The following is a 72,089-nucleotide window of genomic DNA, read 5'->3' on the forward strand; positions in this document are numbered from 1 at the left end:
TAAAACACCCAATCTCATAAAATTCATTGTCTTTCTAGCGATGAAGCACAGTCCTTCAAATCCTAGTTCAGTGGAAATTTGGCTAGATCAGCTTTGTAAGGGAGGTAAAGACCTCACTAATGCAAATGCTTTTGCCATTTAAATTCAGAGCCTTTTCAAAATATTGTGAATCAGATGATCAAATATAAAATATATTCTGTATTCAGTTACAACTTTATTCCAAAGGTTATATTTTAAATATTTTAATTCATAAAAAGCTGATAACATCTTCAGCCCAGTTCCTAAATATTCTGGCATTGATCCTCAGTGCAACAGCAGACCAGCTGTACACCATGAATTCACTTCCCTGGACATTTCATGCCTGTGGTCATATAAAAGGCCTAGGTGATAGTTAGGAAATGCAAAGAATACGCTGAGGTCCAAAGTCCCACCTGCAGTTGCCCAAGGTGGAGGATTGATTTAGCATTCACACAGCCTCCTTCAGATCTTCAGGTGGGGCATGGTCTGCAAAAATTTCCCGTGTTGTTCTGCAGCTGTGTTCTTTGTGTAACATCACTAATGGTGTTGACACTGAAAAGGTCAACAATATACCACAATATACTACTGATCTAAGAGTTTGGTAAATAAACCATAAACTGTGAAGGAGAGAATGTTTTTGTCTCCTTATCTCTCTAACCTTATCTTGCTTTTGTTCAAAGAGATTTATTCCTGCTGGAAGGCCAGGATCCTATACAAGAGCTTTTTTTTTGTTTCTTGTTTCTCTCTTTCTTGAAGACTCAGACTGGCCTTGCCCCTATATCAAGGATGTGTTGCTGCCCTTGCCACCTTTAGCCTGAGTAGGTAGAGAGAGGAGGGGTGGGGACAAGTCCTGTCACTGGTTCTTCCCACTCTCCACTGCCAGTGAAAAGCAACGGAGAGCTTCCTCCTCCTCCATTTCTGTGAGATGGTGGCAGAACCTGAGGGAGCAAGTCACACTACAGTGAAAGCTGTCCATCATCCATAATAAATGCCTTTCACACTGCTCTGCTGTCCCACACGGCAGGCAGAGTTCATGTCATCAAGATTTTGGAGCATGTGTTAGCCTTTAAATATTAGAGTGGTTGGCTGGCGTTAAGTTTTTTCAGTGAAAATAGAGATCAACTCTCTCCAGCACTGTCAGTGGGAATTGGAAAGATTTCTTCTGCTAGATGTGATTTAAAATTTACCAATATGTATACCAAATAGAAAAAACTTATTTTTTCTCAAAGTGAACCCTGTCATTTATTTTAAGAAACCTGTGCAGTATAACTCATGTGCTGGAGGGTTACCTGCTACTATTTCTATGGCATAAACTCATCCTGCACAACAGGGGCTGCTTCTTGCATTCTTCTCCTTTTCCCCTCCCAGCCTCCTTGTGTGCCATTTGCTTCTTATCCTGAATTCCACCAACAAATCTCACATTTCTTCCAAAATTTTAATCCACATTTTCCCCTTGTTCAATGGCAAGTCTTTATGTCTTTCCTTTTTACCGCTCCAAGATTTTAATTTATTTCTCTGGTTTTGCTGTTTTCCCTTTTACCCTAATGCATTCACTCCTTACCACTCTCATTTCTTTCTTTCTTCTTTCCCTCTCTCAGAAGGGAATGCTTTCAGAAACGTGTTAGAAAGTTGGCAGAGTTGAAATGGAATAATTTCATTGGAATGGCTGCTAAATGTCAAAGGCTGCTAAAGTTTGAAGTTTTAATGATCACATTATAGTAAACCCTCCACCCTTCTGTGTTTCCGTTCTCCCCAATGGTAGCAGTAGAGCTTTGCCCTTCTATTTTCCTTGAAACTCCAAAACTGATTGAGTACATATGCTGATTGAGTGACGTTCGTATGCTGTTGTGTAACAGCCAAAAGGAGCAATAGCTTAAGGCTGAGAACAAGACCTTGCAAGCTCAGTCACCAACACCAAGAAGCTGACCTGGAGAAGAAAATTTTCTCAGTTGGGGGAAGATCCTGAAGACCTGAAAGCATCTTCATCCTTAGGGGTCAGGGGGCTGAGTGGAATAGGACAGAGGGTCCATGGAGAAAACAAACTGACTACAGACACAAAGATTTGGACAAGCAAAAACTCCAAAAATACAGAACTCTCAAACTCTGAAAAACTGGAGATCAGATGCTTTCTGACCAGTTGTTCTTGGTCTTGTTTTCTTTGGTTTCCATTCATGACTGTGTCTAAGTGAGAGCAAACTGAGAAAGTGAAAGATAACTAAAAATTAATTTGCTGGCTGCTGTGAATTTTCATGTAACATTTTGCTAAAGTGCAGTTATTTCACCTGGAAAATTATAATGGCTGCAATTATTTTGGAAATGTGTTTGTCAGAGAAGCTTGGAATGGAAACACAATAAAGTTAATATTCTTTTTGATATAAAGTGAATGAATTTGTATGATGAAGTTGTAGTTTATTGTACCTGGTATGTGCAACTCTGTGTTGTCATCAAGAACAAATTTAGGAAAACATTTAGGATCTTCTGTGGAAACAGAGAGATGAAACAATGTGCATCACTGCTGAATATACACACTCAGCAAGATAAAAGTTGAACCTTGCAGCCCCATGAGATTTCCTTGATATCACATAATAAGTGCAAAGGCTGGAGTAATTGACAGGATTTTGGGAGGGAGAAAAATTAAAAAATCCTACTGATAAAGGAGTGGCAAGTCAGAAAAAACAGGAGAAACACTGATCAAACATAAAGAAAAAAACCTCAAAATTCATTGTAATTGAAGTGCTGGGCTAGCAGCACTTCTCAAGGACCAAGCAGAAATGAGTGACATATAGTATCTTAAAACTAATATAGAGATGATTTCTATATAATCCATGAGTAAGAATTTGTAATAGTGTTGGAAGTGTAACAGGAAAACTTTGCTGGTAAATTCTATTTCAGGGAACCCAGTCCTTTAACATTAGGCTTTCCACATCTGTTTCATATCCAATTTATGTCAACAGTAATTGAAATCTGTTACCGTATGGGTTTTGGGTGGGCTGCATTGAATGTGTTACCAAGAAAAAGATAAATTATAGCATGAATTAAACATCATTCAAAGTCCTCTGGCGCCTTCTGTGAGCTGAGTGGAGAAGCCATAGAGACTTGACTTGTACAGAATTGGAAATATATAAAATCTGGAAATAACCAGATTTTACAGAAGTAAGGAAAAATCTTACTTTCAGTCTGGAGAATGATGGGTTAAGATATAGGCCTTCTATATTTGCTTATTATACAGAAACTTTGAATAAGCATCCACACGTCCACAAGTATTTTACTTTGCAAAATCTATTTCTTTTGGTCTGTATCTAATGCAAACTGTACCTCGACCATAACATTTCTAAATTTGTAAGAAAGAAATTACTAGACAAATAAAAGAGTGAGAACAGATGTTAATGTCCTCACTCTAGGGAGGTCAAATGTAAATTCACTGTAGGAGACCAAACTCAGTAATTGAACTGCCTAACAAATTAGATTCCCAGTGTGTGCTTTGATATGTACAAGTTCTTTGTTTTCACACAATAGCTTCTTTATCACTGAAATCTCCATATTATGAAACAAGAACATTTCTTGCAATATTCATGGTTTCTATTGAGGAAATAAAACACTATAATATGAATCTTTAAGTAAAAATTCAATGTTACAGTCTTTGGCTCGGATGTTACATCTAAATCAGGTACAGACATATCAAGCCTTGGTTTTTTAACCCAGGCTTGTTTTTGGAGAAGTCAATGGGATGTTTGTTACTGGCAATACCAAGGGGTGGCAACAGACCAAAGGAGCAGTTATCAAAGGCTGTATAAATGGGGAAAGGTACCCATGTAGTCCTACATTGTGACTGAGGGAGACAGAATTTGACTTGGGACCTGCAGAGGCCCTTTCCAAGCTATATTATTCATGTTTCTATGACTACTTATATTTCATTACCAGAGACCTTCTCTTTTAAAGTATCTATTGTATTAGCGATCCCCTTTAAACTGAGTAATCTTAATCTTGTAATTTAAAAATTTTTTTTGAAAGGATCATAGCTTTAAGACCAGGGAATAATGAATGCAGAAGAAAAAAATGCCTCCCCAACAGAATTCTCTTTGGTTTCTTGATTGAACTCATTGCTACATAAATAAGTTATCTTAGGCTGAAAAATTTCCTAATGTCTTTATACCACTGTGGGGAAAAAAGTAATTTTTTTGAGAGTCTGAACAGCCCATAGAGACCAATAAAGACAGCAGATCTTAGATGAAATAGCTGGCAAAATACCTAAAGTTTAGGAGGAGCATCATTAAAACAGAACATTCAATGACTGTTCAAGTGTTAATTAATCAGCATAAATATTTGTATATTCTTATACAAATATTTCAGAAGTGAGTGGAAGAACCACTCTCTTCTGGAAAGTACAGCTGTAATAATGTTTTACATCACAGCTTCATGACATCATCACAAAATTTTGATGTGTGGATATCGATTGTTTTATTTTGTGAGAGCTCAGGATTTCTTGTTTGAGTGTTCATAACTGTGGTAATTCCACTTAGGAACCAGTAAAGAAGCTGTGGGTACGTATTGTAACCATGATGTATGTCATGTTCTTGGAATGCCGCCACCCTCTTTCAGGGACAGGGAGGGAAATTTCCTTCAATTCTATAGCAATTACTACCCAGTCTCAGATTCACTGTGTACTCCAGGTATTTGGGTTCAAAATGAATTAGAGAAGGATGACAAACAGGAGAAATCTACTGACGGAATAGGATGAAGACATGATTAAATTGGTGCTATGCAGTGTTTAATGCCTAGCTTTAGATGGGTTAACATTCCATCTATATTTGTGCATATGCACAGACTGAGAGATGGAGAAAAATGATAGTTTCTTTCTTGTTTGCAAGTGCCACCTTGTCTTATGGTGTCTATATGATGCTTATATCCCCAGAAGTCTGTTTTGTTTACGCTGGATATTAAGTTTTGCACCCTTGAGACTGGTTGTGAGAGTGAAGGCGGGGGGCGGTGGAGAAGAAGCATGGAATTTGTTTACAGACACTGCACTCACTCATCGACATTCCTGCTCCTGGACTGTGCTCTCTGCAGCACAAACAGCAGGGCAGAACTCTCCTTTGCCTTTAGTTAGCTTTTAGCTAGCTGAGGCAGAGAAGTTCCCTGGACTGTGTTGTTTCTTTTTCTTGGAACTGATCAGCCCTGCTCTGGACTGAAATCCCAGAACACCAGGAGCTCACACCTGTGGCCCACCAGGGCCCAGGATGTGCCATTTTCCAGCACAGGAGGGACAGAGTGAGCTGAGGTGCAGCCCACAGAAAGGACTTTCTGAGTTTTCCATCTTCAGAACAGCAAGAGATTTTATTGTTTAATGTTACTCATTTTTTATGCTTGTAAATACTCGTTAAATAAACAGGTTTTTGCCACTTTTCACCAAGGAAAAATGAACCTGGAGAGGGAAGGTCTTGAATCTGCTTTCCGGAGAGACCTTTTTGGAATTTCCTCCCAAATTTGCCTTAAACCAGGACACACCACCTGCACTCTTTCCCTCGTGTCTGTTGGGTTTATTGCCCTCACCAGGACAGCAGAGGAGTGAGTTTAGAATCAGAGGGCTGTTACTCTTCTGTGGGCTAGAAATTGCAGTACTGGTTGTTTGGGTGTTTGAGTTAATATCTCTACCAGTGATAAACACAGGATGAAAGAAAATGGAGAGCAGCTGGCAGAGGCCCAAAATTCTCCACCTTTCAGAGAATATTTCCTTAGGCTTTGTAACTAAGTTCTTGGTAGTCCTAAGTTCCACTTAATATGGATGCAGAAATATGTGGTATATACTTTTGAAGTCAAAGCAAACACTGAAGAACAAATTGCAAAATCTCATTTGGCAGAGGGAGGTTTCATCATTGGCTTTTCTCTCAGCCTCAGGAGGTTTCATAACATCTGAAGATGTTATCATGAGTGTGAGAAAGCTGACATTTTAGAAAAAGTCAAAGAATGGAAAAAATTATTAACTATTAAATATCAGGGATGTGAATGGAGTGCACAAGTGATCATAAATGATCACAGGATGCTTAAGAAATTAATGATCATTAATGGCTTGAAATATGTATTTTTTTTAAAGTCTCTTAGTCTTATAAAAAGGCGTTTTCTTTATGGTCCCCATATCCTTCCCATGTTGGAAAGCACCCAAATGCTCCCACATTTCAAGACATCTGGAGATTCCACTGGCTGGGGTCTTACCTGCTGTCTTAGAAAAGCTACCCACAAGCATAAAAAGGAAGATATATGCAGATAGTTTAGTGTGTGAAATAGGGATAACTTTCTGAGTATCAGAGGTGCATTCATCATATTGAATTTCATGTGGCATTTTGCCATTCAGTGTAGGCAATTTAAAGACACCCTACCACAGGACTTCATAATTGGCTTTATTCTGACTCTTCCAAGTAGTATTGTGTCATCAGAGGTTACTGTTATACCACAATCAATTCCTTTACCTAAATTTTTATGGGTATGTTGAACAGACATCTTGCTGACAACTCTTTCTTATCATGAGAAAGTTCTTAATTCTCTAGGTGCACATAACATTTGCCACTGTTTCTGATATAAAACAGAATATTACATAAACCGCATTTTTCTAGGGTTTTTTTAAAATGCAGAGACATATATATGCATATGTTGTATGCATTTCTCATTATATTTTAATGTGTATATTATTTGTGTATAAATGTCTGTATAGATATGTGCATCCAAAACTCTTTTAAAGAAAAGTATTTGCATTTTCTTGATTAACGGCTTTGTACTGTGCTGCATTATAAAAGAAGGAGTTGACATAACTTTATTATGAAGTCTATACATCTAGAAGATCATCTGCTCATGCTGATACCATATAAAAATAAAGACACTGCTGTTTAATTTGGCTGTGAAAAGGTATACTTCTAGACTACCAGAATATTTTTGCCAGTATTTTATCTTTTGGTGTCTTTAGAAAATGAACACAGCTTGTCAATTAGCTTTGAAGGAGATCTGACTGAACCCTGGAACTAACAGATCTTCTGAGACTGTGATATGTTTTGAAAAGGATGACCAACTGAGGTTACATTCTGCAAAGGTTACATGCTTAATTTTATCTGTAACATGAATTCAAGGGCAAGAAAAAAAAATCCATTAAGTTTTAAGGTGACTGATTTAGAACCTACCACACTTTTATGTGAACATGCAGCTTTTCATGTGGGTTTTTTTTTTCCTGTTTTTTCTTTTACCACTTGAAATTTTATTTGAAACGAGGAAAGCAAAAGCTTTCCTCTTTTCTGGGACTTTCAGTCTTAAATCTGTAACAGAAAACAAGGCAAGCCCACACACCTTAGACCTTCAGCAAATGTGTTGTCATTTGAAAGTCCTGGACATTTCATTTTTTTTTCTGGCTTTGAAAAATGATTTTCCATCAATGAGGTTAAAGGATCTGATCATGATAGCCCTTTCAAAATGCTGTGTTTAGGCTGATAGTGCAATTGAAATTATTAGGAGTGGACTAAGGTTGTGTTGTTTTTTTATATGTCATACAAATTCATTCAGCTATGTTTTAATTCTCTACATTGAGACAAAAGTGAATTGAATAACTGAAATAAAACAGGAACCTTCTACATGAAGGTAGAAGGCATTTTTCTGTTTCTAAAGATGCCTTTTGCCAAGGATTCTGTTTTCCATTAAACAAAAGTCACTTTATCACCATTAATAACCTCATTGACTGCTGTGTGACGACTTAGGTTGTGTGAAGATGTCTTATTACAGATAGAAAGGCTGGGAAACGTCAATGACATCATGTATGGCTTTGTTCTTTTCATCCCTTTACTCATTTTCTTCTGGCAGTGTGTCCCAATGGATCCCTCTGACTTGCAGAGGTTGAGACTTGCCATTCTTCCTTGGAATACCACTAGAGAAAACAAAATTGCTACAAGATACAGCCTGATGATTCATTCACTAGATGCTCTCTCCCTTCTGAGTAACAGCTGAATCATAGCACATGCCAAGGGTGGAAAAGACTGCTTGTCACAAAACTGCTTGGCCATGTTTAGTGCTGTCCTTGTATCCTAACTTTGTATTCTCCCATTCTAAGGTGTACCATGCCCTCAAACAGTATTAGTAGGTCTGCAGGTAGAATTGTTCTGTTTTGTCATTCATGTGAGCTATTATAGAAAGCTACTGGTTTGCAATAAAGTTTATTTTAAGGGAAATTAAATGACCTCTCAAGGTTTGCAGATAGATTCCAAATTCCTAAAATCCAAAGCTATTTTCTGAGGGAGGATTAGGCCACTCCATGAGCCTAACTCAGCGATAATAATTTTCCTATCCATCCCGATATACTACCCAAGAGAGAGCTGTACCTTTTTACAGCATTTCTTATTCCTTATTTAAGACATTGGCTATGTAGAGGAGTTTTTTGAAAGTTTTGGGAAGTCTTTGAGTTACAGGGAGTTTCCCTTGTTTATATTTTGTACATTCCTTAATCTGTGAGGGTCTAGGTGAAAGTGAGAGATAATGAAATATTAACTATTTTATACTAAAATTGGAGTTATTCTTTGGCTGGGAAAGTTTCTGATTGAAGATTTGTGATGGTGGTAGTAGTTAGACCTTTGTAACCTGAGGATGTGCTAGCTAAGATGAAATGAAATGCTGTTCCAGGCTTTTTATTAGCTGTAGCATATGCATCAGCAAATAATAGGATTCAGGCTTCCTTATTTTAGGATTTCTCAATTTCTGTTTGTGTGAGTCTTTTGGGAATGAATAATACAGTCACTGTTTTTTAAAGTCCTTTAAGTATTCTTCACCATCTCAGCATCTTTGGGAACTAACTACAGTGCATTCCACAGCATGTATGAATCCATGCAATGTAAAATTGCTATTAGACCACACATTTTGAAACCTTTTACTCTTGTGTGTGAATTTTCTGTAAGAAAAGTTGTTAGTCATTGAGTGGCTAACAAACTGATGATTTACAAAGTGGCTGCTTCTAAACATAAACTGAAGACCTTTTTTTTTGTTTGATTTTTTTCCTCCTGAGCTGCTCTCTGTTTATAGACTGTACAACTCATGTTTTTAAAACTTACTATCCAAAGTGTTTTACACAGTAAACAGCGGCAGATAACTATGCTGCCTACTTTCCTCCAAGTTAAAGAAAATTTTCTTCTCCCCTTTCTTTGTACTGTTTCTTCAATTTCCAATTCTTTCCTATTTGCTGAATAATACAGAAGTTAACTGCCTTACGGTTATTTTACTTCCTCATTTGCGTATTGAGATAATTAATTGTGTAGTTTGTAATACCAATACCGGGATGCTACTGACAAATTCCTTGGGTAGTAAGGAGGTATTCTTTTCAATTGCTGTCTTAAGATCTAGAGCCAAATCCTGATGCAGTTGTTCAGATTTTATTCTGAACAACTTTTATTCTCATAATTACTGACTACATTCATGAGGGCTTTCATGAGCAGAGGGACACGAAAACTTAAGACAGGTTGTCTGCTCACAAGGTAATACATAAGAAGGTGAAGGAAAGGAGTTGGATGCTCATTTCTGTCCCTGTCCCATAATTTCTGCCTTCTGCTTTGCATCTCCTCACCTGCAGTGTTTCATGCTCAGCTCTCTGAACTCTTCATTGAGTCTTCCCTTACCATGAGAATGGATCCAAAATGAGTTAATGGTGATGTTTTCCCCACACCTTTTCTTTATTCATAGGCTGCATATTGATCTTATGTTGCAGATATATTTTCCTTCTCCGTATGGTTCAGAATATAATGGGGAGAAAGGAATTCCAACATGCACAACATCAGAAGCCATGTTGGAGGTGCTGACAATGAGCCTCCTTACTTTTTTTTGTTTGCTTCACAAAGAAGAGGAGGAAAAGAGAGGGTATGAAATTATGAATCCATGGATACTTTTACACAGGTGAATGTCTGGTTTTACCTTTAAAATAAAAATCCTCCTGTGAAGGTTATAAAATCGGCTAAGATTTAGTTACCCTAGAGATAAGGAATTTTATTGCTTGCAAGGTTATTTATGATATAAGCAAAGACAAACAGAAGGATGAAAGATAACATTTGTTGTGAATACCCAAGAGAAAATGTTGATAAACTGTGAGTTTTGGAAGTGCCAAGTGTATTATTTTCCCCATTTTCATTTCTAGAAGTGGAGTTAGAGATTTATTAATGTGTGAAGGTAAGACCAGCATATGCTACATTATTTTTGTCCATCATCTGAGAAAATTAATGATAATAGTATTAATTTAATATTCTAGGCAAGTTGCACAGCCTTAATGATGAACTCATGATGGGGTAAATCACTGAAATTTTTTCTCCCAGCTGCATCTCCTGAATTTGTACAAGAACACTTTCTTGCTGGACTGGAACAGGGCAGAGCCAGGAACATGTAGGTCAAAAAGAAAGATCAGAATGTACTTGCTGACACTGCATAGGACATGAGTTTCTTGGAAAGCAATGAGCTAAGCACAATTTTGGTAAGATTCCAAACACAGTTCAGGGTGTAGCTGATGATATTTTTTTGTCCTTTCTTTGGAAATTGAGGTTTTTAACTTCTATGTTTCAAGATTTTCTCACAAAACAAGGTGGTTAGAAAGTTTCTGTAGACGATACCCCAAAACTACTATGGGAGTCACGTTGCCTCACTCCAGGGACTGGAGATTTCTGGAAGTACTAGAAAGCACATGATGAAATCACACCCTTGGGCACCACTTGATAGAGAAAGAGGAATAAACTCCGAGTAGGACACCCTGGGGCATGGTTAACACACAGGTGCCTCCACCATCACAGAGTTGAAAACCTGTCTGGTGCATTGTATTGGTCCTCTTTATCCCTTTTGTCTCCTTCCCACCTTTCTTCATTAAACACTGAGCTATGTGATTTGTTGGGGTTTTTTTTCACCATGCAGGGTTATAGCAGCGCTGGAAGGCAAGGGGAGCTGTCAGATGAAAACTGTCTGACACTGTCAGATAAAAATTGGTAGGAGCACTAGGCAGGACAAAATCTTACTAATATTTGAGTTTTTCACAGGTAGGAAGACTTAGGAATAAACTGGGCCTCATCAGAAAGAAATAGCTGATGGATGACCCAGCTCTGGGCAGCTGTATTGGCATTGTCCCCAGATGTTTGTTAAGTCATCAGTGATCTTTGTAAATCAGCGAAGAATGCTGATGATCCATCAAAGCAATTTGGAATGAAGACTGACAATTTTTATTTATACTAATTAAAACTCAGTTGATATTACTAAGGACTCAGGCTGAAGACCACCTCTGCTATTTTCTGCATAAAAATGAGCAAGTCCAGGTTTAGGGGCAGTTGAAAGGGAAAAATGGCTTAGATATAGATAGGAAAGGCAAGCAAACAAATATGAATTATTTGCCACTTGCTACTATTTTCTGAGAAAATCAACACTGGTGAAAAATATAATTACTTTTTTACTTTATTTGGAAATGAAGATGACAATAAAAGGTGACAAAACATAATCTAAGAAAACAAAAGACCAGCTTTTTTTATTTTCTCATTCAAAATATCAACCCTAGCCATTAAAAAAGAAAACTACTAGAAGAGGATTTTCTCAAAAGGAATAAGTTTGAAGGTGAAGTGTACACACGTGTCTATGAGTGTGAATATCAGGCTTGTGATAGCACAGTTCATTCCAGTTATGTTTTCAAATGTTCCTCAGCAATGTATTAGCCGTTTATTTATTTTTCTTTCAATGGAGATTTTCTTGTTATCAATTGACTTGAGGAAAGAGGTCTTTAGTGTTCAAATATGAATGTGATCAAAAATCGAATCTCAGAATACTGTTCTGATCTCTGATATAAAGATAGTAATTTAAATTAGAACCTATATATTTTGTTTTTCAGGTTTGGGTTCTTTTATCTGGTTGGTTGGTTTCGGATTTTTTTTATTTAATTTTAGTGGTTTTTTCCTTTTTTTGTTTCCATTAACTTTCAACTTTTTTTGGCTAAAGTATGGATTACATACATGATTATACCTAAGAGAGAAAATCCCCACAGCTGTCTTCCAGATGAGAAGCTGTCTCTTCTGCTGTGCTTGTTTGAGCAGCAAAGTCCAGCCTGGCACTCATGCCTCCCTGCTCCCATCAGCAGCCCAATCACATCTGGAGCACTGACCTATTTGCCTGGCAGACTGCTAAGAGTTACAGCAACTAAATGTTTCTGATTTCTCTTCCAGGCAGCAGAATGAGTTTGTAGTGCATCACTTCCTCACCAACTGCAAGGTAAGAATAAGACCAGTCTCATCATCTTTGAAGGCTGAAGAGGCCATGATAATTAATTATTTGCCCTATTTGCTTGTTCAGTGCCCTGTTGCAGTCACATTTAGTTTGTCCTGCTGTTTCTCCTTAAAAAAATCGTACAGCCAACGAAAGCAGGACTCTTGCTTAATGGCAATGACATTGTCAGGCTTTTAAAATGTTGTTGCTCTGTGCTAGTGTTTCTGAGAAGCTGTGGGAAGTTCAGTCTTGTGTGATGTCAAGACGATTGCTATAAACAGCTGCTCTCAAGCACCCGGTCAGTGAAGGGATATGTCAGAGCTGATGTAAAAAGAATCAGAAAAACAAAAAAAGTAGTAGTAGTGATAATGATAATGACAATGATGATAATAATAATGTTGTGGGGGAGGGGACTGTGGAAGGGAAAACCAGCATTGGTTACAGAAACTCAACTCAATTTCTGTTCGGTAAGCCCTCTGTTCAAGCCCATTACACAACACGTTTAGAAGGGGCTTTCGTACTTCTTGCACAGCTTCCCCACTCTGATTTCCTGTTTACAGCAGGCTAGGAAAAAATCTTGTGAGAATAGCTGGAGAGCTGGGCCCGGGCTGCAGGGGAGCTCCTGCCAGAGCAAGTTTTGCAGGATTTAGATCCAGATATGTCCTGGCATTGTCCCAGTCTTTAACAATAAACACAATCGTTTCACTCCAGCAGTAGTTGTATGGTCTGGTATGCACACACCAGCTGTGTTCCTGCTCCTACAGTCCAAGTGTTTTCCCAGACGGAATACTTCATAAAACAAAAATAGGCTTGTGCCGTTTACAAGGCCTATTATTTTTAATGCATCTTTTTTATTTTCTAGTATATTTCCTTGTTTCTAAATCAAACTCATCAAAACTATTAATTAATAATGTAACTTCTGGAAAATTTTCAAACATATGATTTGCAAAAGAAAAAGTGAGAAAATATATGTGCATGTTTGTTTTGTAATTTATTAAGCAAAAATTACCAATACTGGCCATACCATTAGAAAGTACATAATAAAATAAAGGAAAATGTGAATCTGTCAAGTTTACCTCCAAAATTTCTTTTACACATGCCAAAGAAGTTGAAATGTTTTTTAGGTATAAGAACCTCTGCAATAATAGATTAATCCATTGATTCTGTTTTCAGTGTTTATCCAAGCGACGTGTACATATTTAAACCCAGGAAACAAGGAAATTTTACATGCAGTCTTTAATCTGACTTCTAAAAACCTGTGTTCTACCAGGTTAACTTCAACGGACTTTAACTTCCATTTTATTTTATATTTTTTAAATATAAAATATTTTTAAAATATTTTATATTTAAAAAATATAAAATAAAATAAAATTTAAAAATCTACTTTTGAAGAGATGAAATATAGATAAAAATCTACATAAAATAAAGTGTAGAACAAATTTATTTTGTAAAGAAATATTCATAAATGGAAGAAGAAGCAAAGCATTTTAAATATGGAAAATAAATTGCTGGTGTCTTTTTTTATTTGCCTGAAAGTACTCGTTTTGTAATCTTAAAATTAAATCTTAATTTTTTCCTGTCAAGTTACTTGATGTAGTGCTTTAGGCTAGAATAGCTGGAATGTGTTCCTGATTATAGCAACTGCCTGGTCTTTATTTAAAAGGAAGCACAAGGACTTGACAAACGGTATTGAAGGAAATAATTCGGGTAGCTCTTGCTAGCAAAGAATCCCTTCCCAAGTGCTCCTTGTGTTTATCATTCACATGTAACCTCATTCAAATCCAGAACTCTTTGAGGCTTTACTTAATAACACTTTATGGTCATACTGTAAGATGTGGGAGATGGAAAGTATGTTGAATATATTACTATTTAAGGCTTGCACAGCTTTGGATGCCTGAAAACTACTGAGATCATAGTGAAAAAGTGGAGAAGGTAAGGTGAGAAAGTGTTCTTCAAAATTCTTAATATATTATGAAGAGAAAAAATGAGATCACTAAGATAGTTTTCAAATACTAAGTCTCCTGCATGCTACAGCTGTTGTGGCAGACAAATTACTCTGGATTCACAAGCAAAAATGTATGCTTAGTAGAAATGATCAAAGTGAAACTTTTGGTAGCTGTTTGATGTAGCTCATGGCTGCAGTAGTTAGATTGGATAATGACAATTAAACTGCATCTGGCTACAAGTGTTGCTAATAAATGTACTCTTCAAAGACACTGGTCACCTGGAGCAAACTCAGAGAGCAAATTATAGATTTTGAGTTCTAGCTTGTTTCTATTTGTGTCCAATGCACACAGAAAACTCTCACTAAGAACTTCTCACTCTCAGTAAGAGAGAAGTTCTTAGGCATATTTTTTTTGTTGAAAAGTGGGTTTCCCATGAATACCATGAATATTGCTTAGTTCTTAGAGTTCTTCTCTAAAAAGAGAGAAGAAGGAAAGAATCAAAGAAAAAAATACAAGAAGAAATCAAAGGACAAGATGGGCACCACTGTGTCCCTACTAAAGGAAGACTACAACTATAGTTTTTGTTAGATTAAAAAGGTGAAGTCATATTTGTTGTAAGAGTTAACTGTAGCTAAACTTTCCTCCGGCAGGCATTAAGGGGATGGAGCTTTGGAACATCTGTCTCTCTCTTTCATACATGGGCAGTACACACTCCACTCATGGCTCCAAAGAGAAAGGCATCAAAACATCCTATTAGAAACATAACAATGTCCTTGCACACAGTAAGATTTAGTTGTCGTCTGTTCTATGACCACTGTTTTAGGTAATTCAACAGGAAATTGCAGCACTTTGAGAAAACAGGCTACATGAACACAGGGCATTCTGGAGACATGCCTTCCTTGCTTCAGCAACCTCCTCTTAAGTAAACATAGGAGTGTTTCTGTGCACAGCAGTGTCTGAGGCTTGCAGGAAAAACACATCTTCAAAGCGGCAATCCTCAGTGTTACCTATGCCTTAGCTGCATTAAATGACCTACTTTTCTCTCTCCAAGTGCTAAGCTGGGGGTGGTGGACACCAGTGGTGCCCTTCCAGAGTGACAGGACACATAGCTCATTGGTGAGAGCATCAGTTGCTTTAGAGAGCAGTAGAAATTAGAGCAGTGTCTATTAGGAGACAATGTGGGTGTCAGAAAACTGAGCACTGGCTGTCTGGTAAGACATTCAGCTTTCTGGAACACACAGGGTCTTACTGGACAAAACTGCATATAATATATTTTCTGGTAATTGCACAGTATGTTTTGCTGTAAAAAGAATTCGCCTAATGTTACCTAATATGTTACCAATGAATCAGAGAAACTCCTCAGAACCTGTCCAAGTCTCCACAAAATTAATCTGTGGGCTCAATGACATAACCAGTGTGCTGTCACCCTGCCATCTATTAGACATGCAGAGCAGTTGTGAGTGCACAAGTTGTACCATGCTGGATCTATGAAGATGCAAGCCCAATGGAGCATTCTGCAGTTTTGGTTGCAGAATTCTAAGGCTTGGGATAAAGAAATTGTGAAGCTAAACACAAGAATGCACCCATATAATTTATCCTTAGAAAGTTGCATGCGATAAGCTGTGTCCCTTTATTTTTACAGTGTACCAACCATATAGAATGTTTTGTTCCTTTCACTTCAGAAGTAAGAGTTTAAATTTCACACCCTGCATTCAGATAAAACTTTTAGCAATTTCCTCCTCATTGTTCTATGGAAGTAATATTGGGAAGGCTGATGCCACAATTGAATGACTGTTCTCCATGATTTAAGAGAGAAGATTCCCCTTAGAACATTTCCTCTAAAAAGAATTAAAAGAAAATAAGTTTTTGAAATACTGTTTTGATGAACTGAGGAAAATATATGTCAATTTTCTGGTAAGTAAAACAGTGCCTGAAAAAACATACCTGATTAAAACCCATTATATTTATGCTTCTCTGTATCCTAATCATGAGCTGACCAGTTGAAAGACACCTTTAAAGTCATCATTACCAGATTCTACACCTGGATCTTTGACTTATTTGACAGACATGTAGCATAGAAAATATCTAGGTGAGTTGCCAGTGACTGTTTAGATGTTGGTGCAGAGGAACACATAATGTTCTTCACAGATCTGTGCCCAGTCATTCCCTCAGAATTGTCTTTTTCTGCTTGTCTTTGTTTCTGTTGACCTTGTGTGGATTGAGACAAATACTCCTCTATTATTTTTTTTTCCATAAAAGGAAGGTGACTGGAAAGGCTGAAAATTTCTTTTTCTGAAGGTTAAATGATGCAGTAGTCATGAATCAGAGCTAGATGACCTCAGTTAGAAACAAAGCAATTAAAATATATGAGCTACAAGGAAATCAACGGAATGGAAGAAATTTCATCCTTTTAACTCAGTAAACATTGTCAGTGAGCCACAAATCCTACTTTTGATGATCATTTTTGTGTTTTCTATATACTGTGTTTATGTAATATAATCCTCTTTAAAAAAAAAAAAAAAGAAAGAAAGAAAACAAATTAGGTACATTTATTATCACGTAGAAGCAAATTGTACATCCATGAAATTATTTGTACAGAACTGAGCTTGTCATAATCCATATAAGTACACAAGACGTGAAAAGGCTGAGCCTATTATTTCTATTTCTTTAATAAGACCAATTGCTTATATGCTATTTATTTAAATAATTGCAACAATCTTCTTCCCCCACCCTTGCTTTTTCCTTTTGGAGAGAACCAACTCCTAGAAATAACTAGTGTCAGCTGTGAATTCTGAAGGAGAAGCCAAGAATATAAAACCCGTGCATGTGTGGACAGATCTGACCCTCACTGGGAACATGGTGACACGGTCTCTTTTCCCCGTCCTGGACAGCCTGTTGTCAGCAGCACCTTTTAGAGACAGGAGCCAAGGAACTTTTAGACCAGGAGCCAAGAGACCAATTTTCCCTGCAGCTGCTCCTGAGAGTCAGATAGCCCTTGCTGAGGATGAGGCTGCACTTTCGCTATCCCTGCTCTGAGAGGATGGTGCCTGGATCCTGCTGACAAACTCAGTGTTCCCACAGCACCCCTATTAAGGTGGTTGCCCATGTTTGCATTGCTCAGTGTTGGAGTATTCTGTGCTCACCCACAACATTCAAACGCTGCTGAGTGACACAGGACTAAACTTAAAGCAAACAGATGGCACCCATTGCCTCTGAGGAAATTAAGTAGAGGCACCACAAGTTTCCTTGCTATATCGTGCTATGTCCATGGCATACATTGCTTCCACAGGCAATTCCCAGTAACTTTTAGTTTTCAGCATGCTCCACTGCTCTTAGTTTTTTTCCACTCTTTGTCTTATAACAACGCTAGCCTTAAGGCTTCTTGGGGGTCTGGGTTGCAATTTATGAATGTGAAACTTTTTAAAGGTCACACAAGAGTGCTTACTCCTCTTGTCAACAACTTGCCTTGCAAGAGGGCTGGAAAAAAGTTTGGTTCAGTTCCTGGGTGCAATCCAGAGCACCACAGAATAATCCAGTAACAGCATTTTGAAACCCCTTTTTAAAGTCGTCACCATGTTTAGAAAGATCTATGGGCTGCAGAAAAAAACACCTTATAAAGCTGGAAAATAAAATAGCACATCCAATTCTAAACTGTCCTTGTCTGAACTGGACAGATCTCTGTTTTGTGTAATCAGACAACAGATCTCTGGATCACATAAATCAAAGCTCTTCCTTACCCACAGTCCCTTTTGCCCAGGTCTGCCTGTGTTTGGGGCTGTGCACATCATCCCTGTGGACTCACGCAGATGATGGAGGTAGATGCATGTTGATGGGGAATTTGCTCTGTCAGAGGCTCCTGAAGGGCCTGTCACTACATTCAGCAAGGGACTTGACTGTTGCAATGCACTTAAAAATTTCAGATTGCACTAAGAGCTAAAAATATCTGTGTGTTCGTCAGAGGTGAGATGTCTGGCTTCTCTCTTGGTGGCTGCTTGGACACTCTGGATAGAGGGGCCAGTTGCCAACTGCAAAATCTGGGTTTCTTCCTTCCCCCTGCACTGCTCTTTAATTGTAATTAAAGCAACTTTTTGTCCCTTTCAGATCTATTCACTTTGAGCAAAGGGTAAAAGAATGATTTGTTGGAGTATTTTGTATTTATCCAACTAGTCACCAAGAGAATAAGGTTTAGCACAGAGGAGCTTGCCTTTCACAGTAGCAAATAAAACATGTTGCTTGTACCCTGTTTCAACCCTAACTGTGCTGTCAAATGTAATATTTCTTGTCTCTTCTAGTTGTACCAGAAACCTAGTTAGTATTCAGTCATGCAGTCATAGAAGAGTACCAAATGTATGCCAAATAAATTAATGTAATTTAAAATTACTTTCTAATTGCATATGGGAAGCAAAAAAATATAACAAGAGTAGGGTAGTATAGCCTTGATTAGAACAGTGTTTCCCTATGTTAGCTACATGAAAATGCTGCTTATAAAGTTTTTTAAAGATTAATTTGTTTGTGGTTTGTAGTACTTTGGGTTTTATTGGGGTTTTTTTAGGTGGAAGGGTAATTGTAAGAGAGAGGTAGGATCTGTCATCTCTCAGGTAAAAAGATACCAGTTCACTGCAGTGAACTGTAGTGAACCACCGCACCACTCTAATGTTAGTGGTTCCTCTGAATGCTTTTAACCTGTGATAAAATCACTTTCAAGGTAAGTCAATTTGCATTCATTGTGAGATAATTCATGATGATAATGCTGAAATACCTTAAATATTTCCCAGAGTGCGACTGCTTCTTTATACCATGAATAAAAAGTCAGTTTTATACAAGGATTTCAAAAGTCAGTACTCCCAGGTTTTTGTTCCATAAAATATTATCGGGGTGAGAAAGACTATAGTGTATTTTCAAGCTTATTCTGGGAAGGTATTCTGGGTCAAAAAGTTGGATGAAATGGGTTTCCTTTGAGGAAATACAGGCTTATATGATACTTTATGGTAGCATAAGTTATATGCACAGAAAAGAAGCGGGATATTTTGAAGCATTAAAAAGTTTGAATAAAATATAAGAAGAAGACAGCAATTAAGACAAATTATGAAGATTAAGAGAAGATTATTACTTCCTTTGAATTACTTTGAACTATGAGGGGAAAAAGAGGGAAAATAAGAAAAAAAAGTAGAAGTTTCGTGGCTTTATATTTTAATTAATTTACATTGTTCTTCTGCACAGGCCAGGTATTGTGTTCTTCCTTTGTTTTGTTTGGGAGGTCAGTTTTACATGGTACAACTGAAGCTTCGTTACTTTAGAGCTGTGCAACTCTGTCACCATAAACAGTGTTGATGGACTAAAAAAATGATGGCCAACAGTAAAACTGTCTTTCTTGTCTTATCCTGTTAAATGATAGGGAAGGGGACCATTTAGTTTAATTTATAGGAGATAATTATATAGCTATAAAACATTGCTTCAGGCTTTTCTTTGTTTATATTGTATATTTAATATTGAAATATTTTTTTTTTTATTAGAGCTGCAGTTGTTATTATGATCTATTTTCTTGGCATTCTTAGCTAGGAAAAATGTGTTACTTACAGAAGAAACAGACTAGTTTCAACAGACTTCAACTGACTTAGGGTAGACACCCCAAGCAAGAGTGTAAATAATAAAAAAGCAATGTATTAATCAAAAGTCAATTAGCTGCTGAATACTTGACACCTTTTACAGAAGGTATTTCTAAATTCTGTTTCTTAGCTGAGGGGCAACGACGACAGCCTTGCCTTGAATATTGACCATCTATGGTGGGGAATTAAATTAAAATTTAATTTTAATTCAAGGCAGTCTAATCACAGCAAGGACATTTTTAGCTCTGGGAAATTGAATTAATTTCCAAATAAATAATAACCAGATTTTAAAATATTTTTCCCCTCCTCCTATGCTCCAACCTACTATTTAGCTAAAAAAAAAAGTATCACATCTCCTTTGAGAAAGATTGAATGGCATCGCATTCATCAGTTCATTTTAGAAATAACATTTACTAAACCAATAAACAGGTAACAGGTCATGGCCTCAGCATTCCAAAGTATTTGGTGGAGAGTTGGTAAGTCAAAGGCATGCTTTAGCCTAGAAAGACTCGTGATGGAAGGCAACAGACTCCTGGTAGTGACCTATGGAAGCAAGAGGAATGCATGTGCGCTTGGCCATTCCCCTCAGTGCCCCAGCAGAAGATCATGCAGGGAGCTGCATGGTAGATGGAATGCACAGTCTTAGAGAGAGAGTTGAGTTTTTCCTGTGTAAAACACAGGAGAATTATCACATAGTGAAAGGCTAACTTTCTGAGTGTGTTTTTTAATATTTTAATTGTACGTTCCTCTCCCCCTTAAAATGCATCTAAATAATTAAATTTTTATGTTATATTTAGCATTCTCCCCTTCTCTGATCCAGGTAATTGTCTTTCATTTAAATATGACAAACATTTCAGACTGAAGAAAACTCAGCAGGCAGTGTCCTTCTGAACTCTGAATCCCCCATTAGGAGCTGTACTAGGTGAAAGGTGCACAGTTCAATTTGGATTTCATGACAGCACTTGGACTCTACTCAGAAGCTACTGCTCTGTCATAGCATCCACTAGGTAGGGAGATCCAGCTCTAGAAATAGCATGCTGTATCCAGGTGGAGTTCCAGGAGTGAATGACTGCTGGGAGAAAATATAGGTTGCTTTTTTGCTATTTCCAGGATATGATCTGGAGGTGAAGGTGGAATGTGCTTGACAATGTGCCTTTGCAAGTGGCTTGCACTAATAACATCAAAATCCAGGAGCTAAAATCCACAGGAATGGTCATACCATGCAAATGCTGGTAACTCTTTACGTGTCTGTGGATCTCTGAAGGGGGACTCCACTCAAAATCCACAACATGTAGGACATTGGTCTCTGTGGCCCTGGGAACAGCTGTCTTCCTGCAGTATTAGCCTATGAAAAATCTCTGCTGGCCATTTGTCTCTCTGCAATAGTTGCCCATAGCCATGTACGTATTTGCTGGAATTGGTTCAGATCAGCAGCATCAGCCCAAGCAAACATGTTTTCCTGTGAAAAAGCGTTGCTGCCCAGCTTCAAAAGCTACTTCTGGAGACCCTTCATCACTGCAGTAGCTGGACTTTGTGCTTTGTAGCTGTGCTGTGGAAAGGCAAGGTAGATGAAGATCACAGCAAGGTAGTGGTCCATTTCTGTAAAACAAGGGAAGGCTTAAATCTAGCATGGGGTTAAAAAATACTAGGTACATGTTTTAACAAGATAATTCCCAGAAAATATCCATATTGCAGCATTGCCTCTCAAAGCTCAAGTGCTTAACTAATTGTAACTTGCTGCTGTTTGTACACTTTAATGGACGGCTGAGGTGGAAGGGTCGTTACTTTTACATCCTGGTGTAACAGGGTTTTGTACATATTTATACATTTACGTTTATACTATTTATATAAAGAAATAACCATCTATATTTTAAAATTCTCAAGGTCTCAAGTAACAAAACTTTGATAATTTCCAAATTTATAACACTGACAATACAGCTAAGTTTGCTAGGCAGAGGTATTGGTCTGAAAATGTAGGATTTCAAGATGTTGCACACTCTGCTAGCAGTGTCCCTTTAATGCTGCTAATTTAAATTCTGTCACATAGCACTAGAAAGGTTGTGCAGGTATTAGAAAAAAAGGAAATATATATATATACACATACACATATATAGTCACTTAGCCATAAAGGAATTTACTTTGGTTTTGACTGGGGTTGTTAATTTCTGTCACAGTAGCAATTACAGAGATGTGTTTCAGATTTGCACAGAAAGCAGCACTGACAACACAGAGATCTCCTAGTTACTGCTGGGCAGAGCTCACAATGCATAGAAGTCTTTCCTGCATCTCAAATCACCCCATCAGTGAGTGTGCTGAGTAGATAAGGAGTGAGGGGATACAGCTGGGACAGCAGATCCTCAGTTGATCACAGGGATATTCTAGGATACATGGTATCATGCTCAGCAGAGAGGGGGGAAGAAGTGGGAGAACATTCAGAGCAATAGAGTTTGTCTTCCCAACTCACCATTAAGGCATGATGGAGTCCTGGAGATTGCTGAATCCAAGCCTGTCCACTGGAAATAGGGAATGAATTCCTTGGTTTGCTTTGTGTCTGTGGCTTTTGCTTTTTCAAACTGTCTTTGTCTCAACTCTTGAGTCTTGTCACTTGACTCTTCTGACTCTCCTCCCCAACCCACTGGTGGGGCAGTTAGGGAGAAATTGTGGAGTTGTTCTTCGCTAGTAGAGGTTACACACAGTAACAGATCTCCAAGCAGATTAGCAAAATGACAACCTTCATGTTTCTTATTGGTTTTAACCTGAACTTAGGCAAGTATTATTAACAGTGTTATTAATAAGGAGGGAATTTACTCTTAAGTCTGTCTGAATTCTTCACCAAAAACAAACTCAAAATTAAGCTGAAATGCTCTATTTACAGAGGAGGTCCTATTGCTTGTATTTTGTAGGGTGTTGGATCAATGTTTGTGTCACCCATGTTAGCAGCTGCATCCCTGAAGTGAAGATGTAGTACTGAAGTGAAGGCTGTTTGGGGTACTGAGGGAACATTGTGGCCCAGTACCCCAAACACTAACAGAGGTGCACAGGGCAGGCCTGCACTCAAGCCCCTGATCTTCTCACAGGTCAAATGACATGCTGATCCTGTAGGACGATGACAATCCATTTTGCCTGCACACAGCACACAACACAGGCTGCAGCACTGCCACACTGCTGGCACACAGGGGAAGCTCAACAGCACTGCACAGGACACACATTTCCACATCTCCATACTTCCAACAGAGCAGCAAAGGACATCTTCTACACCTCAAGGCAACAAACTTCATGCCAAAGCTCCATCTGCAAACTAGACCTTTGAAGTCACTCCCCTCTCTCCTCCTGTTCCCCCAAAATTTGTGTCACCTCCTCAGGCAAAGGACCAGACACCTCAGAACAGGGTCACTGCAGCTGTAATGTGATAGAGAGTCCTGAAAAGGCATTTCCCATCTGGGACCTGGTCCCATGAGCTCGTGATGTAAATTAAAGAGACAGGATCCCAAAACTAAACTCCAGTGGTACTCAGCAGTATAGTTCTAGAAACAGTTTTTTCTCTGCTTTTTGAGGAAGCAATACATGTTTTCCTGCAGTAAGTTACTGTATTATGTGATACTTGTGGTTTTTTATTTTATGCATAGATACAACATTTAAAACCTTTTTTTTTACAAAAGTTTATTTTCCACAAGGAAGAGCAATAGGAAAAATTAAACTGTTTTCCACATACTGTTTTCTTAAAACAAGAGTCTACAAGGACATATTCAGCACCAAAACTAAAAACAAACAAAAAAAGTACAAACAGGCATAGAATATAATCTATAAAGCAAACATTTAATATTGCACTTTGTTTCTCTAATGTTTGGATTTTACTTACTTTTTCCTAATTCAGATCAGAATTCTCTATCAAATACTGGGTTTCAACTGTGAACCTGAAGTTTTATAATGCTGAGAATAGACCAATATTTGTGGGAGAGTAATGCCTCAGAATAATTTAAACTGGAAGTCTTTATTTGATAACCTTATACAATTTTTCATCCTAATCACAAAGATGCCAAGTCAATTACTATGATATTGGTCAATCCTGCCTCATATGCAATTTTTCATTGTATTGTGGTAAGTACTTTAATGCTATGTATATCAGCAATTGTTCCCTAGTCTGTAAAAAGAACATAAAAGGAAAAAAAAGTAAAACCACCAAATGCCCTTTTATACCAACAATCCCATCAGCTTTAAAAATTGTCTGGTTGGAGAGGGTAGAGGGAAGGGACATCCACAAAATTGGCCTAGTAACATCATCTCATTTCCTCCTCGCCAATATTCCTGCTCAAAGCCCAAGCCTTTTAACTGAATCACTTAAAACGCGACTCATTTGTATTTTATCACCCTGTTGTCATTTTTGAAACATGAATGATCTTTCATGTTCTCATAAAGGCCACTTATGGAAAAGCCTACTATTTTGTCGCATTTATGAAGCCTTAAAAACAAGGCAAAGGTTTTTAAAAACGAGCACCATGCAGAAACACCAGCCTCCCCTCTCCCACTCTCTTCTGAGCTTTTTTATTGCACAAGGAGACAGGTATTTGATGGATTAGACCTTGATTTGTTCAAATAGTCAAGACCAGAATAGTGTCCCTTTGTCAGTGATCTGTGTTCCACGGTTTCTGAAGAGCAAAGTTGACTTTCATTGTACATCTCCAGCATGTAAGCACTGGTATTTGTTAGCACAGGTAATGGCTCCATTGCACTCTTTTTCCTGTGGCACACTCAAGGGCAAGTGCTCTTTCCATACGGTTTCCTGTATTCTGCATGGATGCATGGTATAATTCAGTGTTGTTTGTTTTAAAGCTCTTGAGAGTGCCACAGAAGATGCAGTTGTCAAAGCACTTCCAGCTAACTCATATTAAAGTATGGCTGGTAACACTGATGTTTCTCGCTTTAATTACACTTCTAATCTTGTACAGTATCATAAACCCTGAAGGTAATACAAAGTGCACAAACTGAGCTCTTAGCATAAAAGAAGCTTTTCCTGCAGTTTGAAATATACTTTCTACTAGACTCATCACATATAGAATTTTTGGTGATTAAGTAGCTATATATAAAAATAAATTTACTTTCCCTTCCTATCCCTACTACTTGAGATATTGATCTGTCTGTGAATCCTGGACAGTGTATGACCACTTCCTTTTAATAGTCTTTTGAGGAACAGCTGGTGTCTGCTGGTGCTGCTTTCATTTATGCCTTTTTTTTAAGAGCTTCACAACTTGAACATCTTTTTTCATAATGCAGAAAGAGAAATGGGAATGAGAAGGATTTGGTAACTTTTGTGTATGTCCTTATTCCAGATCTCCCTCTCAAGTAAAGAACAAAAAACAAAACACAAACACAAAAAAAGAACTAACTCAACAGTGCAACGTAAAAAAACAAATAGCATTCCAACAGTTTGGCAAGTGATGAGTTCACCTGAGATTAAGTGATTTTTAGGCAGTCTGTAACAAAATGCTGCTTTGCGATAATAGTAGAAAGGCAACAAATTCTTAAAAGAAATCAAGAAAGTATACAATCTTGATGAAGTCTATTAGTTTCTTTCTATTAACTCTCCACCCTCCCTCCCTATCCCCATATCTGTTGCTTATCTACTACAGTAGGCTGCAAAACATACAGCAAGAAGGATTGGCTTGAAGGCATTTGATGTTTGTAAAGTAAATCCACAATAGGATCCAAGCTGAGGAGGTGATACATGATCAGCCTACTAGGACAATTCTGAGCATGTGCATACGCAGGTAAAGTCCAGGCTACATTAAATTAAAAAAAAATAAAAGTCAGTGCATTTGTCAAAGTCTGTTACTGTTGGGTTTTTTGTTTGTTTCTTTCTTTTTTGTCAAAGCTTTCTTTTGCTCCTTATTGTGCGGACCACAAGACATAAGAAAGGGGTAACAACTGTCTGGAGTAAATGAGAAAAAGCTGTAGTGACACTGAACCGCACAATGTAAGCAATAAGCATGTGCAAATTTCCAAATTGTAAGAGGAAGGCAAACCTCTCTTAATGTGGTTTGAGTGTTTGGACACACACGACTGTAGGTTAGTAAGGCTGCTCCTAGTATGTGCCAGTATTTAAGAGGGAGGGGGGAAAGCTCAGTTCTTCAAGCATGTGGAGCAGTCCTACAATGTTACTGTAGGCTTCAAAGCATGATCACAGGTTGTTTTCACTTATTCACCACAAAGGCAAGAGCAAACCCACTTTATCTGAAAGTGTGTCTCCACTATGATGCCTTGACCTTCAACATGGCAGGTATGATTCCAAACCCAAGTCAAGTCAGCTTCTTATGGATTCTTTCAGCGAGAAGGACAAGATGGTCTGTCATCTGTGGGCTGATCTGGGTTTGGATCAATCTAAACAAAACAGAAAAAAATACAACAAGCCAATGTATTTTTAGAACTAATTGCTAGAAAATAAATCAATCCAAACACCAAAATTTTTAAGACCAAGACATTCAGAGATGAATGGTATCTCCAGTCCAAAAATTACTCAGGTAACTGAAGTATCTCTAAAAATTAGATAAAATTTGAATTGATAATTACTAAGTATAGTGAAACAATTTAAACTGCATTGATGGTAGCTTAAGAATAAACACAAACATGGAATAAAAAAATAATAAAAAATCTGCTATAGTAGCACAAATGTTCTAAATTATTTATTGCATAGTAAGAAGACAACCAGACTCATTGCTTTAACACGTAACTTAAAATACTAAATTTTGGAAGACATTTGACTTAAAAAGGCACAAAATTATTAGTTAAAAGTTCTTCTATTTAATTTGTAAGTAATGAATCTTGAAAAAACCCATAAAATGTTTCAGAAGTTCAGGTGTACCACACCATTATCTCCTCTTCTTTTCAACCAAAAGATGGAAGTGAAGAACATGGTCTCTAACTTAGGTCTCCAAAAACAATAGGAAGTATAGCTTAAGTGGGCACTATATAGTTTGGTCAGTTATTTTAAAATGACATTTTTAGAACAAAGGAAAAGCTTACTTCTAAATATTTAGGGTACCTAAAATAAAAAGCCACAGAGTTGTATTACGCTTATGTTACAGAAGAGGCACAAAAAACATGCCACTCACTCACTCACTAGCAGATTAAGTGCTTCAAGAGGAAAAGAAACAAGCAAGAGTGGGTGGATCCAGGCAAGATTTAGCCAAAGGACACTATTTTATTTTGTCCTATACCACTGCTTTTCCCTGAAAAATATGAACATGGCTTTTATAGGTTTTGAAGCCTGACCTTGTACCCCACATATTGAGTGACTTTCACAGAACTTAACTTGCAGACAGAAATGTTTGAACTGTTCATTTAGAGAAACCTGAGCCAGAAAGAACACCTTTGTATCTTCTCTGCATGGAAATTCTGACCAGTAATACATACAAAGAGCTGAAAATACAGAGTACTTTTAGAGAGCAGAGGTGAAAAACAGTTTGTTGTGCCTCTATTGACTCACATGTTGGTATTCACTAATGTCATGTATTACATTTATAATGCAATATTACTTCTGTAATTTGCCAAGAGAGTGCAAAACAATTTCAGAATCTCCATGAAGCATTACAATAGTGAAGAATCCTGGGAAATTTTTGATGCAATTTACCTGCACTTCGCTAAAACTAAGCTACCTTTTTGCTTATTTGTCCTGGTTTTCATGAAGTAGAAATAGTTTCTTACATTTATTCCACATGACAGAATTCAAAGAATCAGTGCATTCATAGTTATATTTTAAGGTACCTACTTCTGAATAGAGGGGTGGAGGCAGAAAACGAAACTCCTGAATGTATGCAAACAGTGGTCCTGGAAGCGCTCTCTCAAAGTCATCACAAACACCTAAGGGTGCAAGGCTGGACTGCCGTTGTTCCTCCGTAACCACTTCTGCATAGCTGGGAGGTGCTGCAGGGAAAAGGCACACGCAGTTCGAACAACAAGTTCTTATGCATGTCAAAACATATAACATGATAAATATTAAACTTTTATATTGTAAAATGCACCAGCATTTAGATAAATTACTTCCATGATTTTTACACAGTTACCGAACATGAAAAAAAGGGTAGGTTGCTATAGTTTATTTTACAACTGTGCTCAAATTCAACAGCAGACTGACCATTGTTCATTGTGGCTTAATTATCACCTTCAAATTTGAAGTATACTCAGAATACTGAATTTCTGTTACAAGCAGAAATGACAGAATATTGCACTCCTCTGGACCCCATCATCAGTCTGGGATCTGTACATTAAAACCCCCATATGTTTATATGCAAAAAGAGAGAAGCTACAGAGCTTCTCTGCTGACAAAAGAGATTCCCACTGAAAAGGATTACATTATCCTTTCAAAATGTCTTGGCTACTAAGGATGATAAAGGTCATGCTAACTGCTACTCTGACAGGTTACCCTGATTTACAACCAAGGATACAGTTGGGATACTGGAGGCAGAATTAATTCTGCCCAGGTACAATGGCATTCTGTGCTTTCACTTGTACCAGCTTCCAAGAAGCTGCATTCCACTGCTTGTACACCTGAGAGAGGAAGGCAAAGAGGGGAACTCCATTCTTCCACATAGAGCAAGCAGGTAGCAAGGAAACATCCATGAAGGACCTTCTATGGACCTTATTATGAAGAACGCAATTTGTGTCTGTTTGCAAGACAGCAATGAATAAAGCACACAAAAATCAAAACAGACTTGTTTTGTCAGGTTACCTTCTGGTCTTTCGGGCAGTGTCAGACCAAGCCAATTCATGTTCATGCTACACTGGCTGCTTACACTTGATGTTCTGCTACCAAATGGGTGTAGAGGAATGGTGCCAATGACCAGTGGTAAGTTAAGGAATAAATCCATGGCGCCAGGAATATCCACATATACCTAAAGAACAATAAAAAAGTATAGATTAAAAATAGGTTTGAATGAGCACTTCCTAATTATTACACTAAAATCTCCAGCCATGTGATTTTTCACAAATGTCTGAAATTTCATTTTGTTCATTTTAGAGCCAATGTCCCTGTGCAGATAAATACCCCTACAAGATAAAGGCAGCTCTGTACTCTTAACACAAGTCCTCACATAGAGATGTCACATACCCAGAACACATTTCCTTAGAACATGCAAGATTTAAACTGAATTTACTTATAGAATTCTTGTTAGGACACCTGATGCTAGGCTATGTATTTTTTTTTTAACTAGTCAGCAGTTCACAATGCTTTGTTAACAATTTGCAAGGAATCATGGAAACTACTCATGCTCCAATGATACAACCCAACATACCATCAGTGAATACTCCACACGGATTATACTACAGTCAAGGATTGAAGGAGAAACAGGTGGAATTTTCAACTGCTTGCCATTCCAGGTTTCTGTTTTGCCAGATGACAAGGATTCCCCACGCAGGCTGGCAACAAGCTGTTTGACTTCCTTCATTTTCCCTTTGGCATAAAATGCCTGTGTTTGGTAAATGGCTGCCTTTGGCACCACCACACGGGAAGAGCAGTTCTCAATCTCAGCAAAGATCTGAATTGATTCACCTGAAACAAAGCAACATTTCATTTTTCCTATGTATTTGCAAGGCAGCTGAAGCAAATTTCCATATACTGTGTATTGTTATAAGGCACTGGATGCTGCTAGCAATGCTCCACACTTTGAGCAATATCCACTAGTGCTAGCAGGAGTAAGGTCACCATGAGGTAAATCTAATAGAAAAATGCACAGGCCCAATAAAAGCAGATGTCCTTTAACAATATGGAGACAGAGCAAGCTAACAGAATCAGTCATTTAAAATAGCAAGAAAGATGAATGCAAACCAAAATGTTAAGAATAGTTTAAGTATTTATTTTATATAACAGCAGCTAAGCACACACAGTCATTTTAAAAGGGAAGGAAAAACATTTCCTATAATTACTTCTGTTACGTACCTGGGGTGTAGCCCTTCCTTTCAATTTTGGCACTTAAGGATATTGGGCCTGAGGTACAAAACCAACAACAGAGAGTTTTTTCTTTTGTGCCTGCTTGGGGTGACTGCAAGAAAAAAACAGTATTTTCCATTTAATAGAGTGCTCCATGAATCTTTTAATCTGTTCTAATCAACACCAAAAAAATTTCATTATATACATGCTATGCATTTAGATAAGCATATCTGGTTTTATTTAGAGGAAAAAACCTCAAGCAAATTGCACTATGCAAACCATAAGCTTTATCCTAATTCCATACTCATTAACATTGTTTTTTTTGCTGCACTTCATACTACAGTTACATTTTTAAAAAGTTTTTATACATAAATAAATTTAGCACAGCTTATGGAAAGGCTTTATAGCCTACATATCCCACCATATTGCTGAAGAGCTTTTAATTTACCAGTAAACTAGAATGTCTATCTCTATGCAGTATAGCATTTCAGAAACAGTAACTAAGGTAAAGTACTGTAACCTTGACTCCTGCTATTTCCTGTTTCAAAACGATCCTGTATTATTTGTATTAAACAGACTTTGTTATTTTACATGACATCAAGATTTCGGACTTGATCCTAAGCCCATTAAAGTCAAATGAGAGTATTTGATTTTAATGGAATTTGGGCAAGGCCAATGTCCCCTTGCGAGTCTGATTTTTCACCCATACACACAAGAAACCTATTTCAATGGATTTTGAGATTTTTTTTCCCCTCTCCATAGGAGGTGAATTTGAAGAAGAGTGGGGGGGACTGGAATTTTAGGCCTGATTGAATTCAAATCCTCATTGACAGGAGATGTGATACTGAAATTATTTTAATGAAATGATACTTCAGAAAAAGATTACAGAGCATTGTGATAATTTCTCCCCATTGGTAGAAAGCTATCCATATGAAAATGATCAATTATGCACACCAGTACATTATTTACTTTGCAATTTAAGTTTGCAGTCTGACACATTAAGTCTTTTAAGTGTCACTGCTCTTTCTTCAGAATCAAAGAAGAACGGTTCTTGAAATTTTCCTTCTTACTCACACTTAACAATTTAGTATTAATTAAAATCGACAAAACCATTTTACGTATCTTAAAAGTAAAGCAACTCCAAGTACAGGAAAATGTAGCTTTCAAAATGGAATAATTTACAGAGTTGCAGAACTTATGTAATACTTAGAAGATTGGCTGAAACTAAGTGTCAAGTAAGTATTAGATAAGGTATTAGGTAAAATTACATATGGATATTGTTTCAGTTATTAAACTTCGCTATTTTTTATGCCAGAAACAAAAAATGAATAATTCTGTCAATTCTTACCAGTAATGAAGGAGTGTTGATATCTATATGTTCAAAGACTGTAAATTCCTTCTTTAATTTTACTGGTAGAAACCAAGGCCTATGCAATTCGGCTTTCACCCAATAGCGCACACTGCCATGTCTGCCTTCGAATGAGGTAGCAAGTGGTCTGTGCAGGACACAAAGGTCAAAACTGAGTAAAGTCTTTCTATCTAATAATGATACAATTGATCAAGTCAGTGATTAGTATATAGAGCTGCATTTTTAATGCACTGTAGTACTTAATGTAGAGCATCTCAGAAAAATTCAAGATCAAAGATGGGAGAAAAAATCATCTCCAATTTATCCTATTATAGTTTTTCATAGATTTTAGGAATCAATTAAAGAATTGTACTAGAAAATGCCAGGAGAGCACAGATTTTCTTAAGCTTAAGAGGCCACTTCCACATCTAGGGTAAAGTATGCCCTTTTGATTACCAGTTTAGAATTACCATTAATATCAACCAACTATAGTTTTGGATATCGCCTTCTGTAAACCATTGTGTATTATTTACTTGGTCAGTAGCTCAACATCAGGTTAATTTTAGCTGTAACTCAGCACTTCCATAGTTAGGTTCACCTTAAGCAGAGTAAATATTACAACATGGAGTTCTGAAGAGAGGCTATTTTGAGCACCTTCTAAACTTTCTCTACCCTGATGAGACAGCTTAAAACATTTATAATACCTAAGAAAGTACACATAGAGACATATATGTATTTATATATACACACATATCTATAGAATTATGAAGACTACTCTGAAATTTGTCAAATGAAGGAAGTCTATTTTAAAAGCTGGAAGAAAGATGATGCAGGTAGTATTTCCAGACCTGTGAACATTGTCTTTTTTTACTGTAGTATCATAAAATGAAAGATAAGGCATCTTTAAAGTACAATTATTTCCAATGAACAGTAGTTTTTGTAACTTATTCTCTTTATTTTTGTAATTTTCTAAATAAATAATTTTGTTTAACCATGTTTTGAATACACTGTTATATATGCATTAAAATAAAATATTTGTAACATTTCCATATTTTCCACAAAAAGTAATACTAGCCATGCTAGTGCTTAACTAGAATTATTCTTTCAGTTACAGGTTTGACTTCACTATTTGCACATTTGAAATGTTTAGTTTTAACCCCTAATAGTGCAATTAAAACTTCAGTTTTTCATTCTGTCCCATATTCTGCAGAGGAAAAATCAGTAAGGATGATGCCCGTCTTTGAACTGTTGCTCTGAGGTTTAAGTCAGTTTTGGAAATATTCTATGGACACAAAATAGCAAGTAAGTAGGCAGCATCAAAGTTCAGGCCTTTAATATCACTTTTTGTTTTTCCAGTATTATTAAAAACTGAGTTAACAGCTATTCCTTCATGGCACTTAGAAAGAACCAATGATTTGACCAATGCTTGTGATCTTTTGCTATCTGGCTGTTTCCCTTCAAGTCAAGCATTTCATGTTGATGTTTTAAATGCTTTTTAAATTTTTTTTTGTTTTTTTTTTTTAATGCCTCTTTAAGCTGAAGGAAAAATCAGGACTAGCCTTATTGTTGAGATTTTCACAGAATGCTGAATTGTCTTTAAAATCTCCATGTTCACAGGCCTTCCCAGAAAATCTTACTGAAACTATGTAGAAGTCCTGTGCCATTCACTTTGAAACTATAAAAGTGTTTGCCATCTGCATATTCTACTAAAACCAGCACCTCTAATAAACAACCCTAATATTAGGCAGTGAGCTTATTCACATAAAACTGCCAAATTTTCAGTGACTTTCAAGATTTTAATGACTGCTACTTGCCTTTAACAGCAAAAGGCTCATTTTTTATCCATACTCATACTCCCTCTTTTCCTGTGTATTTGATTTTACTGGAACTTGTATTTTTAGCTCATTTCCATATTTCCAACTCTGCTATGTCCAATCTTACATACACAGTGCCTACATTACATATTTCAGACAGGAATGGGGCAACAATTTTTATCTTACCAGAACAAACTTCTGCTCTTAGGCTTTGCCTTTGTTTTCTAAACCAAATGGGATTTGACAGGAAAATTCTTCTTACTCTAACCACCTATTCTTAAGTTTGTTTCCAACCAGGCTTTCTGCATAAATAGCCATCCTGGGTATATACATCTTATCTGAATAAGAACAACCTCCTCTTTTGTTGAAATCTAAGTAAACTAGCCACATCTGTTCCAGACTTGAGCCCAAACAATTCCACTATGATCTTATCTCTAGTTCTGCTGATTTGCATAACGCCAGTAAATGGTTGAGTTAGAAGGTATTTCAGCCACTCTGCAGGACTTCAGTGACAGCTCAAATTCCTCTCCCTCCTCTGGGGAAGGGGTAATAGGCTGGAATATCTAGTCAGTCAGTAAGACTTGGTAAAAAGAAAGTGAGCAATTAGGCAGCAGTGAGCTCCTTTTTTGTGGAAATCTTTGTAAAAAAAGGATGGGTATATCAGTGTAAAAGCAACCTCTTCAGTTTAATGAGACTGTGTTCTCTACTGCATGTTACAAGCACAATTCCTAATACCATTGAAAAGGTTTCCCCTCCACCCACAGCAGGAGTTTTGGTCAGGTGGGTGGGCAGCAGAGCCCTGTGCAGAGGACTGTGAGGGGGTACTTACGTCTGTGGAAGCTCGAAGCTGAATGCATATTCGTGCCTTCCTGAATGGATGGTGTGAAGGCCTTCTTCTGAATTGTCATCATCTGAAAGAGAAAAAACCCAACATGCTAATCCAGCTGCACACATGTTATACTTTGCGTAGGCTTCTCTTCCAGAAAAAAAGCAATTTGCTCACACACTACAACTCTCAAAGAATGTGATGTCTCAGGAACAAGGGTCTCCAGTCCATTATTTATTAACTGCTGGAATTCAGGGCCACCTCTGACTGACAGAAGGTAGGCAAGACTGCCAGCTTAGAGAGAAGCGGAGGTTAATGTTTTAATATAATCTTGCCTCTGAACAGTGACACAGTTTCAACTGCTGCCATTTCAAGGCCTCCATTCAAGGTCCGTAAAGGAAATCATGCTGCTTTCCACTGCAGTTGCTAGTCAGAACGAACTACAGCTGGCTTTTTACCAGCATTAACAGTATCGAGTCTGCTGCTTAAGATTAAATTTAGAAATTCAGCTTCTTTGTATCTCCTGCCTAGCAACAGTGTCCAGACATTAATCACACACACACACAAAAAAAAAAAAAAAAAAAAAAAAAAAAAAAAAAAACCGTGTGAGAAAGGAGAAAGAGTATATGAGCAACACCCAGAAAGTACACGACTGATTCAGCGGCATAGGAAATGGCAAGCTGCCCAATTAATGCTATCTAGAGCTAAACCTTTCATTTCTTTAATAGATTAACTTGATCTCGCTCAGACAGAGCACGGATACTTTCTGGTTTTATGCCAGGAACGCCAACCCTTATTTATGGGCACGATTATTTGTCCAGTTTCAAATGCCACAAGAAAATTGTAATTTATTCCGACATCAAACTAGAAAAACGCTGACTTGGTTAGAACAAAAGTTGAGCGAAAAATGACTGAGCACCTCGCAGATAAAAACGGCTGGAGTTTTTAAAGGGGTTATAGCGAGACAAAGTGAAAGGCAACAGCTTATGTGTGACGCTCCGTGGCATTAATGGAGGCATGCAGAAGGGTTCTAAGTTTCTATTGTCCTATAGAAGAGCCGATGCTCTACTTCCTGCAGCGCAAATACCGAAAAGCTAAAAACAAATTAACGAAACAAGCAAAAAAACTCTCCTAGCAGCAAGATGTGGGAATAAATACACCTCCAGGACGCAACATTTCCCGTAAGTCAGGAAAATGTGCTGAAAAAGCGAGACAATGTGTCGGCGTGAGGGTGGGCTTTTATACTGTTGTTTTTGCCTTTGGGTTTTTTTTTTTTTTCAGTAAATATGATTTATTTATTTTTTGTTTAATTTTGTTCCGAGGGGGGGAGAGCTGCTTTCGGCTGTGGCTGCGCTGTTCTCCGCCAGGCTCCCCCCCCCTTCCTGCCAGCTCAGCAGTCCCGCCACGCCGCGGTAAACAAGTGCTGAGCTGTCAATCAGCGCGGGCTGGAGCAGGAGCCGACCGGCCTGAACCGGCGCGCGCGGAGCGCCGCCAGCCCCGCCGCTCTCACACGCTGCGTGCACTGCGCCCGCCGGCTCCGCACCGAGGGCGGGCCCTTCCGCCACCCGCGCCGGGCCTAGACCCCTCAGGTGATGGGACCGGCGACAGGAGGCGGCAGGGACGAGACGGAGGGCAGCGCATCCCCCTGCACTCTCTCTCTGAGGCGCTTTGCGCCGAGCCAGCGCCCCGGGGAGAGGCCCCGGCCCGCCGGGGGCAGGCAGCGAAACCTGCTCCCTCACCCCCGCCGCCAGCGCCCCGCCAATCAGCGGCGGGCATCGCCTTAGCAACAGGGCAACAAACCACGGCCGGCCAATCAGGGGGCGGCGGGGGGCGCGGCCGGGCCGCGGGTCTGCGCTCGGGGCAGTCATTGAAACGCGGCCGCCGGCAGCGGCTCCATGGGGCCCCTGTCCCACCCGCTCCCACGCGTGCTCCCCCCGCCACGGGCGGCTCCTGCTTGGCCGCAGACTCCCGTCGCCAAGCTCTTGGAACCCGCGGTGCAGAGGTGCGGGAAGTTATGCGGGCGAGTGATTACTGAGGTGGTGGCAGGAGATGGGTGGGAGCCGCAAGTCACCTCGTTAGAGCGGTGTGCACGAGACTGAAGCCAATAAAAAAAGTCCCGAGTTCTGCTACAGCTTTGGGCTCGGGTATACTGTATGAAGGGCTCGGTGCCGCCCGGAGTTGTTCAAAAATTACATTTAGTATTTTTTCCAGAAAGAACGAGAAATATCGCATCGCTGCAGCATATATGATGCATATTCGGGGGGGGGAAAAAAAGGAGGGGGGGACAAGCAGCACAAAAAAATTACATAACCGGTTTTTAACATTATTTTCTTGCGCTGGGGAATTAAGTCATCGCCACCACCTGACGCGTGCGGCCAATCTGCGCGGAGCGGGCGGCCCACCCCCCTCCTCCAAAGCCGGTCCCAAACAGGATTGAACCGCTTCGAACAAAGGCTGCGAAGTTCGGAGGAAAAAGAAATAAAAAACCACAGACAACTCCGGGCCTGCCGCTTCCACCCTACCCGGGGAAGGGGTCTGCACTTGGTGGGGACACCACGGCGGCTCGAGTGGGAAGTGGGGAGCAGGAGGTCCTCATCTCCCCAGTTTTGGGAGAGATGCTTCCATTACGCAACACCACTTCCCCCCTCTCTCTCCTCCCCCTCCTTTTGCTCCTCATCAAGGGCTTTTCGGACACATCTTTACATCGCGGTGACCACCGTTGCCGAGAGGGGTGTAGGGGCAGCCCAAGGAAATGAAAGCTTTTTATCAGGGCGAGGGTAATACTGAAATGAGGAAAAAATTACACGTGGGGTGGTGATATGTCAAAATAAGCCAGGGAGACTTTTTTATCAGCCAATAATCAGCCATCCTGAAAAATTCATTATATTATCACCCCAAGAGCATCAGCAGAACCCCGCACGTGTCAGAAAGTGTGGTTTTGATGCTTTCACTGTGTTTCAATTAGGATTCTGCCAATAAAGTCCGCTGCCCATCTGGCTGTGATTTTACAGCTGTTTTTCGCCACGAAACGGCAAATCCTACTAAATATCACCAGAGGGGAAAAAAAAACCCACTCGGAAAAAAAACCTTATTAATATATAGCTGTACTGAAGGGCAAGTAGTTCAAAGGGAGTCCTCTTACTTGCAGGTACTCTGCAAATGCATCTCCTATATCTAACTCCATCACCAAGATACGACCCTAGGCATGTCCGGCTCTCCAATGCACCCATTAAAATATAGGGCTAAACCGGGGTGACACAAAGATGCATGCTTTTTTCCATTAAAAAATTAGGCAGCACAGTTAAGGGCAGTCCTTACCTCTCTCGTGGCCGATCAGGATGTCTTTATGGTTGAAATATTCCACTTCTTCGGTGTAGTTCTGTGTATAGGCAGTGTTGGATCCAGCATTCCTCGATTCAGTCCAACGTACTTTAGCGTGCCCCCTCGCATGGATTTTAAGGGATTTCACTCTAATTTCCCCAGTTACTTCTAGGCTGACCCTTCCTGAGACTGTATCCCCGCTAGAGTAGACGGGGACATTGCTGTCATTCAGACAGTCAAAGCTTATCGTCAGACTCTTCACCTTCCCCAGCACCATGGTTTTATAGCAAAGTGTACAAAAATAGACTGTAAGAAAAAAAAAAAAAAAAAAAAAAAGGGGGACTGGGGAAGCCAAAAACAACCAACCCCGAGCCCCTGGGGCGCAGGGGTGCGGCGGCGCGGACCCTACAGGCGGCTCATGGGGGCGGTGGGGAGCCCCGGCCCCGGCGCGGGCGGCGCTGGTGCCGACGCGGCGTCTCCCCACAAAGGCGCTGCCGCGCCGCCGCCGGCCCCGCCTTATAAGCCTTGTGACAAACAAGCGCGGGCGCGCATGCGCCGCCCCGCCCCGCCGGGGCAGCCCCGGCCCCGCGGCGCCGCCGCTGCCTCCGGGGAGCGCCGCGCTCGGGCGCTCGGACGCCGCGCAGGTGGATGCTCTGTTACTGCAGTCGGCCGCCCCAAGGAGGATGGCAGCGTTCCAGCCTCTGGAGGAGATGAGAGTTTTACTTCAGTTAACAGACCTTTTCTGGAGCTGGAAGATTCTCCCTTCTCTTGGTCATTGGGTTTCGGGTTTGTTTCGTTGGCTTTGAATTTGGTTGGTTGGTAGGATTTTGCTGCTTTGGGGGTTTTTTGCGTTTGTTTGGTTAGGTTTGTTTTGGGGTTTTTTGTTTGTTTTTCTCTGTGTGTTTGTCTAAAGACGGGAAAGAAGGGAGCAAATGTTGATAGGAAATGATAGAAAAGCATGGCAAGAAATAAAAAGGAGTCCTGGCTTTTGGGGTAGTATGTATTGTACTACCTGAGAATCTTCTCAGTAAACTTTTGAAAATCAGTACTGATTCATTTGAATGTAACTATTGCAGTATCAATGGCTATCTAGTAATACAAATTACATTGTTGCAAATCCGCCCTGGAAACGCTTCCAACTGTTGATTTTATTTTTTTTTCATTGTTATTACTTTTGGTAGTTCTGTTTCTCTAGTAAACACTCTGCGTTTGGTTATTTAACGTTACATTAGCTAATTCTAGCACACTTCCCTGCTGACACAAAAGTTTCAGTGAAAAGTATGATGATGGTGGATGACACTCCCCAAGACACCGTGTTTCGGGGCTACTAAACTGAGATACACTGCTAACGTCTCTTGCCAACAGTTAAGTTTTGAAAATGTTCGCCTATTCTGTCTGGGTTTTTTTCTCAAGTGAAAAAAAGTCACATTTTCCTTGGCCTGGTGGATATTCTCATGCGTTTTTTGTGGCCAAATGGGTTCAAGTCTCTTGTGGGCAAATTAGGACTTTCTGTGCTTTTGCACCATCTCGTGGTAAGCATTCATACTTCCTTAGCTCACAGAATCATAGAATCATTGAGGCTGGAAAAGACCTTCAAAATCCTGAAATCCAACCATAAAGGAATACTTGCAAGAGAAGCAGGGGTGATTTAATTCCTCTTCTGACAGTGCTTTTCCTGTTCCTCTCATGCCTTCAGACTCAGGTGGTCTCTTCAATGTGTTTATTTGCACATTTTTCTTCTATTCTGTAATAGAATAAAAGATCATCTTTAAAAGATGATTGTTTCTTCCATGAGTCACAGAGGCCACAATTCCATGGTCTCCAGTTGCCATAGGACTTGAGAAAACTGGCAGCCAGCTGGGAGGCAGCTTTCATCCACAGGGCTTGGGCCATATCTCCTGTCCTGTCAGTTCTGGGCTAGTTCTAAATGTTCACCTACCCAAGGACAAATCTGCAGACATGAGAAAGAGCAATTGCATTTTCCAGGAAGCTGAAGATACAAATCTATTATTCCGGTGGATATTCATCTGGATTTTAAATATTTTAAAGATCTAGATGGGTAAGGAAGAGAATTATCCTACTTGCATTTGCCTATTCCGCTCTTGTTGAGGAAGAACAAATTTCTTTCCTAAGCTGCTGCAAATCATCCTCTGTATATACCCTGCAGACCTCATAGCCCTGTCTTATCTCCCCTTTCACTAGACACCAACCACCTCCTAGATCATCACGCTTTCTGTATGGTCATATGTGATTTAAATCTGGACCACTGAACAGGCTGACCTGATTTAGTTAATCATGCCTTATGCATACTAAACTTCAGATTGACAGTTCTGCAGAAGAATCTATGTATGTGTATGTATGCATTTCCCACATCTTCCCAAAAGTCACACATACTCATTCAGCCTCTGCTGCTCTTTTTAATTCTTCTAGTGTATTCATTTTACTTTTGTGTTCCTAAAATATACACTTCATGCCACCCTGTGGCAAAAATGGTGAAGTGCCAATGCTGCCTTTCACCAGTCTGTGGCCTCTGCATTTCTGCAAAACTGACATTTCTCTGTGGAGTCTTCGTGTCAGAATCAAAAAAATTTAAAATGAAAAAAAAAACAAACCTGAATTTTGGTTTTATTTAAATGGAGAACATACTATGAGGTGTAGCCAAAAATATTTAGTAGAGTTTTTTCCAGAGGTTTAGCTAACCAAATATTAGTTATTCTTCAGGATTTAAGTTTTTGCATTTCTGGAATGAGCTATCTTCTAATTAAATATTAGAAGTTTTACAGATCCTGACACAGGATTTTAAAAATCGGTTGCAAAAATGATTAGGTCTTACCATCTTAGATCAACAATAGACAGTGAAGACTTTGTACACGAAGCATTCGGAGCCTCCACTAACCTTTTACAGGCCTTATGCTTGATGCAGTCCACAAAAATTCACATAAAGTTTAAAAAAATATTTATTAATTAAATCAATTAATTCACTTTTTTTTTTTAACTGGCAAAACACATGAAGATGATGGTGTCTGCTACTGGAGTCAGTAGCTCCAATGAAAATGGCAATATTATAGCCTCCATAAAGGCATAAAGATTATACCTCATTTTACAAACCCTTTATTGAAACTGGCAAGCTCTCCCTTGTTTGTCTTTTCTTTTTTTTTTTTTTTTCCTCTTGGAACTTTTAAAATTATTTCTATTTTTAAAATTATTTTCTTATTATTTTTAAAAAACAAATTATTTTAGAGTTTGTTGTGTGCCTGGTTTTGCACTTTCATAGATGCTTAGAATTCCCCCAAACTCCGTGTGACCTAATGGTATATTCATGCTGAAGACCATTCAAAATTCAGAGGTTATGTCCTTTTAGCATCTTCATAGCTATTCAGTCTTCTCAGTGTGCACTTGATAAATCTGCAAGGGTGGGTGTAATGCATGATGATCTTGACAACAGTCATTACATTTTTCTAAAAGCAAAGCCAGAAAACCTTGGAATGTTTTCCTGACTCATTAATAAACTACTGTTAGCAGGAAGATCCAGGCTTTGATCCCATCTTCTTACAGACCATCCTGGTGTCAGACCAGGCCTGGTTTGGTGTGGAGACAGTGTTTGCCCTCCCTGTGCAGTTCTTTCCTTGTACGGCAAAGAATGGGCTAGAGTGAGTGTCAGAATAGAAGCTATGTGTTTTCTGAAGGTTAACATGTCCTTATCAAAGGGACAATCCTGAAAAGTAAACACACATTTCAAAGTGGTTTAAGTATTTTTTGCAGTGAATGAATGAAAAATGTGAAATGTTCTCCTAATGGACTCATTTCTATTCATCCTTGTTGTATCTGATCTCAAATCCATTCATAAAAATAAGAGAAATAAGATTTGCCCCATCATACCTGTTGTGAGGCTACATTTTTGAAATATTGTCACATTAAAATGGAGAGTGGTGAGATAAAAATATTGATTTATGATACTGTAGATCTATGTACTGAGTACCTATTGCCAAAACTCCTGCATTCAGAAGGATGTCTACAGACCTTCCTTTTGGGCTATCTCCATTGGAACAGTTGTTCAGCCTGTCAGAGCTGTAGGAAAGAAGAGAAAATTTTGCTAAATAGCCTTCCTTTGGGCTTGTTTTTTTAATGGAGAAATAGTAAGTGATGGAAAGAAACTTGGAGTTTGGGAAACTGTTTCCTGGATTTGAAAGATCCAGGATTTGGGAACAGCTTTTTCTGGTATTATCTGTATCCTTGGATGATTGCATTTATTATTGAGAAAGAATGTGCTGTGTTTCTGATGATTCTGCTTTCAGAAGACACATACTGTAAAAAAAGTATTCAGTCTCAAAACTCAAACATTTTGTGAAATGTTTATTAATTTAGGGTTTTTTCTTTAAAATATTTTAGACAAAGTTGAGTTCTGACATGTATTTGCTATTAAAATCAGAACATCATAAAACTATTAATTATGTTAAACTGAATGTTTGCTTTGAAAAATTACTGCTGGTGCTGTTGAACTGAGAAAACAGTCAAACACATACTTGAAGCAATCTGTCCTGGACAGCATGACCAAAGGACGAGTAACCAATTATGGTTACAATCAATAATATTTAACCATGTGTGTCAGAAATGATGATGGACAGTCAAACAAAGAACAGAGGCAAAAATATTTAGAAGGTATGTGGCTGAGATCTGCACTGGGTTTGGTTGTCCCTGTTGTTATTCTCTGCTCCCCTTAAGGCTTTTCCCCCTTTTTGCCTTGGAGCCACTTTATCTGCTGGTTCCTCCCAAGTCCTTCACCTTGTGCCAAAAGGGCTGGCTCTGTGACTAAGCTGAGGAGTGTGCCTAAGCCAGTCTTGCATTGATTCAAAGCCATTCAGTATTTAGCAGCAGTGTGGAACCCTGGGAAGACAGCAGATGCCCACCAAAGACACTGTATCTCTCCTCAGCTGAACAGGGGAGTCGAAATATAACAAAAGGCTCACGTGAATGTAAGGACAAGGAGGGATCACGCACTAATTACTGTCACAGACAAAACAGGCTTGACTTGAGGAAACATCTCTGCTGCTCCTTCTTCCTTAGTGAGGACTCCTTATGCTCTTCCTTTCACTGGAAGGATCTTTCTCATGGGAGATAGTCTTCCATAAGCTTCTCCTGTGTAAGTTTTTCTCATGAGCCACAGCTCTTCATGAACTGCTCCAGTGTGTGCCTTTTCCACTGGATCAGTCCTCCAGGATGCTCCAGTGCAGGTCTCCTGTGGGGTCACAAATTGTCTTGGGTTGCAAATGCAAGATGTGGCCGGTGGTGTATATTCTATTGCCATCTCTTAGAGGTGGGGCAGTTATCTTCTGTTGATTTGGCAACCTGTTAAAACCAGGTGGGGCAGTTTTCTTAAACTCTTCCACAACCCATCCTCCCTCAGGGGAGAGATCTTGTGTTAATGAAGTCACTGCATGACTGATAAAATTACATCATCCCATTGGGTGATGCTCCACCCAGGGGGAGAGCCAAGCATTCCTACTGGGATATAATCTGGTATTTGGAACACCACAGGCAGCCTTTTCTCACTGGATTCCCAGTGGAGCAGTTTTCTTTTCCACTGGATTCCCAGAGGAAGACCAGGCCCATCTACTCCACCACTGGACCTTCAGAGGAAAACTGCACCCTTTTACAGAATCACTGCTCCAACAGAACCACATCTGTCTCTCCAGGAGGACTGCAGCCACCATTTAATCAGACTGCTACCAACACCCTGACCAACAGGGTGTCAGGTCATAATTTCACTCTGTCAGTGTTGTTTTGTATTACTGCATTTTTATTTTTATCTTTCCCAATAAAGAACTGTTATTCCTATTCCCATATCTTTGCCTGAGAGCCCCTTAATTTCAAAATTATGATAATTTGGAGGGAGGGGGTTTACATTTCCCATTTCAAAGGAGGCTTCTGCCTTCCTTAGCAGACACTTAACCAAAACACAAGTTCTTCCAGCAAAGCAGCTCCATCATTGGCTCCTTCCTCTACAGGGCCACTGGCCTTGCTAGGAGCCTTCTCCAGTGAAGGTTTTCCACAGGAGGAGGGTCACAACCTCCTTTGGTCATCTCCCTGCTCTGCTGTGTACCTCCATGGACTGTGGGGCAGCAGTGTGCCTCATTATGCTCTTCATCACAGGATAGAGGGAAATCTCTGCATCACTGTCAGGAGCAGGCAGAGCCTTTTACTTCTTCACTGACCTTGGTTTCTGCAACACAGTTTCTCTCTCAGATTTTCATTCCTCTCGCTGACTACAGTTGCTATTGCAGTTTTTTCCCTTCTTGAATACATTATCTCAGGGCAGCACGTTTATCACTGATTGGCTTGGCCTTGGCCAGTGGCATGCCTGCCTTGGAGCCAGGTGGCATTTAGATCCATTGCACGGCTGCAGAGCCACCACACCTGGCTCAGGCACATGGTTGTGTTTAAAAACATGGGATGGTCACTGCTGTTGTAAAGGTTATGAGAAAATGCAGGATTATGAAATCCAAATGACCTAGGAGTCATTAAGCTACAAAATAAAGTAAACCACAAGCTGGTGGCCTAGGAGCAAAACATGTTACACGGTTTTTCTGATGAGGTTTGACCGTCCCTGCCAGAGGAAGAAGGACTTGGCATTGTCCTTGGGTCACAGCGGTACTGGGGAGTATGCTCTCATTATGCTTCTGTCTTCTCTTTTCATGGTTGTCTCTCCTTCTTACTAGCAGTTTGCAGAGAAATCCTATGATATTTGTGGCTATATAAAGTCCCCTTTTTGTGCAAAGTGCATAATTTTGTTACAGGGTCTTTCCAACATGCTGTGTCGTTAGCTCTGTTGGTCAGAGTATGGTGCTAATAATGCCAAGACAGTGGGTTCAATCCTTGTATGGACCATTAACTTAAGAGTTAGTGTCACTGTTTAGTAAGAAATGACAAAGAGTCAATCAGAAGGCTGAGTGGCATAAGCAAGTAGCTTTACTTGGAACTGCTTCTTTTATACATTGATCTGATACAGGTGGACCTGATTGGTCATTTAATCAATACATTGCACCTGATTGGCTAATTAACAAGATGTCCATGTATAAACAATCTAATGAGAATAACAAGAAAACAGACATTAGGTAGACAACATGGGCAGGTTGTTTTTAATAATTGGATATCATTGTTTATTTCTGAGTCCCTAAAATCTCCCAGGCTGATTCTGGGAAAACTTATCAAATTTTTTTGCTCTCTGTCCAGGCTGTCACATCCACAAGTTGGAGTCAATTATCCTTTTGTGTCCTCTCCAACTCATACTACTCTGTCATTCTGTGATCCAGCAAAAACACTAGAAAGAGGCTTAAAGTATTTGAAATGGAGTTTTCTAAGAGAACTAAGATTTTTTTTCATTATACGTTCTTTTGGTTTGTCAATTGTTTGTGTTTTAGTGCTATGTTTCAAAATGGTAAGATATATACTGTGATTTTTTATATTCAGAAATAAGCTGTTATTCTTTTTACTAAGCAAGGAGAAATGAGATCTTTTATTAGACTAATTTGTAGTCTGGAAAAAGAGCAGAAACAAGCTCTTCCTTAGCTTGTTTTCCAACCTATATTAGAGCAGTATTTTTAGAAATAAAGTGACTGTGAAGCAAGATGAGCTCTGTTTCAGGCCATCTCTTATACTTCATCTTTCTGAGCTAAATGAATAAGCACATCTAACCTGCCTTATTAGTGAGATAAGCATTTCAACAACAGGAAAGATTGAAATACACGTGGCATATCCATGTTTCTCGCTTTATTCCTGGGCCCTTAAACAAAGTGGAAGCAATGCCTTTCTCCTTTTTGCTGGTATGTGCTGTTAAAAGATGAGGATCTGGGCACTTTCTTCACTCAGCAGCTGTGTGGGGGGTGGTTTACATGGCATGCAGAGATATGCAGGGTACTCCCTGCTTCAAGTCAGCCTTCATGCCCAGGCCAAAACCAAAATTTCAGGAGGTGCCACAGCAGGTGTGAAGGTGCTCAAACACAACAGGACACTGGAAGGTGGTCTGCTGACTGTTTTAATAATGTTTAGTGTCAGATCCATTCACAGGGAAGAATTTCTTCTTAATATCCAATCTAAACCTACCCTATGACAATTTTAAGCCTATCAATACGTGCCTTTGTCAGAAGACCCTTTTCCTTTCTTCATGCTAATTAGAATTCAGGCACTGAACATTTGTTGGCTACAAACGAACCCATGGGATTGAAGCTGAAAACATATCACAATTATGCCTTGATGTATGCCTGTTGTATGTATGAATGTCCATGGGCACATGTCAGATCTGTTGGGGACAGTTTGCAAGGCAAGGCTACTCCTCTGCTGCATTCATAGCAAATGTCTGGCGGATGACAGCACTTCATCAGTGCTTTACACACAGGAGGCAGTGTGCTGGGTGCTCATGGGGTTCAGGCATCACTGTGCAGTGATGCACAGGATGGTCCACAGAAGGGACTTTTGCATGCTGTATGCATGCATATATCTGTAGGCTATTGTAGCAGACAAAATTACTTCTGGGATCCTCTCAAACGTTCTGTTTTTAAAGGCAAGAGATTAGCCTTTATAGTACTCTGGAGGGTTTCATAGGGTTGGTTTTTGTTTTGGTTTTTGGGGTATGTTTTGCATATGTGTGGGATGCTTTTCATATAAGGGTCATATAACAACAGGAGAGGGCCTAGGCAGACAAGTAAAATTGCAACAAATGTAATTTGTGCATCAATATTTGTACAATTCCATTTGTGTGATAAAATGTGTGCGCAACTCCTCTTTTCATGAAACCTGATATGCCAGAAAATGCCATTTTCATTTTTTTTTCCAACTTCTCTAAAATGTTCCCCTTTACAGGCTTGGGATATAAAGCAAGCAGATTCGTTTCCCTGCTGCATCAACTCAGCAGTTATGCGTCAACAAGAAAAGACTTCCCTCTGTCTTCAGGATGGTTTGTGGGCTACCATAGATAGGGGATGCAGAGTAACATTGCTTAGGGGTCTCATTCACAGATGAGGGTCTCATTCCCCTTCCTCATACATGCTGTGTTCAAACATAGCAGAGATGCCTGGATTAAATTACGGAACCAGGCATTTAAAAGAAACATGTAGTTAGAGTTTCTCTCTGCTTTTCCAGGAAGCAGACTGCTAAATTGGTGTACAGAAAGTCCTGTTTGGGTTACAACAGCAATAAGAAGGGCTAAGTCTTCCTCCATAACCTCTTATCTTTCTGCTGCTCCAAGGATATTATCCACGTAGTGATATACGAAGACATCAGTCATTTTCTAGTGAATGGGACTGAGGACCCTTGCAACAAACCACTGAAAAATAGTAGGGCCATTTTTCATTCCTTGAGGGAGGATAACTCAGTGATATCTTTGCAAGGCTGCTTGCATATTGGTGCTTGGGACAGAAAAGGAAAATTTAGGAGCATCATCAAGATGCAAAGGAATGTAAAAAAAGCAGTCCTTTTCAAATGCCAATCTCAAGGGATCATTGTAGGAGACAGGAGACCAGGCTGCAGGGATCCCATGTCCTCCGTTACAGAATTTTGTGGATGTCTTGGAGCAAGTGTCACTTGCCAGTTTGTTTTTTAATAACAAACATGGGCAAATTCCAAGGTGGAGGGGATTAAATGCCCTTTTTGAAGCTGATCCTGAACGAGTTCAGTGAGTCACACCTTTGGTAGTGTCAAGGTCCATTGACCCACCCAGACGGGTGTATCAGTTTTCCTGGTCAATTTCAGGGTGTCATGAACTGCAATGGCCCCTCTCAAAAATCTGACTGAATTTTGAAACCCCATTGAGAAAGCACATCTCATCCCTGTAACATGGGTAGAGGTAAAACAAACGGCTTTACAGAAGCTATGTGGCCTTCTGGTCGCATCACCTGAATTAGGCTTTGATAACTTGTGGCTTTGGTAACTTTGACTGCATCTCCCAGTCCCAGTGAGGGCCTGGGGTACCTATACGAGGGCCCACGGGATAGACCAGTTAGCTTGAGAGATAACAGTTACATCAGCTCCAGTATCTGAAATACTGGTGAGTGTTATCTGTTATCCCCGTAATGACAGGGTACATTTATGGATAGGGCATTTATCAGAAATTGTTTGTACCCATAATATTTGTGGGGTTTCTATAGAGCTAAATCCGCCCAGCCTTTTTTTGCATTTTTCTACAGGGGAAGGCAAAATGTGTGAGAAAGAAATCAATTAAGGGTCCTTTGAGGGACAGTACAAGGTGGAAAAGGGGTCCAAGCCATAATCTTAATTTCATCATTAGAGCCTGAGTCTATGACACTGGGGAGAGCAAAAAGTCCTAAAACAGTATTTGAAGATCTCCCCAACAGTAAAGCACTTTTCTGGGGCCCTGGTGGTCCAAAAATTTCTGTTGGGAGTAAATGAACAGAAGAATCAAGCAACGTGACTATGACAGAGGTTGTCTGGTCCAGAGGTTGTCTGTCTGGCGCTGCCTGTGGTTGCTGGGTGAAGACTTGAGGAGACTCTCCTTTGAGGGTCTGTGGATGTGGCTGAGGCATGTGTCTTCATGCAGCACTGTTCTGCGCTCCAGTTCTGGTTACTCTGGATTGGGCAACCTTCAGAATCATACTTGGAGTGACACTGGATAGCAAAGTGACAACTTTTATGGCCTCATGAGCACACAGCAGGGGCTTTAGGCTTAGTGTCTTTCAGTTACCAATTGTGGCTTAATTGAGTGAGTCTGAGAAAATTCTAGAGCTTTTCTTCTCCACCAGCCTTTTTTTTTTTTTTTTTTTGTGTAGATGGATTTTTTTCCTCTTTTTAATCTGAAAGAAGTTTCCTATGTACATGACAATATATCCTCCAAGAATAGACGCTAGCATATGTACCTGAGTAAGGCCGTCAGATAAACAAAATGAAATATCTTTGATGTTATTATAGGTAATAGGGAGAAAGAACAACTGTCTCTAAAAAGAGAGGAGTTCATATGTTGTTTGACTAAATGTTAAAATAATGACATTCTAGTTATTAAGGGACAGCAGTTAAAACAGATGATAGATAGTAGTTCTGTAAGTCCCAATGCAAGCACTTGTAGCATCTGAAATTGCAGAATAGTGGAAAAAGAAGCATGTAAATTGGTCTTAGCTCATGGAGATTTGTGTTATTAATTTAATTACATTTCAGCATATACTTAGAGGAGAATGACAGAAGAAGGAAATGAATGAGGGTATAGTGAAAACGGGACACTGTGAAAAGCTTTTATAGCAATTCATAGGAGTTGTGCTAATATTTATAATTTCCAGGCCACATTCATCCTATGGTATGCTGTATTAAACTACTGTTTCGTTGAGCTCATTCATATTGAGGCAATCTGGTAATGTTGCTGAAACTGTCAGTTTTCATTTCAGATACTTATAAATTTTGAATAGGCCTTGAGTTAAGTGAATGATTTTTTTTTTTAACATGTCCATTGGCTGTAAGAAAGGAAGGCAACAATTAAGCGATTTTGAATATTGAGTGCAGCCACAGTTTCACGCATTAGTTGGGATTTATTGCCATCTGGTGGCAATTTTGTGTATTTCAGACAGCGCAGATCTATTCTCATTTTGTGTGCTAGTATTCATATAATTTCAAAAAAGATGGCATAAAATCAGCAGCTGTACAAAAAGTATTGAGTGAATTTAAAAATATTCTGATATTACTTACATAATATGGACTATAAAAATTATCCTCCATGAACACATGGGATTTAGGTGCTATGAGATAAGGACACAAGTCAACAAAGGCAGCCTAAAAGTCCTGTCCTTAGTCACCAAAAGTGCAGCTTTGGATATTTACAATTCTCTAGAATTGTAGCATAAGAGTCAAAAGTAATTTTCAGTTATCATAATGTGAAAGAATGTAATTGAAATCTTGAGATACTCTTTGAATTAGTTCTCTTTTATATGAGGATACTGGATCTGGTTAATGGTTTACTTGATGATCTTAGAGGGTTTGTGCAACCTTAATGAATTTATAATTATATACGGTACATTATTCCTAAAATTCATCTGCTGTTTCTACTTCAAAATGTTTGTTTGCTATCCTGTCTCCTGCACTTAAGTGCTAATAACAGATGCTATTTTTTAAATCTCATTGATACATTTGTTTCTTTTACCATGATGATTAGTTTTATACATGGTGGTACTTCCATCAAAAGTGTAAGTTTCAGTGTAACTTACACGTATCACCTTGGGGTTTCAGTTTCATTCTTCATAGGCAGAAATAAGTAACTCATATGTAATATTTGTGATTTTTTTTTGTGGCTTGTTAAATGCAATCATTGACAGCTTTTTTGTAGTCCCCCTTATTTACTCTATGTATTTGTAAGAGAAAATCCTTCAGGAAAATGTTTAAGTCATCATCATTATAAAGTTTTATGCAAGTGTATTTTAGGCAGGGGATGGAAAAGAAATCTCAGTGAAAGCCCAGAAAACAATTGCACCCATTTCTATTGACAGATACTTTTAGATGAAAATTTAACACGATCCTTGATTCAACAAAAAAAAAGTAAACATCCTAACAGTAGGAAGATAACAAAAGGGGGACACCCTTCTCAAAGTGACAAATCTAAAAGTATGTTAACAAATTTATCTGTTATTTTAATTCCCTGTGCCTGCCCCATGACACTAATCTGTGTTTGGACAGTAGGAAATAAATGGAAGGTAATTTCCTCTTCAGTTATAGTGCTGGTGCCATGTCTACCATCCTTGCTGTGCTCTTGCTTTGGCTTGTGATACATTTTTATTGGGTTTTTATCTCCCAGCTCTGGCACTGAGGTTATTGTCTTCCAGGTTTTCCTTCATGCAAACTTCCATCTTTATTTCTGCTGCTGTCTGAACTGTTTGATACTGTGAGTCTCAGCTCACAGCTATAGTCTATAGTCTAGCTATAGTCTTTTGGTTTTGTATTCTTGACTGTCATCCATCTTCAATCTATACTGGAATAAAAGGAATGCTATAGAAGCAGCAGCCTGCTGCTGCCATCCCAGCCTGGATGAGTGTTCTGTGTAGAAGCCGCGACCTGTCATGTTTATCTCTACTTTGATAAAAGCTCTCTGTTCTCTTGGGAAAGGTGCATACCAAAGGATTGACTCCAGCCATAAACACCATGTGTGAATGTTTTCCTTTACCCAGAACGCTGGGCTGTGGTATGTTTGAGTGAATGACCGATAAGGGAAGAAACATCTGTACTGCTGGTGCCTGGTGGTGTGGCTGTTTTGTCTTTAATTAAGTAATAAAGATGGAACCTGCTAGAAGAAGCAGTGGTCTCTGTTTTTTTCCAAGCTGCTACATATCTGATGTATCTTGCTGTTTCCTAATAATTTATTACCAAAACAACAAAAGATTTGGAATATTTTGTAACAGGCCTTTTCCTGCCCATTTTTTTTAAGCATACACTTTCCCATCACACAGCACTGCCAGAAAACATGCTATCTTCTTTTCTACTATGAATTTCCCTTTATGCTTCTCATTCTAGTCATAAAAATGGGGTTAAAGAGAGTGTCTGCTTTTCTCTAAATGTAGAAAAAATGACTGTTTTAAAGCCCAGCCTTTCACTCCTGTGCATTTTACAGAAGGGTCAATATCTTGGAACCTCCAAGAGCAACACCTTCAGCACCATCTCAGCTGAGTGGGGAACTTGGTGGCAGCTAAATGTGGGACCATTGCTAGGATTGTCTCTCCTAGCTCAATTCCACTCAACTCTGCCTCCCTCAGCATTGCAGAGGCTGATTGGCACCTCAGAACTTATCTGTTTAGCTCATTGTGAACCTTGTTCATTCTTAAAAAAGATCTCTTTTTATTGGTTGATGAAATGCTTCTGGGCTGCTATTTTTTTACTTTTTGAAAAAGCAGCAGGGTTATTGGTAATTATGGTTCTTTTGTGTTTTACTAGGGACGGTCCCTTTTCCTGTTAAAAACAAAGAAATGTGCAAAATGCCTTTGCGTTTCAGCTTTTACCTGGAATGTTCCCTAACCAAAACTAGGAGCAGGACTGAGAACCTGCTATGTCAGGCTCTATATTTCTGTGTCCAAGTTCTGCCCACGAGAGGAATGAGTCACTCTAATAACTCATGGGGGAGAGAATAAAAATATTATTTATCTCATGCATTATATGAGATAAAAAACTGTCAGAGCCCAAAGCACAATCGTGACACATAACATAAATATTTGAACTGATGCTGAAAGTGAAACATTAAGTTAATTAGTCCATCACTGGGTATTGGTAGCATAAGTAATTAATTAAATATTAAAGTATAATTAATGTGTTAGACCTTAATAAGTGAGTAGTTTTGTATCTCCCAGCTTGACTCTGTAGATCTATGGTAGTGCCATTTACCAGCACAATGGGGCCTAAATCAGTACCCTCTTTCATCCTGGTGAAGAGCAAGACTTTCATGGTGCTGTAGCTTTCACTATCTAGAGGTCATGCTGCTCCTCAGCAGAGGAGGTGGCTCAGTCACCATCAGCCAGCTGGTAGAGCATCTGTAGGAGCATTAATGCTAACAGACATATTTTGAACAAAATATAGTAAGACCTTGCTTGCCATTTGAAAGTCAGCTTCTTAGGATTTTTAGCCAGGGGAACAAAGATGGGTATATGGATTAATTCATAATGCTCAGGTTTTTAATTCCTGAAGACTAGAGATACACTGGGATATATAGGAGAGATAGATAGATAGATAGATAGATAGATAGATAGATAGATAGATAGATAGATAGATAGATAGATAGATAGAAAGATATAGATAGATAGAAAGAATAAAAGCATTAGGATAATTAGGATAACACTAGAGAGTGTTACCTAAACAATGAAGACAGAAATTGTGGGTTCTGAAAGAGCAGCATGGAAAGATCCAGAAGCCTGCTTCTCTCTGAGGACCAGAAGAAGCTTCCTGATTCCACCATTCATTCAAGGATTAAAAAACATGGATGTGTACCAAAAACTCATAGAATGGCCCAAGGCAGCATTACTGTTCTTGGAGAAATGGGTGGTAGTGTGAAGTTAAGTGGAACGAGGGAGTTTGAATATGAGTTTATGTAAACCCCTTCATTTGTGCTACTTACAACCTGAGACTGAAGAAAAAAAAAATTTCTTAGTTAACAGGAGGTATTACAAAAGAATTTTCCAGTGCCAATCCTGTTAAAGAAAGAGTTTTATTGAGAAAATGTCTTTACTATAGGTGACAAAACTATCTGCTGCAAGGTATCAGTAAAGACACCATAACAGAATTAAAATGGTCTATAATAATTCAACTAATGGTATTTGACTTCTTGTTTTAAGATAAAATTATTAAAATATTAAGAGAGGCTGAAGTTCCACAAAGAACAAAGAAGCCTTTAAGTCTTAATTTTCCAAAATAGGCAAATATCCAGAATGCTGTGGTGTAATAGAAACCTTCAGATTTACTGAGAAGCATGAAGACCTCCTAGCACCTTCCAATGTCTGAAGGGGGCCTGCTGGGAAGCCAGAGAGTGGCTCTTCAATGGGAGCTGTAGTGAAAGGACAAGAAGTAATGGGTAAAAATTGAAATAGGGGAGATTTAGGTTAGGTATTAGAGAGAGTTTTTTGCTGTGGTGGTGGTGAGACACTGAAAAAGGTTGCTCAGGGAGGTTGTCGATGCTCCAAATCTGGAAGTGTTCAAGGTTTAAGCAACCTGGCCTAGTGAGAGGTGTTCTGGCAGGGGAGATTGGACTTGATGATCATCTAGGTCCCTTCCTTAATTGCAGATCCTCCATAATGATATCATAAAGTAAGCCAATGTCCATGAAAATTACACACACACACACACACACACACACACACACACACACACCCACCCCAGGTTTTTCTCCCAAACCACATTTTGTCTAATTAGTCTGCAGAAACCCATATGGGGCAAAAATCTGTCTCAATCTTACTGTGCTACTTTGATTTATTCTGTTTGTTACATTGGATTTTCCTGTAGTTTTGTTACATTGATACTCAGTTCTCTAGAGGCATTTAATAGATGTACAATTTAGAGAATGAAGGTAAACTTCCAAATGCTGTTGCCAATGAAAATAGGTGGTTGCCTTTGTGCAACCTCAAAACACTTACAGTATATTTCTCAGTACAGACTCAGCAGGAAAAATACATCAGTATTAAAGTGGAGCCCTGTGATAATAAAAAGCAAAATTTATCAGTTTTTCTAGTCTTCTAGCTACGTAAAGTGAGCAAGAAATTACCTTGGGAGAAAAGTTAGCAAATTCTTATAGGTCATGATACTTCTGGTCAACATTACCTTTGTCATGATAGGGACAGTAAAAGCCCAGGGCAAAACACCAAGCTTACTTTTTGGTGTTTTCTTGAACTTTTATGAACCCTAAATAATGACTGACAGTGGTGGAACCTATGGCTGTAATGAAACATGTTTGCAAATCACATGTCACATGTATGGAAGCCACAATAAAAATGCAAAACCAAATAACCTGTGGTGGGACCTATGCTTGAAGTGAAATAAGTGTTTGTAAGATCCATTGTGTCCTTTGAATGGAAGACAGGATATAAAAGAAAAAGCAAACAAAACTGCTCCAGTTTTTGAGCAAACAGGGCCTCAAAGCCCAAAGCACAAAGCAATTTTTAGTTGCCCTTCTAGTCCAATGCTTGCAGGGTTCTGTCCAAACAGTTATTGACTTGCTCTGTACTCTAAAGAGTCAGTAACTCCAATGGACAAAAACATTTTCTGTCCTGTCTTAGTTTTCTGCATGGTCTTTCTGTTCATTTCAGGAATTGCTTTTTCTCACACTGTGCAAATGACATCTTCTCAGCCATTCCTTATCAACTTGTCTGGCTAGTTCTTTCTTCTTCTGCTGAATCTTCAGCCAAATGATTCAGTAAACATTTCTTGCATTTGTACTTTTTATTTTGTACTCATCTCTATTGTGGTGGCCTGGGATAATTGTCTAATTTTTCCAAAATAAGCTTATAAAAACATGAAAAATATCTCATAGATGCAAACTGGATTCTGCCTTAAATGGTCAAGGTTGTCCCTCACTTCATTATAAGGATTATTTTGTGATGAAATGCACCCAAATAAATTTTAATTTATTACATAATTATATACTGGAGTAGCTCTTTAGTAAAAATCATGTCTGTATTTTTACTGCAATTTAGAATACCCTGCTTATTTAAAACCAGTATATCTTAGTAATATTCTGCTCTGAAACTGAGGACATTGGTTGCTGATTTTTAAACGCTATGTCTCAAAAAATCTAATTCCTCAGTAGCAGCTTAACCTGTACAAGTGTGAAGGAAAAAGCAAATTTGTAGGCATATATATTTTAATATGTGCCTTCTTGCCCCATGTTTGGCATTTGTCAGCAGCAGCAGTTAGGTAGTACCACAAACATCTGAGTGAATCCTTCAGAAAATGTGTAATAGTATTGCTGTTATTTGCATATCAGTATGAATAATTTATTTAGAACTTAAGTATTATAACTTAAGTATTATAACTTAACTTAAACTTAACTTTATTTTGGCGTATGAATAATTTATTTAGAACTTAAGTACTTCAGATTCTTTCCTACACATGCTGTTCTCGTTTGTTTAGCTACTTCTGATGTGTTATTGTATGTTCATTTACTTTTTCTATTTCATGATTTGTATGCATTTATTTTATTTTGGTTTCAGACACTCTTCCTACTTTTGTCAATTCAGTTTGCATGTGTTCTCAGGCTGCACTGTTATGGAGCCTTATCTGAAGGAAATCCCTGATGATTCTCGTGAGGCAGAGGAATAGGTTGCTTTCTGAGCAAGTCTGATTTGCCACAGCTGTTTATGGCACACCTGAGTTTCAGTGATAACTGAGTTTTGCTTGAAGTTCTCTTCATGTCTCCACAATTTATTTACTAGGTGTCATCTAAAATATTGAGATATATTGAGTGCATTCATTTTTTTATTGTTGTTTAGGTTCAATAAAAGACAGTGTTTGTAACAGAAATTACCACCTGTAAGCCAGATAAAAGATAAAAAACATATTTCAAAAAGGTCTTTGATTAGGGTTTAAACTGATATCCTTCATTTCATGAGGAGAAGCCAACAAAAAAGATTTTTAAAGGCAGATAAGAGGTACCATAGAGGTTGTGCTGAGTTAGACGGTGTCATAGAAGAGGAAGCGTGAAAGGAATTACAGCGTCAGGTTACTCCTTTGCCTAATTAAAACTGTGGATGTCACCTGTATATGCAGGATAATTTTGCATCTCAGAAAATTAAAAAATGTTCCATTTGAATTATTGAAACTTGCAAGCTGCAAGTGTGGTGCAGTAGGTTTTATCTGGAAAGATCTAAAATGCTTCTCCAATGGCAAGAATTTGCTGAGCAGGTTCTTGCACAAGAACTGCAGCTGGCTCCTGAATTTAAAAGTGCTCAGAAGACAGGGAGAAGAGGTACCAGAAATACCTCATTGAGGGATTGAAACTTCAGTACAGTCCACAGCAGTAGCCTTAAATATGAGATGGAAGTGTATGTGTACACTACAGAAGAAGGCAGGAAAACAGATACTTTTTTATTTCTAGCCACAGTTGTCTCTGTCATGTTATCCTTCTTTCAAGTTAATTAAACAAAAAGCTCCTCAGAGAAAGAGGCTGTGATTCATCTTGTATGTGTACATCTTCATGCTGCCAGTCCTGGTCTAGTAGTGAAAAGAAAGGATACTTCTTGGTTTGTTATTTTTATTTTACAGCTAACAATGTTCAACAATTCATCCACCTATCAGCATGATTTTCCCGTGAATGCTGACATGTTTTTTTACTGTTTTCCTTTTTTTAGGGATGTAGTGTTTTCTGCCTACACTATCTCTTGGGACACATTTCAGCATCTATATATTTTTACTGCTATTGTAGAGTTTTCTGTTTTTTTCCATTCACATTTCTCTTTTATTTATTACTGAAGTGGAATTTCCTTTGTGGCTTTTTTCTTGTGCTGCCACTGTATTTCTGTATTTTTTTAGCATTACTTTTGTCTCTTTTGTCTTCATCTTTTCCATTTCCTCCTGTCTCAACAATATACTTTGTCTCTCTGACCATCCACTGCTACTCTTCATCTCCACATATGTTTTATCTGGACTAAATCCAAAAGACTTACTGCGATACCCCAGCAGCAGGAGCCACAATGTTTAACTTCTTCATGCCTCTACAAGAGAGCAAGACCAAGCCTTTGTAAAATCCAGGAGTGTAGAGCAAGCTTTTGTGAAAGATTCGTAACTTCTAAAATATTGAGTTGCTTGCAGCAAGTTCATAGAGAATGACTGACATAGGAAGGTATAGGATTTGAGACACAGCTAGTGTATTAAAATACATTTTGTATATGTTGTTCTGAAATTTGTGTATAAGTTTTGGAAACATGGCAGGACTCAGTCTTTGCATTTATTCATAATGAGTAGTTTTTACAAGTATTTAGTTGCCGTTTTAGAGGATGTGCCTCTTGCCTTCACCACAGTACTCTCCACACCCAAGAATGGCAAAACTTGCATCTCTTCTGTTGGAAAAAAAAAAAAGGCTCCATTTACCCATTACTGGAAGAAGGAGTTGTCTTCTGTTCCAGGTTTTATTTTTTCATCTGAGTATGATATTCAAAATTTTTGGGGCCAGAAGAGTTTTTACAAACCAATAATGTAGGGAAGAAGGTCTGATACCCATTTTTGAGGTAACAGTGTATGAATAAAATAATCCTTAGCTTTGATTGGGAAGGACAATGGTTTCTGACTTGAGCAGGCAGGGGACATTGCACATTGCATTTATGTACCTTTTTCCCTTCCCCCAGTCACCACCCCATATGTCAGAATTTCAGAAATTTCAAAATATAATCCTAACTGTAGACATTATACACAGACTGCAATACTTACAGAGCCACCTCTGTGCTGGAATCTGATCCAAACATGATACATCAAGCTTGTGTAACAGAGTTCTATGATTTTTTTCCTTTTCTTCCTTTGGTAAGAAGCAGCCACAGTCAGCTGTTCACAGACCTTTCATCCATTACCAAGTTTGGTTTGTCATTATTCACCAAAAATAAAGTGTGCAGTGAACACTGATAATCAGGAACCATCTGTGTGAAGGTTTAGCAGAGGGCATCCAAATTGTGAGTTGGAGTTTTGATTTCTTTATATAGAATAGGGAATGTCAGATTGATACCAGACACATGTATATGCTTTCCTTCTTCACAGGATCAGAAAAAAGAGCCAAAGACTTAAATTATTTACAAAATTGGCAATTCTTTCTTCTCACCTTAAAATTTTGACAGGATGTTGTAATATGCTAGCCAGCTGTATGACAGTCATCCCTCCCATATGTTCAAGACAGGTCCTGTTCAGACCCTGAGAGTTAACTCCCATCCTTTATGCTCTAAGTTACAGTTGATAAACATGCCAACACAGTTGCTGTTGAAAAGATCTGCTACAAAGTCAATTAATTTCTATTAAGCTTTAGAAAAATGTGGGACTCATTGTGACAACATGCATCATCAATTGGTTTTTTATTGAGCTGAAAGTAAAATTTTAGATATGTGACATTTAAAGACTTGGGTATGATGTAAGCAGAATTTCACTACAGCAGTATATCTTCCTAAGAATTATGTTTTTAAATCTTACAGTTCTGTGCTATAAATTATTTTGAAATATTTATGATTTTAAAATCAGAAATTGCTGTGTATTGACTTCAGAGTTACACTGCTGTGTTTCTAGTTGTGATTTAAAACCAAACCAGTTCCTGATTATCTAATGTCTACCACTAAGTCTTTAAAGTGGCAAGGCACGTAGAGCTTTCTTTTCTAAATATGCTAAGTTAAAGTGCAGCCTCTTTGAGAGGAATTAAAACAACACATAAAGTCTTACAAAATATATCTTCAATGCAATATTTTTTCATGGTCACAATTTCTAAGGTTATGGTAATACCCTTAAGTGACTTGTTTACAACATGGTATTCTCTAAATCAATCAGTTCTAAATATCAGTTGTCAATTCTTTAGTTAACCTTGCAGAGAGACTTAGATCTGGGCTTTCACCAACTTTTCCCTCTAATCATCATTAGTGTCTAACAGTCTTCTTGGTCCTCACAAGAAGTATTTCAATTGTAACCTCATTATCTGTTAGTTCATGATACTAGAAAGGAAAATAGAACCAGAAGATGGTAGCTAAAAATTATGGAGAAAGTAAAAACTCTAAAGGAATCAAAATTCTATAAGTATTTTGCAGACCATTTAGTTAACTCTGAAAAAGGAAATTGGTCCTTTATGAAACCAACTGGTGCAAATAAAAATATTTCAATATTTCACAAGTTCTAGGTATATGATCTGTGGCTTATAGCTGGGCCCTGGCTACTGTTTATCAGATACTGCTCATCACTTGAGAACACCTTCATGGGGAGAAATAAGAAATCAGACCAACAGGCACTGTGGCCACTCAAACTGCAGCTGAACTGCAGGAGCAGCCCATGCCAATAGAACAGGAGGAAAAGGCAGGTCCAGAGATAATCATTGATCCCTGTCCCCAGGTGAGCGGCAGGGTGTGCAAAAAGATTTCAGCTGCCAGTCTGACCTGGCTGTGCCAATGCTGCCATATCATGGCCCATGACATGAAACTAGATGGTAGTCAATGCCCAGATCCTGGGACAGGCATCCCAGCTGCTTGGCTTCACTACCATCTAGTTTCATATTATTGGGATGCCTGTCCCAGGATCTGGGCATTGACAAAGGCATTGGGAAGAGGACAGAAGCTCTCAGCCTTTGGAGGTGACTCCTGTCAAGCATGAGAGAAAGGTACTCTCTCAGGGATGATCTAGTAGTGCACCCAGGCAGGTGGGACACCACGGAGAAATGTATCCAGTACCTGGGAGAATGAATGTTCTGGAGGTAATCTCTAGGGATTCAAATAATGTGCATCCAAATGGGGTCCAGTGTGCACAATCCACATGGCAGGAGTTTGTATGGAGCACATGATCATCATACACCAACTCATTGGCATTGACTTCCATGACAGGAGGAGAACAAAGTGCTTTGGGTGATTATCTAGGTACAGCCATGTGATGATCATCTTTTTTCCTCCCTACTGCACCTTGTCTGTGGAAAGACTGTCCAAGAGTGTGAACAGCCTCAAAAGACTTCAGCAGATTAGAGAGGAAGTGTCCCATGCCCCTCCAGTGTGGACCAGCGTCTAGACTATTGGGAGCAAGTACCCCTCTGCTCAAAGAAAGGGTACAAACCACAAGGTAGCCTGTGGCTGTTGCTGTGTAACCCCAGAGAGGATGTAAGGAAGCAGGATGGAAAACCCACCTCTGTGCTGGCAGCACAGGTACGTGAGTTGAGAGGAAGAACAAACATCAGAGGAAACTCTTCAAGGATAAATGCAGCTTCAGTTTCCAGTGGGTGAGTCTTCAGACAGAATAGAAGGGCTGATGTTGCTTCTGGTCCAGTTGAAAGGATGTCCAGTTCATATTTACAAGAAATATCAATGAGTAGCATGACCAGACCTAGAGAGGCCCTGCCTCCAGCTAGGTGGGGGAAAGGAACAATCAAATCTATTGGACTATGTGGATCCAATTACTTGGTTCATCAGAACCACAGTAGTGTAAAGCTTTAGTTGACCCCAGAGCACAATTTAGCCTGATGTCATCAAGATATGTAGGGGCAGGGTCCATTTCTATTCCTGGGGTGATAGGGGGAACTGGACAGCTGACTGTACTGGAAGCTGAAGCGAGTCTGGGAATTAATTGCAAACACACCCCAATGTGACTGGCCCAGAGGCCCCGTGCTTCCTTGGCACAGATTACCTCAGGTATTTCAAGTATCCAAAAAGGGCATTGTTGGTATTTTGGGAGAGGTGCTGTGAAGACAAGAGAAATTAAACATCTGAACACCTTGTCTGGTCTCTTAGAGAACCCTTCTGCTGTGGGACTCTGGGAGAACTGAAGAATCTGCTGAGGGTTGAAGAATGACAAGTACCAATCACTACCAAAGCAGTGTGCCATTGATAACACCACGCCAGCCAGGACTCTGTGACCCTCAGCCATGAGATGGGTTCTGGAGACCAGGGAGTGGCCAGCAAGCCTCACTCACCATTTAGTGGCCCTTTATGGCAGTGTGTAAGTGCAGTGGAGAGTGGAGACTGACAGTGAGCTATCGTGATCTGAATGAAGTCACACCATCCCTGAGTGGTGCTGTGGTGAACACGTGGGAGCTTCAGCACAAGCTGTACACTCTGTACACATTTTTGTACATTCTGTCATTAGTATTGTGGCTCTTACCATTTGTTGCCCTATTCTGTTGCTGTTTCCAATAAATTGCTCTTATCTCAGCCCATGACCTGTACCCTTTGTAATTCCAATTCTCTTCTCCATCCCAACACAGGGGAAGAGGGAGGGAAGGAGGAAAGAAGGGAAGGAGAGAAGGAGGGACAGAGAGGAGCAAGTGGCTCATGGAGTGTTTCATTGGGAGCATTAAATTGAGGAATACCATTCCTAAGCCATGACAGACCACTGAATATTGGGTCTGGAATAAAATTAATAAAATTTTAAAGTGCATCAGTAGAGAATTAAAATATTGTTTTCTTATGCATCTCACTGGTATTATATAAGATAACAACTTACATACAGTCTTACATAACAGCTAGAGTAATGATAGATAATAAACAAGAAACAGATAATAAGCTAAAGCTTTTTGTTTACTGTGATTTTAAAACTTAGAAGAAGATTTTTATAGCAAATATGTTACTTATGCTGTGGAAAATGGTGATTTTATTTATTTTATACAGTTTTTTTTTATTATTTATTTTATACAGTTATTTGCAAAGATCAAACACAAATCAATTTGTGTTTCCTAGTAGTGAATATGGCACAGCAAAATTTAAAAGACACTTCATCCACTCCATTTGTGGTAATTGTAAATCTTTGAATGTGACCACTTCAGCAATTTTAAAAAAATATGAGCAATTTGCCATAAAAAATTGTTATCACAGGTCAAGACCTGGAGATGTTGCTGTGAACTCTAGAAGACTGTACAAAGCAGAGAAAATTGGGGTGTCTCATGAAGTTGCTAGTTTTTCCTCCAAAGGAATAATAAAGTATAATATGACTATCTGCATCAGAGACAGCATCTTTAGCTGGGCAAGGGAGGGGATTGCCCTGCTCTCATTTGCACTGGGGCAGCCTCATCTCAGATGCTGGGGGCAGTTTTGGGCACCACAATATAACAAAGATATTAAGTTGTTGCAGAGTGTCCAAAGAAGGGCCAGGAAAATGGTGAATCTCTTGAGGGGAAGATGAGGCCACTTGGTCTGTTCAGTTTGGAGAAGAGCAGACTGAGGGGAGAGCTCATTGCAGTATGAAGCTTCCTCATGTGTGGAATAGGAGGGCGGACACTCATCTCTTCTCTGTGGTGATCTGAGACAGGATCTGGGGGATATGGCCTGAAGTTTTGTCAGGCAAGATTTAGGTTAGAAATTAGGGAAAGATTTTTCATCCAGAAAAATGGATGAATTGGGCACTGGAGCAGGTTTTCCTGGAAATGGTTATAGCAGCAAGCCTGAAAAGGTTCAATAAGTGTTTGGACAATGCTCATGAGCACCCGTGATTCTTGGAGATGGTGCTGTGTAGGGTCAGGAGTTGGGCTCAATGATTCATGTGAGTCACTTCCAACTCAGTAAATTCTGTGATTCTGTGATACTCTGATTTTTTCAGGGGAAAATGTATTTGCTCATACATAGGATAGAAAAATTTTAAATAAAAATGTGGAATGGAAGAACTTCTAGCCTGTTGGTTGAATCAAAAGAAGTAGATAAAAATCTGCTCAAGTTTCCACTATAAGAGGCAAAAAGAATCAGTGAAATTTATAAAACTTTAATATTAATTTTGGAATTTCATAATTAATCTAGTAGGGAAGAGTATTAACTTCTCATCTCATATGCTCTTATGCTCATATGCTCGTATGCAGTAGGAGCTAGAAATGCCCTACCAAATTACTCCTACTCCACCATTTCTATTACAATTAGTCAAAGCTACATGAAAATGATTGTAAAATCCTGTTTGTATCTTTTCAATGCTAAATAACCTAAAGATAACATTGAGAAAGGTATTTTTCTGTGTGCAGCTAAAGAAGCTCTTCCAGAAAAGGCTTATGGTGATTCCTCAGGCGAAGTCTCCTCTTTTACTAGCAGGATAGTGTGTTCAGGAAGATTATTCTTCTCACAACCTGAATTTTGTGTCCTTTGTTCCAAAATGTGAGAAAATAGTAATGGCGTGTTGAAACCAGAGGGCAAGTGAAGTTTGTGATGACAGGAAGTTGTCTTGCATTTTAGACAAAATTAATTAGAAATTGAAAAATATATGTAAGAACAGAGGGGAGATGCAAGTGTGCTAATTTTGTGACATAAAGACAATATAAATAAATAATAATTTTAAAAGTTCAGCTTGAAAGGAATCACTGTCAGCTGTCGATTCTAATCTCCTTTTCTACTTCAACAGTAGATCCAAAGTACCAGGGTTTTTTTCACATTATATTTTATCCAGAGACAAAGAAACACCCTCCACCTTAGGCAACCTGCTGCAACGCTTAACCATGCACAAGGGGAAGAGGTTTGTTCTTGTGTACAACTTGAATTACTAAAAATGAGAGTGTTAAAGTGGTAGGTGCTGCTACCTATGTATTGTCCCCAACAAGCCTCTCCTGTTGAAAGGCAGGCTGAGTAAACATTCGGGCAACACAGTCAAACCTCTGCTCAACACTCACTGCACCTGGCTCAGCGAAAGAGGCAAGAAAGGCTCTTTTGCAGGGCTTTATTCCAGCAGAGTAACACTGTTGCTGAAGGACAACCCCCAGAAGGAGAGCGAACCATGCGGAGCAGGCAGTTAATAAAGGAGAAGGGGTGGGAGCAGAGCTAAGGGCTGGGCGGAGGGGACTGGCATCCAGGGGAAGAGGGGTGGCTGCCAGGCATGCCAAGCCAGTGGTAGAGGAAGGAGAAACCTGGGAAAGCTGCGACACCAAGTCCACGGGGGAGTTTTTTTTCCCTTTGGGAGGGCTAGCTCTATGGTAGGTAGTTAATGTTCCAGGGCTGAGGGCTTAGGCTTTGACCAAAGGGAGAGAGTTCATGGGATGCTACTAATTACTTCTTTTGTAACATGTGACTATTGACTCTTGCCTGGTTTTGGTGGACCTCTGGCAGGGATTTATCTTTGTCACTCCACTTGTGGTTGTGGAATGTAGCAGAGAAGTGATTCTCAAGCCTCCTCTTCTCCAGTGTTCCGTTTTAAAAGTAAATGGGCGAGAGAAATGAACTCCACTCAACCATATCAAGAGAGATTACAGGTCAGAATTACAATTTACGTGAAAGATTACAATAAACACAATGATACCGAGTAAACTGGTTCTAACCCACCAAGTCTGAGTACAACCTGCACCCCGTTGGTCAGAGTGATGGTTGCAGTCCTGTTTAAGGGATGGTTGCAGTCTTGCAAAAGCAGTGGTCACAGTCTTGTTGAAGTTCTAGTCCTCCTCTGGATCTGTCAAATAGTAATGTCTGAAATCTCCAAGCCAAAGATTATTTATGTTCAGGTTCAGGTGGGACTGCTCAGTACTTTCCCCTGGGTGGGATGTTTCACAATTGATGGCATAATAATTCTGTGAGTCATTGGATATTTTTGGGACTCTTTGATGGTCTAAGTCATTTCAGCTAGCTATCATGCTAGTGCCATTGACTCTATTATGGCCCATTAGCAGAGATGACCCCTCAGGATGGGTATAAATATGCCCATACTTCCCCAGAGGAGAGTTATCACAGCTGAGTCATCGATGTGAAGAAAAAAGAAAGTCTACCCTGCCTCAAAGGGTTGCCTCTTTATCTCATCTAACGCCCAGCTTGTAACCTGAGGTGTCAGGTCACCATGACAGGGGTGGGGGTGGGATGGAGTGGAATGCAGGCTAAACTGGCACCCTACTCCTGTAACCAGGACATTTAAGTAAACTATTTCAGCTCCTTTAGACTTTAGTCATGGTCACTCTACTCCAGCACCCTGTCTTAGCGGTCCACCTCCTCCAGAATTCTCCATAATGTCAATCTCTGTCTTGTACGTGGGAAGTGCAAAAGAAGACACCCTGTTTCAGATGTATCTTCCATCCATCCATCCATCCATCCATCCATCCATCCATCCATCCATCCATCCATCCATCCATCCATCCATCCATCCATCCATCCATCCATCCATCCATCCATCCATCCATCCATCCATCCATCCATCCATCCATCCATCCATCCATCCATCCATCCCTCCACCTCAGTAAAACACAGAATCATTAGGTTGGAAAATACCTGCAAATTCATTGAGTCCAGCTAACACTGCCAAGCCCACCACTAAACCATGTTCCCAAGAGATACATCTGCATGCCTCCTAAATCCCTCCAGAGATGGTGACTCTGCTGCTGCCCTGGCCAGCCTGCTCCAATAATTGACAAACCCTGTTACATGTGGTCTTGTTTGCAGCAACAGATTGATGGCTTGGTTCATCTTGTTTGCTCACTCATCAAGTTCTTTTAAAATAATTTTGCTTCACGACTAGCAGCTCAAAATTGACATTTTTTAAAAATGTGGCATGAGCTCCTTGAACTTGTAAAAGTGAAGTTCTTCCATCACAATAACTCTAGTTTCCAGCACTGGGTATTTAAAACCACTTAGAGGACATTTATTTTTACATGGCTTTTCAAGTAGCATTGCAAATAAAAGAAGACACAGAGTATTTTCTTTTTTTACAGAGTAATAGTGGGGTATGAAAGCAAGGTTTGTGAGACTTCAGGGTCTTCTGTATAAGTATTGTAGGTATTATAGTAAGCTTTGCTGGTTTTTTGTATTATTAACAATATAAAAAGATGCTTTTCTCATAACACAAAGTCTGTGTTGGGTAATTTCTGCAAGGATTTACTTTTTCATTGCAGACAATCAGTATCTGAAAATGTACTGATTAGCTCACTGGTTGCAGAAAGTGTACAGAGTTGTGCAAGAGAGAATTTTACTTAAGAAAGAATTTGGGCCCACAACCAGAGCAAGAGCTGTAGGATGAGGACAAATAACATGGTAGCTTTTGATCTGCACCTTCAAAGGGCATTAGTATACTGTACAAAGGACAAGGTGTAAGCCTCACAGAATCTCATATTATGTCAAGTTGGAAGAACACATAAGGATTGACTTCAACTCCCTACCCTTTGCAAGACTGCCTAAATTACATTACTAAGAGCATCAACTAGATGCTCCTTGAAGGCTCAATGGTGTTGCTGAAAGGAAGGTACAGCCAAAATAGTGTTCCTTTAGTGGGCTTTGGACAGCAGTGTCACTGACATGTTTTATGAAAAATCCTTTCCTTAGGATTTTTCCCCTCCTGAGAAGCTGAGAGGCCTCAGGAACAAACTGTAAATAATTCTTATCTGCTGCTGTGGAATGCAACAGGGGGAATCTGTGATTGGCCTCCTCAGGATGTTTCCAATTAAGGGCCAATCACAGATCACCTGCCCGGCCGGTCTCGGTCTGGGAGAAGACCTTAGTTTTCAATTCCTTTCTATTCTTAGCTTAGCCTTGTAGTGAAATCCTTTCCTCTATTCTTTTAGTATAGTTTTAATATATTATCTATCTTATAATAATAAATCAAGCCTTCTGATACATGGAGTCGACTTTCTCGTCTCTTCCCTCATCCTGGGACCCTTGTGGACAAGACAACACAGCAGAGCTCTGAAAATTTCTCACTACTTACTTCCTTCATACTCTTAATCCTGTGCCTGATCAAGGGCTTGTTGTCTTGTAGCATGGGAGCAGAACAGATTTGGACTTGTCATGGGTAGAAATTTCTATTTGGAGTGCAGTGTGGATTTAGCCTTAAACTACTCATGTCTTCATGGAGAAATTTTGCAAATACAGCCTGTTACATAATAGATATGTGTATTCTAAATAAACAATAACCTGTTTTCTGAAAGTTGTGTTGGTTTGTCTCCGCCATGGAAGTACGTGATTGTGCTTTAGATTGATGTGTTTTTCATTAACTTCAAATCAGTGAAACAACTATATATCAAGACAAAAACTTAGCCAGCCAAAACTCTTGACACACCTTCATAATTTATGAAGAAAGGCATATTTTCTTCCAGCTTATAATTAGGACCTGCAGTGCATCACTTCTTGCTGATACCCCTCTCTCATCACCGATAGTGTTGGGCACTTATAGCAGCCAACTTTAGCTGCATAATTTAGACTTCAGGTGACTGAAGCTGGGTGCAATGTGTCCCAGTCCAAGATAATGTCTGCTCTCCAGGAGACTGGGCCAGACATCTATGCTGAAGCTCCTTGCTCAGGAAGTTGATTGGAGGAGGAGGAGTGGTTGGCCCACAAGCATGAGAATGGTATAAAAAGGCCAGGATGCAATGACATGAAGAGGTCCAAGCATAAGACTGTTACAAAACTAGATTCTCTGTTGTCAGCTCCATTTAGCAAAACAAAATTTATCTTCTTGACTATATGAAACAGCCATGTAGTGAGCATGACTGAGTGGGCTCTCATTCCACCTGCACTTCAGCTCTTTGCAAGTGTAAACTCACTCAAAAGTAATTAATACAGTTGTATTTGTTTGCAGAACTGCAGTTTCCTGGATGTAGAATTATCTGGGTACGTATTGCATTCAGTGCCTCTTTCTTCATACTTTCCCCTTAGTTTTTTGACATATGGTAGACAGAATTACCTAGAACATTGTCTGAGGGTGTTTCTCTTTCTCTTGCTGCTCCTGGACATTTCACATCTCAAGTCCTTGATGCATCATTTAAAACATACACTGATTGCTTTGGGTAAACTCCTGGGTTTAAAAGTAAATTACAGTAAATCGAAAATAATTGGTATTCAGAACTCAAATAGCAATTTCATACTATCACTTACCACTGTGACACTTCTCCCTAAGGGTGTTGAGTACCTCAAAATATTTATCCCATCAAGCTAATGCAAACTATTTAAAATTACTGCATTTGTTGCTATTATTAAGTGTTGTGACATGCTATGATTTTTCTCTGAAGTTTTTGTTTTTTTCTTTTAGTTTTTTGTTTGTTTGTTTGCTTGTTTGTGGGTTTTGTAGATTTTTCTCATGGAACTAAACAGTCAGAAGTCCCTTTTGAGCTTAAGAAAGGGTAGGTTTTAATGAACTGCCCAGAGAATGGCTTTTTGTGCTCCAGTGGAGTTAATATGTTTCAACAGCAACTCCACTATGGCTTGAAACAATGAAGTGTTTGCACCTAAATGGATTTTACAGTATTGTACATGAATGTGATTTTAAAATTCATATAAAAGCTTTTCCATATCATGTTCATGCATATTTCATACATATTTCATGCATATTTCAGTATCATACCTTTTTATTCTCTATGCAATTTCAGACAAAGCTGAAACACTTGCTGGAGCTGTAGGTACTGTTGATTACTACTGGCATAGTAATAAAGAAGATGAAAACACATATTGATTTTAGTGCTTGGCCTTGCTAAGCACTATGTTGTTGAATGAGACCGTGTGTTGGCAGGCTTTCAATTTTTTTAGTTTTCGTTGGGTTTTGAGATTTTTTTTTTAAGAGTTTATTTCATCCATATAAGAAACATATCAGCACACGTTTGTTTTCTGTGAAGATAAATGTAATTAGCATCTCCCCATATTCACCAGCATAACTGTTTACTGTCAATCTCACCCATCCCTTACCTTATCTCAACAGTACTTTTTTTTTTTTTTTAATAAACTCACAGTTATTTTGATACATTTGGAGCACAAAATCTTATGCTATGATTCTGCTGAGATTTCTAGAGGTTAGTACATCTTCCATGCTTCCATTTTTGTTTTTCTGGCACATTGGCTAGCCCAAGGTTGAAAGGGCAGAACATCTAAAAAGCTAGCAAACAAAAACAATTTTACTGAAACAATTTCTTCATTCCTTTCTTACATTTTCTGATAAATTTATATTACCTATGTGTTTGCTTATCTGCAAATATTATACATAATTGTCCTTTACCTGTATTAGACAACTGTAAATGGCTTCTTCATTCAACATTGCTCTCTAAATATATAATAATTTTATACCTCTTCATTTTTCTATAAGGTATGGTAAATGTTTCTGAACAAAGCTGATGGTGATATAATCTTTGAGCTTTGATTATTTTTGATGGGGTAAGTTGACTCTTTAGGCAGTTGATTTATAAAAAACCAAGTAACTGTCTTGTTACTTTTTTTCCTGTGTTTCTTCCCATCTAAGTTATCCTCACTCTTGATAAACAAAGGAGGGATCACTGTAGTGAAGGCTCTCTACAAATGGCCAGGTTTTCTGACAGTTCTGTAGAGGAAAGGTCCTCGCTGGCATTTACTGTAGCTGTGCTTGATCGAATCCTGCAATTGTTTTCCTTTGCTGCTTGGCAGGACAGTGGTGTGTACCTCATGTCTCCAGTCTCCATCACCAGGGACCTCTGGCATCTTTTCAGCATCTTCAGCATTTGTATGATGTTCCGCAGCAGGAGTTAGTCTTTTATCTACTCAGCTCAGGCAATTTCTTCTTGCAACCCTACCAGATTATCTCCTACCACTGACAGCAGACCTTGAATCTCTTCTCCTCAGATTAAAGGGATTTGTTTTGAAACATTGCTGCCTCTTTCGTTGCAATAACTCTCATGCTTTTTAGATGCAGGAGAAATTGACTGAGAAACAGGTTGCAAAATCTCTGGTGGCCATCCCTGCTGGTTGAGACTAGCTATTGTCATGTTTAATTCATATTTTGATTCCTGAAACCCTCAAAAATGGTGTAGAAAAATACCTGCTTGCAAAAAATGTAAGCTGCTTTCAGTCACCTGGGAATATCTTGGGTTTCCATGTTTTTCAGGTTCTTTTTAATAGCCACATGCAGGAAGGATGTCACTGAGCACTGATACCTTGGCCAGGTCTTTTGAAGCCTCATTTTGATTATTGCATATGTATCTAATTCATTCATTCAGTTAGGCAAACTACCAGGTGTTTGTATTCTTTGAAAATCCAGTTGCACCATGACAAGTTGCTTCACATTCCACTGGAAACTTCCTTTCAGTGAAGTGGCTAAAAGTCTTAAGAGCAGACTTCATTTCAGCACACACAACTAGGAGCATCACTGTATGTGTGCTTTACTCAGTGATAAAGTCCTCTTGTTTTTACTGTTGCTAAAGTAATCATCTAGCACAGATGAGTTTTGCTGAACTGCTGACTCAGTTTAGTGGGACCCGGCCTGTGAACCTGCATGGAAAACTTGCTGCTCAAGCAGTATGAAGCTGCTGGGTTCAATCTGTGTGACAGACTATAACCAGCATGGACACATGGTCATACCTGTGAATCATGGAAACTCAGCCATCAGCAGCCAACTCCATTCCTGCATTCAGCTAGTGGGTGTGACAATGGTCTCACTAATCACAATTGCGCAAGTTTAATTTGCAAAATGTTTTTTCTTAATCCTCCGAGATGTGTAAATGTTCAATATATATATTCTTGACTCTTAATTCATAAAAGGCTTTTATGAAGATCTGACCTACAAAGCAGCTTGTAATTCCTTCTTGAATTTGATTGTATTATAGTTTGAGTCAATGGTGCAATGCTGCTTTGAACTCATATGGTAAATAAACAAGAAAAAAAAAATCTTACTGCAATTAGATTTTCCTCTCACCCATAACATTGTCTGTAGGATTAAGGCTTAATCTAGCAATTTACTGGGTACTTATACAAGTTGCTGAGCACTCTGAGCTCCCACAGACATCAATGGATTTGAATACTGATGACTGAATTAAGTGCCTCAAGAACATTAAATGTAGGGTTCAAAAATCTGTCTTTTCCCTCATTACTGATAATTGTTATTGCCAATTATCATACTGAGTATTTCTTTCTTTAACCTGAAATTGTCACTAAATACACAGATAGATTTTGATCTGACATTGCATTAATAAAAATCAGTTATCTTATGAAAAGCCCTGTAAACCACCCATACTACTATCAGATGGAAGAAAAAAGGAATTAAGTAACCTATTCCTTAATTTTCACATAAAAATATTCTCTGTCAAAATTGAGAGAGAGGATACTTTATTAAATTGTGTGAATCATGAGGAAAGCTTATTTTTTGTCTTTTCCTTTTCATGTTAGATAGAAATTAAATGTGTTAATGATAAAAATGTTAAGTATACTTGTTAATGGAATATACATATATTTATAAATACTATTATATATTTTTTCGTTTTAAGGAGAAAAGTAGAAATTCCACCATACCATAGACATTTAAAATGTGTTATTGAGTGAATAGGGATGCATACAGATTAAAAAGATGGCCAAAATCCACTCCTGAATATGAAGAATAGCTGGCAAAAGGACACATAAGCTTACTCTATCTTAGCATGGGCAAAGAGCACCCAGGCAGTTCTTGGCCTCACATACCAGAAAGGCCTGGGGCAGATACAATCCTTCATAAGGCTGTGTTTCACAATGCCCATTTTTCCCTATGGGAAAAATGTTTTTAAGTCTTTAGCAACATCCTGTTATCTTCTTTGACAGACTTCCATTTCTTTCAGCAGACAGAAAACAATGCAAAGCAAACACAAATACATGAAATTTCCACACTGAGTATTTTAGCATCTCCCATGTGCAAAGTTGGTCTTTGAGCAAAAACAATTCTAAAAACTTATTTTCTTTCACATCATCAATATCATCAATATTACATTTTTAAGATTTCTTTCCAGCACTTGTTTTGTTAAAAAAAAAAAAAAATCTCCATTGTTTGAATTAAGGCATCCTTATCATATTCTTAAGAGATATATGGATTTTGAACCTGCATTCTAAAGTGACTATATATAAAGACCTGATGTCATGTACAACAGGTTACTTTAAGCGGTGACTGTGGATAGAATATTTTGGTGATTGTCCAGTTGTTCAGCCCAGAAAGGAGAGACAGGAAAGGAACAAAAGGATTTGATTTGACTATCTTTTCATTGCAGTTTATTTTGATGAAGTTTAAAATGTGAGACTTCTGCAGTATTTTATTAGCTTCAGTGGTAAGCAATGGCTGACAGAGTTGAGTTAGAAGAAATCATATGGGTTAAACAAGAGAGAAAATAAATAGTCTCATACTTTGATATTGCAGAATTTCCCAGGAGTCCAGGAAAGCATCCCCTCCATCCCCAGCCACTGCCAGCTGACAGCACTTTCATGCATGTTATTCATGAATTATGAGCTGACACACATTAGACTATAACTCTAGCAGTTGGATATTAGCAGACTGTCATGTGCACCCCAAGCAAGTTTGCTGGCAACACCAAGCCGTGAGTTGCAGTTGACATGTTGGAAGGAAGCAATGCCATCCAGAGGGACCTTGACATGTTTGAGACGTGGATCCATGCAAACCTCATGGAGTTCAAGAAAGCAAAGTGCAAGGTCCTACACTTGGGTCGTGGCAATCCCAAACACACCTACAGGTTGGGCAGAGAAGTGAGTGAGAGCAGCCCAGAGGAGAAAGACTTGGTGGTGATGGCTGATGAAAAACTCAACGTGAGCCAGCAGCGCGCACTCACAGCCCAGCGAGCCAAACACGTTCTGGGCTGCATCCAAAGGAGTGTGGCCAGCAGGATGAAGGAGGTGATTCTGCCCCTCTGCTCTGCTCTTGTGGGACCCCACCTGGAGTGCTGTGTACAGTTCTGGTGGCCCAACAGCAGGAGGACGTGGAGCTGTTGGAGCAAGACCAGAGGAGGGCCAAGCAGTTGATAAGAGGACTGGAGCATCTCTCTTAAGAAGACAGGTTGAGAAAGTTGGGGCTCTTCTGGAAAAGAGAAGGTTGTATGGAGACCTCCTCACAACCTTCCAGTAACTGAAGGGGGCCTACTGGAAAGCTGGAGAGGAACTCTTTATTAGGATCTGTAATGATAGCACAAGGAATAATGGGTACAAACTGAAACAGGGAAAATTTAGTTTAGGCTTCAGGAAGAAATCTTTTACTATGGGGGAGAAAAGACACTGGGTTAGGTTGCTCAGGGAGGTTGTAAA

At 39.1% G+C, this 72,089-nt stretch overlaps 1 protein-coding gene across 2 annotated transcripts; it reads right to left on the minus strand.

The window, feature by feature from the left end:
* Positions 1-23,602: 23,602 nt before the first annotated feature.
* Positions 23,603-37,502, minus strand: ARRDC3 (arrestin domain containing 3). 2 transcript variants are annotated; one of them, XR_007780431.1, is made up of 8 exons: positions 37,033-37,502; positions 33,718-33,799; positions 31,075-31,222; positions 29,736-29,838; positions 29,092-29,348; positions 28,530-28,692; positions 27,570-27,762; positions 23,603-26,182 (listed from the first exon to the last, which is right to left on the minus strand). XR_007780431.1 is itself a non-coding variant. In XM_009095779.4 (8 exons), exons 1-8 carry the CDS (start codon positions 37,310-37,312, stop codon positions 26,126-26,128), a joined length of 1,245 nt encoding a protein of 414 aa, XP_009094027.1. In that variant the 5' UTR covers positions 37,313-37,502; the 3' UTR covers positions 23,603-26,125. The 2 variants fall into 2 exon arrangements, 1 of the variants encoding a protein (XP_009094027.1); XM_009095779.4 differs by having other exon boundaries at positions 27,570-27,724.
* Positions 37,503-72,089: the final 34,587 nt, after the last annotated feature.

This window comes from Serinus canaria, chromosome Z (genome assembly GCF_022539315.1).
Source record: "Serinus canaria isolate serCan28SL12 chromosome Z, serCan2020, whole genome shotgun sequence".
Classification (NCBI taxonomy): domain Eukaryota; kingdom Metazoa; phylum Chordata; class Aves; order Passeriformes; family Fringillidae; genus Serinus; species Serinus canaria.

Excerpts from the sequence above, each read along its gene's own strand:
- ARRDC3 (XM_009095779.4), bottom strand. The coding sequence starts at position 37,312 with ATGGTGCTGGGGAAGGTGAAGAGTCTGACGATAAGCTTTGACTGTCTG. Across the intron at positions 29,839-31,074 it reads TCAACACTCCTTCATTACTG|TCACCCCAAGCAGGCACAAA; the intron begins GTAAGAATTGAC and ends TTTTTCTTGCAG. Across the intron at positions 27,725-28,529 it reads ACTGCCCGAAAGACCAGAAG|CACCTCCCAGCTATGCAGAA; the intron begins GTAACCTGACAA and ends TTTTCCCTGCAG.